At 53.1% G+C, this 63,942-nt stretch overlaps 2 protein-coding genes across 3 annotated transcripts; one reads left to right on the top strand and one right to left on the bottom strand.

Annotated features, from left to right (window-relative positions):
- Window positions 1–21,532: 21,532 nt before the first annotated feature.
- SERP1 (stress associated endoplasmic reticulum protein 1) lies at window positions 21,533–25,566 on the bottom strand. Its single transcript, XM_012931569.2, has 3 exons — window positions 25,239–25,566; window positions 25,004–25,079; window positions 21,533–23,490 (listed from the first exon to the last, which is right to left on the bottom strand). The coding sequence occupies exons 1-3, from the start codon at window positions 25,320–25,322 to the stop codon at window positions 23,450–23,452; spliced, it is 201 nt and encodes a 66-aa protein (XP_012787023.2). The 5' UTR covers window positions 25,323–25,566; the 3' UTR covers window positions 21,533–23,449.
- A 151-nt stretch (window positions 25,567–25,717) lies between these two features.
- On the top strand, window positions 25,718–58,493 carry EIF2A (eukaryotic translation initiation factor 2A). Of its 2 annotated transcripts, none has more exons than XM_055126812.1 (14): window positions 25,718–25,788; window positions 31,409–31,478; window positions 36,452–36,526; window positions 39,356–39,474; window positions 41,136–41,235; window positions 41,994–42,076; window positions 45,097–45,170; window positions 45,304–45,448; window positions 45,607–45,723; window positions 48,922–49,493; window positions 54,310–54,423; window positions 56,427–56,555; window positions 57,736–57,801; window positions 58,244–58,493. In XM_055126812.1, the coding sequence occupies exons 1-14, from the start codon at window positions 25,761–25,763 to the stop codon at window positions 58,307–58,309; spliced, it is 1,758 nt and encodes a 585-aa protein (XP_054982787.1). In that variant the 5' UTR covers window positions 25,718–25,760; the 3' UTR covers window positions 58,310–58,493. The 2 variants fall into 2 exon arrangements, with proteins under 2 accessions (XP_054982787.1, XP_054982788.1); XM_055126813.1 differs by lacking the exon at window positions 25,718–25,788 and adding an exon at window positions 26,264–26,479.
- Window positions 58,494–63,942: the final 5,449 nt, after the last annotated feature.

A 63,942-nucleotide genomic window follows, 5' to 3' on the forward strand; every position in this document is an offset into this window, starting at 1 on the left:
CTCCCCGCTCTGGATCTCTCCCTGGATCTACTGGATCTACCCCCCCCCCCCCCCGCAACCCACTCTTACAGCCTACTTAAATCCCCCCAGCATGAGGGATTTGAGGTGTGATCACAATCAATAGGGGTAAGGTTCCTTTCCCTCAGGGGATGTTTCTCCTAGGACTGGTTCTCTTTCAGCAGGAGGATCCACCCAAGGGCAGAGTCCCATGAGTCTGTTTCTCTTCTCCTCAGCCAGCAAACATATAAGCACTCATAATATTAATCATTTTGTATGGACACAATAAGAAATGCATTAAAGCTTATAGAATTGCTCTCCTGGGGCCATCTTGATCTCAGACTGCAGTGCTCAGGCCAGATCAGTCTTTCCTATCCCTAGCAGGGTCCTAGTCTCGTCATTACTTTTGGATCATGACAGCATTTGTCTATGATCAAGCTCTTAAGTTATAGTTAAGAATTAGGCACTTGGGGCTGGAGCGATAGCACAGCGGGTAGGGCATTTGCCTTGCATGTAGCCAACCCGGGTTCTATTCCCAGCATCCCATATGGTCCCCTGAGCACCGCCAGGAGTAATTCCTGAGTGCAGAGCCAGGAGTAACCCCTGTGCATCGCCAGGTGTGAACCAAAAAGCCAAAAAAAAAAAAAATTAGGCACTTTGGCCAGGCCCATCTCGATGCCAGGGTAGCACATAACTCAGGACACTTGCCCTGGATCCATCCCGTCCCATGTTGGGACCCTGATTTTGGGGTGCTAGGAACTGAGGGCAACTGAGGCTTAAGTGGAGAAAGCAGATGCCCGAGAATGAATAATATTCGAAGCCAATTACAAAAGCATAATATTGTCTTCTTGTGTCTATTACTTTAAATTATTCAAAAGGCATAAGGAGAGGAGAAAGGCAATATTATAATATTCGATGTTATAATATTCAATATTAACTTATAAAGTTCAGTGTCCTAGGAAGGTCTGACCTTACAAATTAACAGAGTCAGATTAGGGGAAAAGCTGATTAACTGTTTTGGGGAAGAGAGTATAGAGAAGTGATTACAGCTAAACAAAGGGATGGGAGTGACTCAGGAACACCTTGATAGGTGTGACTGGGGTCAGCCTAAACTCCGGAGTAAAACCGGGATGAGCTCCTTGAGGCGAGGGGGGGAAAGGACAAAGTAATGTCATCCTACACCTCCCCACCCCGAGCAGAGCTCCCGCAGCCAAAGACCTCTGGAACCTAGCCACAGCCATGCTCAAGGCCCCTCTCCACATGTTCGGACGAGCTTCACTCATGAAGGAACCGGCAGAGGAACCCAGGTGTGTGGGAATCCAAGCCTGCTCAGATCGGGACTGGGCCTCTTCCACCCAGATCCCCCATTTTCCAGTAGCTAGGTGGTCATACTTAGGAACTGCCCCCAGCGCCGTGTAATACCACCAACAGCCAACATCCAGAGACTATAAAACCAAGCTCCTGGAAGAGACCGGCCGATTTGCCGTGTGACATCTGATAGCCTAGTTTTCCCTCTGGGAGAACCTGGCAAGCTACGGAGAGTTTTCTGCCCCCATGAGAGAGCCTGGCAAGCTCCCCGTGGCGTATTCATATGCCAAAACCAGTAGCAATGATGGGTCTCATTCCCCTGACCCTGAAAGAGCCTCCAATGCAGCACCGTTGGGAAGGACGAGTAAAGAGAGGCTGCTAAAATCTCAGGGCTAGGAAGAATGGAGACGGTACTGAGACCACTCAAGAACTTCGACGATCAACAGGATGATGATGATGATGATGATGATGATGATGATGATGATGATGATGATGATGATGGTGATTTTTTTTTTCGATGATGGGGGCTGGTTTGGACCACATCTGGCGGTACTCAGAACTTACTCCTGGCTCTGTCTTCGGGGATCACTCCTGGTGGTGCTCCAGGAGCCAAGTGGGTGCCATCACCTGGTCCCTGCACCCAGGGAAATCAGTAAGAAAGACCAGGCTTGGGGGAAGGCAGTGATCAGCTCGTTGTTGAACCCCACAGCTGCTTTTCTGGGGCCTCCCTGCCTGGTTCTGAAAGAAGCTTCTGAGCAAGTAAGGCAGCGGCGGGCCAGCACCCTCCCGCTGGGCCGTCTGGGCTTCTCTGAGGCTCTGAACTGAGTCTCTGGCTCCACAGTCGCTCCACACCCTGAGCGGGACTTGAGGAAGGAGAACCGACTCCTGGGCGTGGCCAGTCGGCTCCTGGCTGACCCCGTTTCTGGATGGACCCGGAGCTCCGTGCTCTGCCTCGGGGCGCGTGCCCCGGCCGACTCCAGGGTCCTGTGGTCTTGACCCTGTGGCCACTAACCCGGCCGGCCCTTCCCGGCAGCCCCATTGAATGCAGCTGGTTCTCGTGCCCGGCCCCCGGCACCTGCGGCTTCATCTCCCGGGAGTGGGAAGAATGCTCCTGAGTCCATCCCAGGCCTGCCCAGGAGCCCCTCGGGGCCTGCCGGGAGCGTTTGTTCTCCTCTCGCCCTTGGGTGCCCTGGCTGGGCCTCAAGAGACCCCGGGGGGGGGGGGGGCGAGGGGGGGGGGCTGGAGCAATAGTGCAGCGGGAAGGGCGTTTGCCTTCACACTGCCAACCCGGATTGGATCCCCAGCATCCCAGATGTTCCCCCGAGCACCGCCAGGAGTCTTTCCTGAGTGCAGAGCCAGGAGGAACCCCTGAGCATCGCTGGGTGTGACCCAAAAAGCAAAAAAAAAACAAAAACAAAAACCAGAGTCCAGGGCTGGAGCAATAGCACAGCGGGTAGGGCGTTTGCCTTGCACGCGGCTGACTCAGGTTCAATTCCCAGCATCCCATAGGGTCCCCTGAGCACCACCGGGGTAATTCCTGAGCATCGCCAGGTGTGACCCAAAAAGCAAAAACAAACCAGAGTCCTGGGATTGTTCGTCTACACCCGGCGCCTCGGCTTTGCTTCCTCCCTGTGGGCCCCCAAGCAGGTGCCCTGAGCCCCTTCCATGGGGCCCTCCCCAACATCCCCCTGGGACAGTCCAGCCTCAGGGCCCCCAGGAGCCGTGTGGCCCCCAGCTGAGAAACGCTGCCACAAAATTTAGGCTCCTGAGGCCCTCGCTTCCTGCAGCTCCTTCAGCCTTGAGCAGAGCCCCCCCCCCACCCCCGGGGGCCGCGTCCCTGTCTAATCTCATGCAGACCTGCCCCACGGGCGCCTTAACGCTGGCCCATGGGAGTGAGCACGCGCTGAGAACTGGGTCAGAGCCAGGACAGACGGAGAATTCAAGTGAGCAGGAAGGCAGCGTCCCCGGGCCTGAAGGCCCAGCAAGCACGGACCGGGGTATCGTGACGGCCCCTGGGAGGGCTGGACAGACAGTCCAGGGACTAGGGTGCTTGCCTTGGACACGGCTGACCCCAAGTTTATTTTATGTTTATTATTAATTAATTAATTAATTAATTTGTTTATTTATTTCATGGAAGAGCCTGGCAAGCTCCCCGTGGTGTATTCGATGTGCCAAATACAGTAACAATAACAGTCTCATTCCTCTGACCCTGAAAAGAGCCTTCAATCTTTGGGAAAAACGAGTAAGGAGGGGCTGCTAAAATCTCAGGGCTGGGATAAATGGAGACGTTACTGGCGCCCACTCGAGGATACAGTGATATTATTTTTTTTTTCTTTTTTGGGTCACACCCAGCGATGCTCAGGGGCTCCTCCTGGCCCTGCACTCAGGAATCACTCCTGGCAGTGCTTGGGGGATCCTAGAAGATGCCAGGGATTGAACTCCGGTGGGTTGGCACACGCAAGGCAAACGTCCTTCGCGCTGGACTATCACTCCAGCCCCAGGCGCCTAGTTTAATTCCAGGCGAGGCATCCGATCCCCACAGCACTGCCACAGGTGATCCCTGAGCCTTGAGCTCCACTGGCTGTGTGCCCTACCCCTCAGATGCTCGGGTAGAAACGCTAATCTTCTGAGGGCCGGAGTGATAGCACAGCGGTAGGGCGTTTGCCTTGTATGCAGCCAACCTGGGTTAAACCCCCGGCATCCCATAATTCCTGAGTGCAGAGTAACCCCTGTGTGTGTGACCCAAAAAGCAAAAGAAAGAGAGAAAGAGAAGAGAGGAAGGAAGGAAGGGAGGGAGGAAGGGAGGGAGGGAGGGAGGGAGGAAAGCTGATCTTCGTTTGGGGGTGCAGTGCTGGAGGAACTGGTTGCAGTGCCTGTTTCACTGAAGGACTGTGGAAGGCTGGAGCCAGCCTTCTCTCCTGACCCCACGTGGCCCTGACCAGTCTCCCTGTGTGAGAGCTGGAGGTTTCACTGCCCGATGCTTAGCCCGGAACTGAAGATATACATCCTCAGAGGACTTTCCTTGCTTAGTGGGTTTTAGTTTTATTTTATTTATTTATTTATTTATTTATTTATTTATTTATTTATTTATTTGCTTATTTATTTATTTATTTATTTATTTATTTATTTTTTGTTTCGGGCCACACCCAGCGGTGTGCAGGGCTCTCTCCTGCCTCTGTGCTCAGGGCTCACTCCCGGTGGGACGTGGGGGGGTCCTAAGCAGTGCTGAGAACTGGACCCAGATTGACTACACGCCAGGCAAGCTCTCTACCATCTGCATTTTGTCTCCATCTCCTCAGACTTTTTTTTTTTAGTGTTTGGGGGCCGTACCTGCTATCTCTGCTCAGGACTTAGTCCTGGCTCTTGCTCAGGGCTCACTCCTGGAGGGAACAGGGAACCATAAGTGGTGCCGAGGATCAAACTCAGGTCAACCATGTGCAAGGCAAGCACTTTACCCTCCGTACAATTGCTCCAGGCACACTTCCGGACCCTGCCCCCCTCACCCCCCCAGGATGTTTAAGACGCAGCCGGGCTAGCTGGATCACCGATTACTTTGCAAACGCCGAATGGCGCATAAAATGTCACCCCAGAGAGAAATAGTGCTTTTGAGAAGTGGTTATATTGGGTGCTACCGTGCAGCTCTATTCTCAACAGAATTGACCCAAATTAGCCCCGTGAGTCATCTTTTATTAGCAGCCAGCACAGAAGTCGGGGGAGGCAGGGAGGGCGGCACGAGGGGTTGGCACAAGGTACCAAGAAGCATCCTTTTGAGCAGCGTCCCCGCCGAGGGTGAGTGGCAGGGTGGTCCAGAATTCCTTTGCGATTTAGTTTCATGTATGGCCCTCAAGTCAAACACACACAAACTCCAGTCTAGGGCTAGAGCCGTAGCATAGTGGGGAGGGCGTTTGCCTTGCACGCCACAGACCCCGGTTCAATTCCCAGCATCCCGTAGGGGTCCCCCAAGCACTGCCAGGAGTGATTCCTGAGTGCAGAGCCAGAAGGAACCCCTGTGCATCGCCGGGTGTGACCCCCCCCCCCAAAAAAAATTCAATCTAGGGGCCGGAGTGATAGCACAGCGAGTAGGGCGTTTGCCTTGCATGCAGCCGACCTGGATTCGATCCCTGGCATCCCATATGGTCCCCCAAGCACTGCCAGGAGTAATTCCTGAGTGCAAAGCCAGGAGTAACCCCTGAGCATCGCTAGGTGTGACCCAAAAAAGCAAAAAAAAAAAAAAAAAATCCAATCTAAGTGTTTATCCATGGATGAATGAGTTTTAAAATGTGGTGTTCAAGTTGGAAATGATCACTCTGGTGAGAACTGAGTGTTGAAAGTAGGTAAAGGAACAAATAGGATAACCTCTCAGTGCCTGTGTTGAAAACCATAATGCCCAAAAGGAGAGAGAGAGAAGGAAAATACTTGCCATAGAGACAGGGGGAGGGGGGGAGGGGAATTGATGTCGGGACACGTACACTGGTGGAGGGCTGGGGGCTGGGGTTTTGAATGACTGAAACCCAATCATGAGCAGCTTTGTCACTGTGCTTCTCACAGTGATCTGATTTTTTAAAATGTGGTGTCAGTAACAGCATCAAAATGCTTCAAACAACCGCTAACAGGGGCCTGAGAGGTAGCCAGCAGGTAGGACACTTGCCTTGCATGCAGCGGACCCAGGTTGGATTCCTGCCACCACCCCTGGTCCTCTGAGCACAGCCAGGAGTGACTCCTGAGCCCGGAGCCAGGGGTAACTTCTGAGCACCACCAGGTGTGACCCCAAAACAAACAACAACAATAACAAAAACTGCTAATAGACGTGAAAGAAGCTGAGAGCAGCCAAGTAGTCCAGGAGCCAAACCCTCCCCTGTCTCTGGTGGAGAGAGCACTGTAGCACTGTCGTCCCGCTGTTCATCGATTTGCTCGCTCGGGCACCAGTAACGTCTCCTTGCGAGACTTGTTGTTACTGGACTGTAGCGATAGCACAGCACCTAGGGCGTTTGCCTTGAATGCGGCCGACCTGGGTTCGATTCCTCCATCCCGGCAAGCTACCGAGAGTATCCCGCCCGCACGGCAGAGCCTGGCAAGCTCCCCATGGCGCATTCGATATGCCAAAAACAGTAACAGTAGCTGGTGGAGGTAACTAAGCAAAACCTCAGCAAGAACACGCTGGCCGGAGCGATAGCACAGCGGGGAGGGCGTTTGCCTCGCACGCAGCCGACCCGGGTTCGATCCCCCGCATCCCATATGGTCCCCCAAGCACCGCCAAGAGTGGTTCCTGAGTGCAAAGCCAGGAGTAACCCCTGAGCATCGCAGGGTGTGACCCAAAAAGAAAAAAAAAAAAAGAACACACTGGCCTGGAGGGAAGTAGGGGGAGAAAGAGATGGACCCACAGACTTTGATAGGACCCCCCCCGCCCCCCCAGGCTGAGCACACAGGCAGGGCCGTGCTGAGCGGAGAGATGAAGCATTTCCCAAGCCCACCGCTTCCCTTCCGCGTCCCCCCCAGCCTGATTTCAGTGTTGGGGTGGGCCCAAGACCCTGGAACTGCCTTCTGCCCAGACCAAGGACACCCTCCTTGCTCCAGCTTGCTGGTCTCAACACCCCCCAGTACACGCCCCTCACACACACACACCCCCACGCCCCAGCAGCAAGCCCAGCACACACCGGCCCTCTCCGGGGGTCAAGGCAAGGCATGGACCCCGCTGTCCCTCAAGCCAGGGAGAAGAAAATAGACATGGCAGGAACCGCCCCTCACCGCCCCCCCAACTTGAATAAGGGATTTTTAATTCTGGGGGCCTCCTCCTCTTTCCTATCAAAGACTCAGACTTCCCAGCTAGGAAGTGGGCGGGAATGCCTTGGGGAAGCTCCTTCTAGAAAAAGAGGGCTCCCATTTCATGTGTCCGTATTTTTTTTAATTTTGGGGTCACACCCAGTGATGCTCAGGGGTTCCTCCTGGCTCTGCACTCAGGAATTACTCCTGGCGGTGCTTGGGGGACCCTAGGGGATGCTGGGAATTGAACCCGGGTCGGCCGCATGCAGGGCAAACACCCTCCCCGCTGTGCTATCGCTCCAGCCCCTCAAATGTCACTTTAAGGGGTTCTCTCCTACTCCCTAATCACTCCCCCTTTGCCACCTGCCTGCACCTGCCTGCACGGGGCTCCGGGAAGTGTGTCCGTGTCCCCGGTGTCCCGTGTCTAACTGGGGCTACGTGGCACAGGGGGTGCATACCCAGCGGCTGTCCCAAGGCCCCCGGGCCTTGCCAGGTGTGGCCCTAGAGGTCCCCAGCATCACCAGGCCAGCTCAAGCCCGAGCAGCGTGGCAGCCCCAGAACAGCAGACCCCTGGGCCTCTCGAGCACTGCAGGGCGGGCACCTCCCAGAGTAATAATGTCCAGGAACTGAATGAAGCTGATTAGAACATGCACAGACCCTCCAGTTGGGCAAGCGCGTTTCTTGCAATTCTGATAACACAAGCACCCAAAGTGAAAAGGATGTGGTCTTTCCTTCCCTCGAGATGCTTCATCCTCCTCCACATTTAAGAAGAAAAGGGGGTGGGGGGAGGCACTGGAGCAATAGTGCGGCAGGGAGGGCGTTTGTTTGCCTTGCACACAGCTGACCTTTGTTCAGTTCCGAGCATCCCATAGGGGCCCCTGAGGACCACCAGGAGTGATCCCTGTGTGCAGAGCCAGGAGTAAGGAGTAAGGCCAGAGCACAGCCAGGTGTGGCCCAAAGAGAGAAGAAAAGGAAAAAAAAAGAAAAGAAAAGAAAAGAAAAGAAAAGAGAAGAGAAGAGAAGAGAAGAGAAGAGAAGAGAAGAGAAGAGAAGAGAAGAGAAGAGAAGAGAAGAGAAGAGAAGAGAAGAGAAGAGAAGAGAAGAGAAGAGAAGGGAGGGGAGGGGAGGGGAGGGGAGGGAAAGGGAAAGGGAAAGAAAGAAAAGAAAAGAAAAGAAAAGAAAAGAAAAGAAAAGAAAAGAAAAGGAAAGGAAAGAAAAGAGAAGATAAGAGAAGAGAGGGGAGGGGAGGGGAGGGAAAGGGAAAGGGAAAGAAAAGAAAAGAAAAGAAAAGAAAAGAAAAGAAAAGAAAAGAAAAGAAAAGAAAAGAAAAGAAAAGAAAAGAGAAAAGAAAAGAAAAGAAAGGGGGGGTTGGGGGAGATGGCCAAAGAGCTGGAACGTAGATTCTGCAGCCGGAGCCCCGAATACCATCCCTAGCACCACAAGGTCATCCTCCCCCACCTATGCACCCCCCAAACAAAATAAATAAGCAAATAACAGCAACCGAAGCCGAATGCTTCTGCATTCCCCCTCATGGCTGCAGCTCCTGTGTTTGGAAGAGCCACTCTCGGGCCCAGCTGCCTCTCTCTGGGCCCTGTGGCTTCCAGAACAAAGGCAGAGCCAGCCCCAACGGGCCCTCTGCTCCCTGTTTCTCCGAGGGAGCCCTTCTTCCCTGCCTCTGCCGCCTGCCGCCATCACGGTGCCCCTCTCCTGTCAGGGTCCTTCCAGGCTGGGATGGACCTGGTCCTGCCTAGCGATGGTCCTCCCCCCCCCCATGCTTCCAGGCCTCATTCGTATCTGAGTAACGTCCATCCCATCCTTCTTCCTAGAAACAAAAAGGGAAGGTCATGCTCCAGTGATAGGACTCGGCTTAAAGTGCTCACCTTGCGCCCCCCGGGGCCCTGGTTCACAGCCCTGGTACCACATATGGTCCCCCAAGCACCATCAGGGGGCGCTAGAGCACAGAAGCAAGAAGAAATAGTGCCTGAGCATAGCACAATCTGGCTCAAACCTTTCCCCAGTGAGAGGGGGGGAGAGGGAGAGAGAGAGAATGGAGAGGGAGGGGGAGAGAGGGAGAGGCGAGAGACAGGGAGAGAGAGAGGGAGGGAGAGACAGAGGAGAGAGGGGGGAGAAGGAGAGAGAGAATGGAGAGGGAGGGGGAGAGAGGGAGAGGCGAGAGGGAGGGAGAGAGAGAGAGGAGGGAGGGAGAGACAGAGGAGGGGGGAGAGAGAGAGGGAGAGGCGAGAGGGAGAGAGAGAGAGAGCTCTTCAGACTCCTGGTTCTCAGGCAGCGGCTGGACTGACGGATCACGTCGTCCCTGGGAACTGGCATTTGCAGTCCCAGGTGCCCAGTGCTCCTCGACACGTGCTCATCCCTAAACAAAGGCCAGGCACGCTGCTGGCCCGAGTAAGCAGGGTTGAGTGTCCATTTGTGATTCCTGCCATTTTCTCTGAAATGTCTGAGGAAAATGGGGGAATTTGTGTCAGTCATCTTTTGCTTTCTCTAGTCCCTGAACCCTCCTCTCAATTAAGTCCTCAACTGATCAGGAGATAAAGGGGAAATTCTGGGACTTTTCCACTTTGCCAGTAGAGAAATTGTTTCAAAATCAAAGTCCTCTCTGCAAATTTACTATGCGAGCCAAGGCTTGGGTTTTAAACACTGTTCGTGATGCGTATGGGAATGTTGAGGCAGGGGCCGGGAGAGGAGAGTGTTTAGGCACTTGCCCAGGGGGCTGGAGCGATAGCACATCGGGGAGGGCATTTGCCTTGCACGCGCTGACCCGGGTTCAATCCCCGGCATCCTATATGGTCCTCCAAGCACCGCCAGAAGTGATTCCTGAGTGCAGAGCCAGGAATAACCCCTGAGCATCGCTGGCTGTGATCCAAAAGGCAAGAAAGAAAGGAGAAGAGGAGAGGAGAGGAGAGGAGGGGAGGGGAGGGGAGGGGAGGGGAGGGGAGGGGAGGGGAGGGGGGGAGGGAGGGGGAGGGGAGGGGAGGGGGGGGAGGGGAGGGGAGGGGAGAGCCCGGCGTGCAGCCTCTCCCTCCTCCACCCCTCCCCTCGCTCAGCCGCTACCAGGTTCCATCCTGGGCACTGCATGTGGGCCCCTGAGCCCCCTCAGCACAGAGCCAGAAGTAAGTCCTGAGTGCTGCTAGGAGTGACCCCCAAATAAACCACAGCAGCGACCAACAGAGTGACGGCAGGAGAGGCAGGAAAGTGGCCCAGTGTTAGCACACGGGGCCTGTGGGTGCAAGGCTGGTCTGTGGCCAGCACTGGGTGGCCCCTGATCAACGCTGGGCCTGACCTGGCGGCAGCCCGTGGGGGTGTGTACGGCAATAAGTAAAATGTTGAGTCAGCTTTGCTTTTCTCGTGACTTAGTGGCCCAAGACTTTTTCAAGTAGTAATTCTGCTATCACACACACTCACACAATAGTCAACTTGGTGACCATGAAGAAATCAATCGAATGTCATTTCTAAACACAGTTTCGAGAAATCGGCTTTGGGAAGATGAGTAGTTGCAGAAATTGAACACTAGGGGGCAACCAACTATCATCAGAAATCTGAATGTGTTCAGTTGTTCCTTTATATGAGTGAAGCATTTCACAAACAGAAGAAACCGTCTAAGGGACATTTTACTAAGTGTGGGGTTTTGTAACCTGAGAAGTAGGGACAGATGAGGAGTGCAGGGGTCTAGAGCACCTGCCTTGCAAGCATTTGGTTATGGGTTCAAACCCAGGCGTCCCACATACGCCTGGCTTTTCCTGGCAGCATTGCTGTTTGAGACCCCCTGGCCATGCCAGCAGTTTCCAGCTGTACCATGGCCAGATGTTTGTGAGCATCACAAAAGGGGCGTGTGGTTCCCACGGAGGCCCAGAACTAAAAGGAAGTATGCAGGCCAGGGCCAGGAAGTGGCACTGCTGGTGAGTACATGCGTGAGCACGGCAGTGGACGCCCATGATCACAGCCATAACCGGCGAGTCTTTGCTTCGGTGCCAGCCCCGGTGAGCAGCCGTGCGTGTGCCACGGTGAGCACCACAGTGCCTCGGGGAGCACCCAGGCGAGTGCGGCACCCAGCAAGCTCCTCAGCAAGAACCGTGTGATCCCCTTAGCCAGGCCTGTGTCGGCCTCACTTCCCGCCACCCTTGCAATGGCGACGGGGAGAAGTAACGAAGGGCTGGGGCGTCGGCGCTGGCCCGGGCTGCGTGTCTTGCTTGCATGAGGCCTCAAGGGTGGTCCCTGGCACTGCACGGCCCCCGGGGCACTACCAGGTGTAGCCCTGAAGTGGTAGCCCCAGGGCCAGAGCAGCTGAGTCACCCAGTGTCGTGGGCTCCACCTTACCGGGAGTGGCCCTCGGGCCTCCCGAGCACTACATGGGAGAGTGCCCCCATCAAAACAGAAAGATCAAAATTAAGGTGATTTCTGCCTCAAGGATGATGATGTGGGGCCGGAGCCCTAGGACAGCAGGGAGGGCATTTGCCTTGCCCACGGCCGATCTGAGTTCCATCCCTGGCATCCCGTATAGTCCCCCAAGCACCAATCAGGAGTGAGTCCTGAGCTTAGAGCCTGGGATAAGGCCTGAGCAAGGCAGGGTGTGGCCCCCAAGCAAAACGAAACAAAAGATGTTATCAATAACAAGCCGTGTGCCAGAGAGATATGCACTCTGGTCTGAGGCGCTTCTCCTGGGTGCAGCCCACCCTAGTTCAATTCCTCCCCGTCCACACAACCACAAACGGAGCCACGGGACCCACCAAAGAGTGATCCTTGAGCACAGAGCCAGGAGTGGGCCCTGAGCACAGGTGGGTGTTGCCCCGATACCCTCGTTCTGACCCCCCCAATTCAATGACCTAGAAATGGTCTTTAGGCCAAATAGCAAACAAAAGAATGTGATTCTATAGGGCCTTCTAAAACCCAATAGGAAACAGAGCCCTAGTATGCACAGCCGGTGGGGGGGGGCAGGGGGGCGAGAGGGGGAGGGTGTTTGCTCTGCATATGATCCAGGTGATCCCCCGCACCCCATAGGGTCCCTGGAGTAGTGCCAGGAGTGATTCCTGAGCACAGATCCAGGAGTAACAGGTGAGCATCGCCAAGTGTGGCCCTAAACGTAAAACAAACAAGAACAGTTGAGTGCATTGCATCCAAGTCCTTAACTCAGAGGAAGGGAGCCAGGCCCTGTGCCGCAGCCTCAGGCACAGGGCGGGGTGGGGGGGGGGGCTTGCTCTCTGCTCCTGTTTGGGGAACACAGGCTCAGTGGCGGCTTGACACCCCAGGAGTATTGGGGGTCTAATTCCCCTTCTCCCAGATCCCTCCTAAAGCGCACGTGCCATGCCCAGACAGGCAAGCCAAGAACACCAGGTGAGAGCTAGAAATGAGAGAAGCACAGGGCAGAAAAACAGTAGAGAAATTTGATAAGCCCCAGAGTTAGATCTTTGAAAAGAACAGCAGAGTTGACAAAACCTCTTTCTCCATTGTTCAAGGAAAACACTGGAGGTTCAAGTTGAAGAGAAAACATTACTGTTTGCCTCTTCAGAGATAAAGGAGTGATAAGGGCCTGTTAGGAATAGTGAGTCAATAAATGAGATCATGAATAAAATGGACAAATTCTTGAAAATGGAAAATAGACTGAAACCAAAAAAAAGTAAGTAGACCTAATCAAGTAAAAGATTAAATTTGTCATTTAAAAAAAAAATCCACAAAGGAAAATCAAGATTCGGGGTGGCTTTTTTCTGCACTGGAGGGATAGTACGGCAGGTAGGGCATTTGCCTTGCATGCAGCCAACCTGGGTTCGATCCCTGGGATCCCATATGGTCCTCTGATTCCACCAGGAGTGATCCCTGAGCACAGAGCTAGGAATAAGCCCTGAGCACCCATTGTGTGTGGCCCCAAAACAAAACAAACAACTCAAAAGACAAAAATACTAAATATCTTTTTTCTTCATTTTCTTGAGATACAACTGATATGTAACATTGTAAAACTTTAGGACATAAGGGGCTGGAGCAATAGCACAGCAGGTAGGGCATTTGCCTTGCACGCTGCTGACCCGGGTTCGAATCCCAGCATCCCATATAGTCCCCCGAGCACCGCCAGGAGTAATTCCTGAATGCATGAGCCAGAAGTAACCCCTGTGCATCGCCAGGTGTGACCCAACCCCCCCAAAAAAAATTTAGGACATAAAAATACATTGTTTTGGGGCTGGAGCAATAGCACAGCAGGTAGGGTGTTTGCCTTGCATGCGGCCGACCTGGGTTCGATTCCCAGCATCCCATATGGTCCCCTGAGCACCGCCAGGGGTGATTCCTGAGTGCAGAGCCAGGAGGAACCCCTGAGCATCACTGGGTGTGACCCAAAAAGCAAACATATATGTATATATGTATATATATATATATTGTTTTGATATATATGTATGTTGTGAAATTGTCACCATTTACTGGTGAATTCTAAATATTTTTATTTTTATTATTATTATTATTTTGCTTTTTGGGTCACACCCAGCGATGCTCAGGGGTTACTCCTGGCTTTTGCACTCAGGAATTACTCCTGGCAGTGTTCGGGGGACCATATGGGATGCTGGGGATCGAACCCGGGTCAGCTGCGTGCAAGGCAAACGCCCTACCCGCTGTGCTATCACTCCGGCCCCAATATTTTTTTTATTTTTTTATTGAATCACCATGTGGAAAGTTACAAAGTTTTCAGGCTTAAGTCTCAGTTATACGATGCTCAACACCCATCCCTTCACCAGTGCACATATTCCACCACCAGGAACCCCAGTATACCTCCCCACACACCTGTGTAGCTGATAGATTTCACTTTACTTTGATTACGTCCAATATTTCAACAAAAGACTCACTATTATTGTTTGGAGTCCCCCCACCCAAAGTCAGACCTGTTGGAAAGGAAGGAATTGATAATTTGTTTTCCATTGCTGACAATTTAGAGATATGAGGTCGCATGGCCATGATAGCAGCTACACGGTTTTGGATTTCTGTATTTTAGTAACTAAGTCCAGGGAAATTTCTGCCAAAAATTGTATCACTGCAAGCTTGTACCTCCTTTTTGTGGTGCTCATAAAATGGTGGTCGCCATGCCGTGTCCGGAAAGGAAAAGCTGAGAGAGAAAAACCATTCCCCTCCTGGTGCAACATGGGGCTGTGGCTCAGTTCATAGTCTAGAGACATTTCTGCAAGAAGCTGCTGGTGCCCAAAGTGGTTTAGCTGGCTTCTGGAATCATGCTCGTGCAGCAGCGGAAAGGCCTGAATTCTAAATATTTCAAGTAGAATTAGAACTAGTTTCAGGTAACAGAAGAGAAGAGACCATCATGTTTTCATTCTTTGAGGTCAATATAATCTGATTTCAAAAGGATAAAGATACAAATACATCCGGAGAATGAAACTACGCTAAGATCATAACTAGATGCAGCAATCTCAAGAAAACACCAGCATACCCAAATCTCGACCTGAAAAGGCATTTGAATGACGGGAGTCACTAAATAACCTTGCAGAATTGGTTCAATATGGAGATCCACACCTAGGGGGAAATTGTATTTCTACGTAGCAATGCGAGCAAACTGAAAATAAAGACCGAGAAAGCCACTTCACTTAGAGTGGAATTGAAGAGAATTCAGTGCTTGTGAAAAAACTGAACCAAAGTGCAAACAAAAATTCTCTGAAAAATCCAAGAATGATGATGGAAAAAATGGGAAAAAAAGAAAAACCCTAGCCAAATCAAAATATATACCATTTTTTGGGGGCTGGAGCGATAGCACAGCGGGTAGGGCGTTTGCCTTGCACGCAGCCGACCTGGGTTCTAATCCCAGCATCCCATATGGTCCCCTGAGCACCGCCAGGGGTAATTCCTGAGTGAAGAGCCAGGAGTAACCCCTGTGCATCGCCGGGTGTGACCCAAAAACCAAAAAAAAAAAAAAACAAAAAAAACAAAATATATACCATTTTCATGGACAGGAAGGTTTAGTAAACAACAGGACTTGGCCAGGAATATAGTTCAGTCATAGAGCACCTGCTCTGTATACATGAGCCCCCGGTTCAATCTCTGGCACGTCCCCTCAAGCAATGCTCCCCAAATTAACCTAGAGATTCAGTACAAACCCTCTGGCATTGCTCCTGGGTTCTTGGTTGAAATTGAGAAGTTTACTCTAAAATTAACATAGAAATTCAAGGACACACAGAACAACCAAAATAGTCTGGGAAAAAAAAAAGAGCAAAGTTGTGTGACTCATACCTCCTTATTTCAAAACTTATTACAAAGCAAGAGGCATCAAGATATTATACAATTGGCCTAAATCTAACCAGATACATCAGTGGGACAGAACTGAGAAAGAAACCATGTAGGTCTGGGAAGTAGAGTTTCCATGAGGTGGTTCACGGACAATCAACTGTCTTCAGCAAAGGGTGCTTGGACCACTGGACAGAAATGAACTGAAAATGTACGAAGACCCACATGTAAGAACTCAAACCACAACATCCTTGGAGGAAACATGGAAAAATCTTCATGACGTTGGGTTTGGCAAGGGAGTATTAGATGTGAAACTCCAAAATCACAAGCAACAGGCAAAATAAATCAATTAAACTTCAAAAAATGAGAATCTAGGGCCAAAAGGCAATGACCAACCAGGGTTCAATCCCCGACACTACATATGGTCCCTGAGCCCTTGCAGGAGTGATCCCTGAGCACTGGGTGTTTTGGGTGTGGCCAAAACACTGAAAAAAAGGGAAAGAAAAAGAAAGATAAAAACACCAGGGGTTCAGAAGCTAGCCCTGGAAGAGGCTTTGAATTCCTGCTAAAAGAGAACAGAAAAATGTTTTGAGTTGATGAAATGAAGTTTGACTCGACACAGTGACTTGTATCACTTGTCATCCCGTTAATCCTCGATTTGCTCGAGCGGGCACCAGTAACGTCTCCATTCATCCCTGTCTCATGCTAGTGTAGCCCAATGATACCTGCTCGCTCCAGGAACAGGAAGAGCCTTAAATCGTTCACTTAGGGTTTTAACGAAGAAGTCTGACCAAGTCTCATTGGTGGGCAGCCACGTGGTCTTTTGACGTCCCGTGGAATCCAGTCGGTAACAGCTCTAGTCCAGTGGTCGTCTCTGAATCAGACACAGTCATTAACAGTAACGACACAGTCACTCATGTCAAAAATAAATTCAGATTTCCACAGAAGGAAGAAGGGAAAGTTCTATGAGAAGCTTCCCCTGGTGTCAATATCTAATACTACCACAGTACGTTTGTCAAAAACCAGAGAACTAACACAGGAGCAGTTCTAGTGCCTAAATTAAGACATTTGAATTTTACTCTTTTTTTCACTAATGCCATTCTGGGGGTGGGGGCGGGGCATAGGGGCCACACTCGGTGGAACTTCAGGGGCTACTCCTACCTCTGTGCTCAGGGTCCCTTGTCACAATATACAGGACAATATACAGTGTTGGGGACTGAACCAGAGTCCCTGATTCCATAATTTCAGCCATCGCTGCTGCTGGGTCTCTTCTTCTCCATCTTAGGCTCCAACCCAAACATCCCGGTGCAATTTCGCCTTTACTTTTTTTTTTTTTTTTAAGTGCACACTGTACCTAACATAAGAATGTGATGCATGTGACGCTTTGGATTTTTTGTTTTGTTTTGTTTTGTTTTGCTTTGGGGGCCACACCCAGCGATGCTTAGGGGTTACTCCTGGTTCTACACTTAGGAGTTACTCCTGGCGGTGCTTGGGGGACCCTATGGGATGCCGGGGATCCAACCCGGGTTGGCCGTGTGCAAGGCAAGTGCCCGCCCCACTGTGCTATCGCTCCGACCCCGATGCTTTGGAGTTTTAAGCATCTGGATCACTTTATAAAATGCCAAGGAAACACAAAACAGCATAGTATGCTCGTATGGCAGTATCGATATGCCACGGGCGGCAACCTTTTTCTGACTTGCTTTAAATATATATATATATATATATATATATACATATATATATATATTTTTAATGGAAATGCCATAGACCCAAACTCCTCCCCCGCTGCCTCCTGAGGTCTGCGGCAGTTGCTAATGGGAGTTTTTGTCATTTTGACCCATTGATATAGATCCACCCACCATGCAGGTGGGCTGTGGCACCCTGGCGAAGAAGGTACCCAGATGCGTTAGACTCAGCTGTGCGGGCTGTTTCCCCTCACCTCTGCAGCCTGAACCTCACCCCCTGTGCGGGTGCCTGCAGAAGGTTGGAGAAGCAAATGCAGATTGGAGAAATCGCTGTCAAAAAAAGGCTTGAGACGTTCAGTTCCCACCCGTAATATGTAAGAGCTCCTATTTCTTCATTCAAATTTGATTTTGCTTTTTATTGCTTTATTTAAAAAGAATTTTTTTTTTCCAAATCAAGCATTAACTTGTGCCCTTGTCATAAGAAGAGACAAAGCTATCTCTGTGCTAATTTACCAGGAATTTCCCTGATAATTGGAAGGTTGAGCAACTTTTTCCACGCTGACCTCGAAGTCCGGATTTTTTTGCAGGGTGGGGGGGGAGGGTTTCTGGGGTTTGGGGACCCACCCACTAGTGCTCAGGGCTACCTCCTGGCTCCGTGCTCAGGGATCACTCCTAATGGGGCTCGGTGCCGAGGATCAAACCCTGGTCTGCTGTACAATCTCTCCAACCCTCCCCTGTTCTCGTTATACAAATATCCTGGGACCATGCAGGCAAAAATGGTTCCTTTGAGGACATAAATTCATCTTCATCCAATCTACAAGCATGTTGCCCTTAAGGCTCTTTGTCTCAAAAAAAGCAATCAGGTGGAATCAGAGACTGGACTAGGGTCTCACCCTAGCTGCAGAGGTGTGTGTGTGTGTGTGTGTCCGCGCGCGAGTGCATGCAGGCGTGCATGTGTGTGCGTGCATCCGTGTGTGTGTGTGTGTGTGTGTGTGTGTGTGTGTGTGTGTTTTGTTCTCCTCCCCCAGCGAGCGCAGCCTTATTTGCAGAACATGTTTAACTTGTTTGCGAGTTTTTGCCATCATTAGGTTTCCTGACAGTTGTTGGAGACTGAACCAATGATTTCCTTTGGTGGGGGGCTGGGGGAGGGGCGGGGGCGGGGCTGTGAGGGGGGGGATTAAAGGTCAGGGAACTAGAAGCTGAGCCGGAAGGAAAACTCAGAGCTGTCTCTAACCATCTGGAAGGTTCGTTTGGCTCCCTTGGGGATCCTGTGAAAAAGGCTCCTTCTGAAACCCGGGGCTTGGCCGGGCTTGGAGATTCTGGTTCTGGGAGATCCTGTTTTTCAAAGCCGCGTGCAGGAGTCAGCCCAGGGCCACAGAGACAGGAGATTAAACCGTTTTCGCAGGGACTAAACGTCACGGGGCACAGGGACTTTTAACGTGATGTTTACAAAAGAGAAAGGGCTGGCCTTGGCCTTCCCCCCCGCTCTTCTCCCCATCCAGCCCAAGTGATCTGAAGGTTGCCAACGTTCTTCTCTGCACCCTGGCACTGAGGCAGGTGCCCTGGGTGCCTCTTGGCTGGGGCCGACGTCCGTGATCTCAGCTCCAAGCTCGCAGGCACTTGTGCCTTGGGGTCTCCCAGTGCATCGAGTCCGGTGCATGGACCAGAAAACTAAATCGGAGGGTCCCTGGGGGGCTCCTGCAGTCGTGTCCCGTTCCCCAGAGGGCCAGGAGCCCCAGGGGCTGGTGATGGGGTCCTGGTGGCTGCAGGCTGGCTTCTTCCCAGGACGGCCTTGGGAGGGGCCTGGGACAGTGCTCCATGAGGGCTGGTTTGGCGACCACGCCTTGTGAGGAGAACAAGCTCTTTCTTTCAGGATGGGTCTGGTTTGGGGTGCAGAGGTGATGGGGGAAGGGAATCTACTTTCCCAGGGCCGTTTTCACTAGGGTCTGTTTCCTTAGAACTGGCCTGACTGGTAGGGTGAGCTGACAACTTGCCTTCTAAAGCCCTCTTAGATTTTCTCAATGACACTCACCACGAACAGTTAGTTCTCGGCATGACCCAAGACAAACAGGACCTGATAGGTTTGCAAACAGCCAGCCTCTCCAGGACTTTCTCTCCAGGGTGGCATGAGTGCCCAGCCCCAATTCCCTGCGGGCTGCCGGGGTTGGAAGGGTCCAGGATGCTTTAGTTCTACCGAAGGCACAAGGATTTCACACCCCGGGTTCTGATTTTCACCACTTCCCTGATAGGCTATTGCTTGCTTTTATTTTCCAAACTCGATCTCCCCACTAATATGTTCCTTGAGTTCCCCTCTTGTGTGTTAAGATTCATACTGAAACTCTCTGAGGGGTGAGAGTAAACAACTACCTTGGTTCTGTCCCCAGCAACGCAGATGGTCTCCCAGCACCTCCAGGATTGATCCCTGAGCACCGCTGTCCCCAAACCCAAACTTTTCAACATTACAGATGGACAATACAATTAGAGCAAAATACTTTGAAGATGTATCCGTGCCTGTTAGGGCCGACGGCTTCACTGAGTCCATCTCTGTATTCCTGGGCTCTGCCGGAAACACCGAAAGTAAATTTGTCATTTCAATTCCTCTGAAAAAGAAATCACATCCAAAACAGGAAGTTGTTTTCTTTCTTCCTTGAAAAGAGAAATAAATAAATGTAAGAACTGCCCTTAAAACGGAAGCCAAGTGCTAATGAAAATAGAAACATTTGGTGTGGGTGTTCTACAATTATCTTATGATTTCTATAGAATGGCCAGAAAAAGCGTGGTGAGTTCCTGCCCTACTCGGAGTGGCTGTGAGCAAAGGTGCCATTTACTTGCTTTCACTTTCTTTTAAAATATTGTCTTGTCGGCCACTCCACAGGGGGCTAGGCAGGGAATCCAGAGAGCAGACACGTGTTCAAGACTCTTTATTTTTTCAAATTGAAGGTCGATGAAATCCCCCAAGCAGGTGCCCTGGATGCAGTGCTCTGTCACATCAGGGGTCTGTGCAGGGGGAGTCAGGTGCTGGGCAGGGCTGAGGCAGGGTCGACCCCAGGCCAGGCAAGCGCCCCCCACCCCTCTTGCCTTTGTGAATATGCTTTGGATGAGTTTACTCTGGATGACCAACCCAGCTGTTTCCCTCTGAGCTTCCATTCTGGCCTTTCCCGGAAGTGTTCTCATTAGCGCTCTTTCCAAATTGGGCCATCTCCTTCCTCCCCCAAGCCCCCGGTGACACCAACAAAAAAAGCAGCCGAAGCAGTCTGGGTGGGACTTGGGGAGGAAGAGTTCTGAGTGACACAGAATCTGCTGTTCAGACCAACTGCTGTCTCTCACCGTAAGCTATGATTTGCATGTGGAAGAGGAAGTCCAAAAAAAAAAAAATGAGCTGAAGAGTAGTCCACACGGGCAAATCAAACCAGAACGATCGTCCAACGGGAATCTTGAGGATGTCCGCAATGGTACAGCCGCTCAAGTACGGTAGGGCACTGGCGAGCCTCCTCCCGGACCCAAGAGCAGCACAGCAGTGCGTGGTGAGACTGTACCCATAGGACTGCTCTAGCCTCAGCCGAGGAAAGCCAGTAACATTTCTGTAAGCTCAAAGCCCGTTAGAGCCCAGCCTCGAGGAGGGCCCTCATTTTGGAAACCTAATCAATACCTTGTGCAACACACACAACCCAGCAAAGACAATGAAGCATCCCGACAGTCCTGGGAAGGGCAGAGCTGAATCACAGACGACCCGAGACTCATCTCTCCCGCGCCGTTCAACGCGAAATCACAGCAAGTGCAGCCAAGGCAGAGCCAAAGAATTTTCTGGAGTCAGACCCGGGGAGTCAAGGAGATGAACACAATATTGAGGACGGATTTTACCCATTGTTCTTTTCTTGTGTTTTTATCACTGTTTGCCAGTTCCAAACCTGAAATCTGTGCCTCTCACCTATATTTAACTCAAGTACTTCAATTGATCTCGAGGTGGCAAACATTTCTTAAAATCACTTGTTAACTACAGTACACTTAAGACAAATTCTCCTTAGAATAATTTCTCTTTTATGGCTTGGTTTTGGGGCTACTCCTGGCTGGGAGCTCCGTCCTGCTGGTTGCTTGGGGAACCATTCAACAGGGACCGGGCCCAGGCCTCTTGCATGGAAAGCGTGTGAACTAGTCTCGAGTCTACTCGTCAGCCCTAAATTTTTTTGCTTTTTGGGTCACACCCGGTGAGGCACAGGGGTTATTCCTGGTTCATGCACTCAGGAATTACTCCTGGTGGTGCTCGAGGGACCGTATGGGATGCTGGGAATCGAACCCGGGTCAGCCACGTGCAAGGCAAATGCCCTCCCCGCTGTGCTATGGCTCCAGCCCCAATCAGCCTTAAAGTATTTGAAGATGGAGGTTAGGGTCACACCTAGTGGTACTCAGGGGTTACTCCTGGCTCTGTGCCGAGTCACTCCTGGCAGTGCTCAGATGTGATGCCAGATCAAACCAGAGTGGGCCAAATTCAAGGCAAGTGCCTTAACCCCTTTACTATTGCTCCAGCCCCCTAAAGTCATTTAAGAAGGAATATATTCAGGGAATATAGCAAATATTCAGGGAACTTTATTTTTAAAGGATAAATCAGACACAGCTTTCATTGACCCAAACATGCATAATCCAGAGTCCATTCTTAATATAAAATGCATTCAATTGGTAAATTACACATGAATTACAAAGGGAATGCAACTTTAACATTCAAGTTAATAAAGACATCATACATTTTTTTTAAAGCTAATTATCTATAGTAAACCAAGGAAAACTGATATGGAATGATTCGACTCAAAAGCAAAGAATAAGGCACCTGCTATGAATTTCAGACAGTTAACTTTCATTTTAAAAATCAAAATAAAATAGATTCAGTTCAGCAACACATTTGTTTGAAGGAGGGAAACGCGGGTTGAGTTCCCTGGTGGGATAGGCAGGTAGCAATGCGGATAAAAGCCTACTGGCCCTAGGACAGCTGACCCCTCTGACTCCAAAGCGATCAGGTTCCAGCAAGTCCTTACTTCTCTCCCTCACCCCCGTGCCAGGGAGCACTGGAAACTCTCAGAGGTCTGCACTGTGTATGAACTAGGTAGCCCGTTTCCCTTCTGATCCTCTTACAACAGCTTATTTTAAAAGAGATATCCTGAGGCAATCATCGAAGCAAAGCAGCAGCTTTCTGAGCAGCTCATGAATCCAGACACCCCTCTGAGAACTTCGTTCAAGTCATGGCAAAGGATCTAGATAGCCAACACTTGTCATTTGTAACAGTACCAGGAAACTGCGCCTGCCTTGTCACTCCCTCACCCTCACCAGGAGTAAATTATGTTTGATCAACCTATAGAATCACACAATGGAGGGAAGACTGTCTAAGACTGATCCTTCTCAGCGAATCCACTGAACTCCTGATGAGTCTGATCAATTTAGTACCCTTAGAGCATTTCGACCATACATCTAGGGACAGCATTTCCAAAAGAAGCGTTACTTTTTTTTTTTTTAAAAGTTGATGTGCCTTTTTTGGGTAGTCAAAAGTGCTAATAGCATGCTAAGATGTCACGTGACACACTGGACTCAATTCTACCTCCTGGCGAGGCCGGGCAGTCTCCAGCCCTGGGATCGAGAGCTGTTCTGCTGAAACCGATGACGTCACAGCCCACCGCTGCCTTCACCGCACCGTGGCAGACTTCAGGGAGACCCGAAGCGACCGAGTTGCAAAAAAACACGTTCAACCGAAGTTTTCTCACGGCATCTTGGGTTAGTATGTTCATTCATGCAAAATCCACGGTAGCGTAACAGAAATGACATTGTTAGAATACAGAGTGTGGCTAGAAGCATCTCCCCTTCGATTAGGCATTTAGAAGCGAGATTTTTTTTTTTTTAAACATGTTTCAGGTGCTCAAGATTGTGGGCAAAACTAGGCGGCCAGCAGAGCGGTCCCGCCTCAAAGCACCTTATTACTGGACCGTTAAGTTACATGACCCTACGGAAGACTGTGCTTGCAATTCAAGAGATAGCAGGAATACATCGCCTCGACCCGAGGCTCTGCGAGGATTCAAACCTGAAACCACACTAACTCCACTCACGCGTTTAGTTAGCAAATTCCAGACCCTGTCTATACATGCAGCTTTAATTTAGTTCTCCAGGCTGGATACTTTTCTCTCTCTCTCTCTTTTTTTTAAAATAACCACATCTAAAAAATGTTAACTCTTTACTGACTGAATAAGTAGGGTCCACTACTGTAACTTAACACATTTTATTGCTTTATTCATGTGGTGCTTTTGCAAGGCACTGCGGTACGGACTAGAAAACTTGGAATGACTGGAGAAGAAACCTTGGAATGACACAGGAAGGATGATCGGAAAAGTCATTCTGAGGCAGGATGCTTTACTGAATTGTTTTGAACCGGGGATCAAACATCAGGAATGAGTTCAAGTTAAAATTCACAGGAGAGTGGAAACATCTCAAGGTCAGTCACTTCACATGCCCATCCTGATACTTTGAATAATCTGGAAAATGGCTGGAAAGAGAAAAAAGGACACATTAAAGCTTGCTGGGCGTAACACAGGCCTCGACACGATACATACTAAGATATCTGAAGACCAAGAATACCGCACCCGTCACTTACAAATGCGTGTAGCTTCGCGGGAATAAGCGAAGACAGGTCTAAACTAATACAACAATGGAATACCCATAAATTTTGTCTGTTTTGGGGGGGTTCACACCTGGCGATGCACAGGGGTTACTCCTGGCTCATGCACTCAGGAATCACTCCTGGCGGTGCTCGGGGGACCATATGGGATGCTGGGAATTGAACCCAGATCGGGCCGCGTGCAAGGCAAACACCCTACCTGCTGTACTATTGCACCAGCCCCAAATTGTGTCTTTTTTTTCTCCCTGCCACTCTCTGCTGCTGAGAGGCTACTCCGTGCTGGTGGCGGAAACACAAGGGCCCCAGGCTGTGCCCTGGAGCAAACTGGACTTCTGTCTCTACTGGGCTGTATCTCTTTGGTCCCTAAGTTCTTTTCTCTTAAATCTCAGTTGCCCTGAATTTTCTGAATGTTCAAGCAAGCATGCAGAGCAATTTTTCTCAACCACACTTGGGGTGATGGAGGCAGGATCCTAGGCGGTGCAGGGGATTAAGTCCCGAGTCTGCTACAGGCGGCCAGCGAGCACCTTGCCCCCCATCCTGTCTCTGTAGCCCCTACTGGCAGTCATTTTAAAGGACCAGTTTTTCTAGCTGGGACCTATTTCGCTTTATCCCTACGAGTCCTTGGGAGGGCCGGCCTGTGAAACCTGCGTGCTTCCTCCTTCTCACCCGGCTGAAATTCAATCGTCTTTAGGTTATATAAATGACTTGGCTCTGGGCTGTTTATCAGGGAAGCTTCCAATTGGGACGCTCAGGAGGGAGGCACCGCGAACCGGCTAACAGAAATCCCACGATCAGAAAGCGGGGAGCAGAAGGGGCCCCGCCAACACGAACAGCTCGGGGACGAAGATAACAGAGGAAAGGCACTCGCGGCCCTCGGCCGGGGCCACGGACCATACGTCAAACATTTACTCACCTGGGACCTGGGTTTCGCACCTTCCCCTCTGGTCCCTCCCCGCGTGCAATCAGTGAGCGGCAGGGCCAAGCCGGCTCTGACAGCGACACAGAGCAGGTCCCAACGCCCGCCCGGGAGTGCCTGTCCCTGTCCCCTCCTGGACTGCAGCAACGCCTGTGCGCGGGCAGCGCGGAGGGCTTGGGTTCGGGGCTAGCTTTCGTCCCAGCCGACCACTCCCTGGGCCCTGACCTCCTTTCCCGAGCTCCTGCGAGCACACGTCCACCCGGGAGAAGTTTCTGGAGCACCAACCTTCGGTGCCGAAGTGGGACACGGGATCTGGCCGCCCAAGAAGTGCCCATCTGGGGCGCTCCCGGCAGGTGGGCCGGGGCGGGGGGGGGGGGGGTGCGAGGGCACCACGTCATCCCAAACCCGCCGTCCCACACCCTGCCCCTCTGTCCGAGGGGGTCCCCCCGCGCCCCCAACACTCACCGGAGCCGCAGACCACGAAGATGAAGAGGGCCAGTAACCAGGGTCCTACCGACGCCTTCTCTTCGGGCGCGTTTCTCTGCGGGGCGGGCGGAAAGGGCGTCCTTGCAGATGCAAAGCCCCGCGCCCCCCAGCTCACAGCCCCGGGGGGTGCCCGGCCGGGCTGCACCCCGGGGAGGCTCGATCGCGGGGTTCCCCCCCCACCCCGCCCCGTCCCCGGGGTCGCCGCCCGTCCTACCGAGGTCTTGGCGACGTTGCCGCGCTGGGTGATGTTCTTGCTGTGCTTCTCGTTGGCCATCCGGATCCGCTGCTTGGCGACCATCTTCGCGGCGCCCCCCGAGCGCGGCCGGCCACCCCGTGCACTGGCTCGCGGCCGCTCCGGGTGCCCGCGCAGCGGGGCCGACGAGGACGCAGAAGGGCCGGCGGGCCGGCGGGAGCGTGCAGCGCGCGGGCAGGAAGCGGCGGCGACTGCTCGGGCTCCGGCTGCCAACGTCAGCACGGGGCCGACTCCGCCCGCCGCGCCCCGCCCCGCCCGCCTGCCGCCCCGCCGAGCCCCCCCAACCCCCGGCGCGGCGCGTGCGCGCTCGGGCTCCGCGGCCGGGCGAGGGGGCGGCCGGCGGCGGAAGTGAGCGTGCCCCGAGCCGCGTGACCCCGGAAGCGGCCGCGCGCCGGCTCCACGCCGCAGGGAGACGTGTAGGGGCCGGGTTCGGCCCGCGTGAACTCTGACCCGGCCGTCAGGGGGTTCTCTTTCCGGGACAAGATGGCGCCGTCCACGCCGCTCTTGACAGGTGGGTTCGCGGCGAGGCCGGCGGCGGGGGCTCCTCCGGGGCCGTCTCTCGTGCCCGTGCTCGCCCGGGGGGGCCCGTCGGCGGGGCCAAGGGGGCCGGGCCGCCTCTTGCCCGGGCCGGCGGGAGGAGGGGCGGCCCCGGGGGGCGCGGGGTGCGGCGTGGCACTCGGAAGTGCGGCCTCCGCCTCCGGGCGCCCGCCCCCGCCCCCGCCCGTCCGGCCTCCCTGCGGCCGCCGGTGTCGGGGCTGGAGGCCGGGGAGAGGCGAGGGGAGCCGGGGCATGCGGGGGCCGGCCCGGCCCGCTCGAGCCCCAGCCCGCGGCGTTTCGGGGGTCGCCGATCCCCTGCCCCGGGGTTGCAGGGTCGCGCGGTTTAGGGGGGCTCCGAGTGCGATCGGGGGCGGGGGGGAGTAGCCGTGTAGCGGGCACCACGTTGCTACGGTTCAGGGTTCGCCGTCGCCCACCCGCTCGCCACCGACCACCCGCGGGCACCTTCGGGAGTGTCCAAGCCCGGGCGGACTCGAGGGGCTTTGGAGAAGGTTCGGCTCCAGGCTGAGGCTTGGCCGAGACGCTGGCCTGGAGGAGGAGGAGGAGGAGGACGCCTGAGACTCTCCTTGGTCCAGGGAGGTCAGAGTGACAGCGACCCCCTCACCTGGAAGGAAGAAGAAGCCTCTGGAAGTTGGGAAGCTCCTGCGGTTTGGGCCTTTTTGCACTTTTTCCCCCTGTTAATGATCCTTTCTGGACATGTGGTTCAGTGGTTAGAGTGCCCGCTTCGCCGGCGAGACCCTAGCTCTGACCCAGCACTGCAGAAACAGCCCCCAGCACCGACCAGGGTCGCCTGAGCCTCACCAGGAGTGATTCCTGAGCACTGCTGGGTGTGATCCCAAAACCAAGAAAATGAAACAAATGAAAGACCTGATTCAGTTAGGGATTGGAAGCTGGCACAGGCTTCAGGTGCATGCTGTGACTGTGTGCCACTCTGCCTGGGTCCCCAGATTCGCCCTCTGAGCCAGCACCGCCAGATAGAACCGGGAGGCCTCCTAGAACCACCCGGCCTATGTCCTTGGTCCTCGAACCCTCTGGCCCCGGGGGCTGAGTATCACAGGGATGACTGGGTCTCTCCACCCAGTTACCTGTTCAGCTTATCCCTGTCTCATATTCAAGGGGAGCCCGGGAGATGGGATGGGGAGACGCACTTTACAAATCAGCAGAGACAGGATTGCATTGAGTCACTCAACTCCATGGTCCACTTTTCTCCCAAGGGAATTCAGTGCTCACGCTTCTCCATCGCGCCCAGGAGATGATGGAGTTTGCTTTGTCTGCGGGAGACCTGGGTTCGGTTCCTGGCACCACCAACCCAAAGGCCAAAACCCAATCAGTAGAGGCCAGGGGACAATACTGCAGTTAGGTCTCATGGTTTGAGCTCTTGCACTGCAGGGTGCCCCGAGCCGGGCAGGCTGGAGCCCTACAGCGCCACATCCTTGTGCCCCTGCAGGGACCTACTGTTGGGAGGGCCCACACCACCTCACTTGGGAATCTGTCCTCCCCCCAGGCAGTGGGCATTCCTGGCCTAGGTATTTCAGGCAATTAGAGATTCTCTTCTAAACTACTTTTTCTGAATTTAGGCTCATGGGATTGTAGGTTATGGATAATTTATAGATTTATCCAGTACATTTTTAGTAGTCAAGGCTCTTAGTTGAAATGACCAAGAAACCAAACGAGCAAAAATCCAAAACTGGAGGGAAAGGAATTAAAAATAAAGAAGCTCCTGACTTGATCCTCAGAAGGTTCAGTGCTGCTAAATCTCGGTGCTTGCTGACTCCAAAATCCGTTTTTCCTTGTCATTAGTCTCTTGCTCTTCTTCTCGAATAAATTCATTCCAGACTGGTGTGCTTGGGCCTCCTGATTTACATGTAACCAGTTTACATTGGACCCGTAGCCACAGAGAAAAGAACATGCTTTTTGCCAGTGGTCCCTTGTTATCTGGGGAGGCGGACTGGCTCACCCAACTGTGCTCAGGGCTCACTCTCGACTCTGCTGAGCGGGCGCGCCTGGTGCAGTGCTGGAATTCAGACAGGGGTTGCTGGCCTGCACTCTCTCTGGCCTCTGATTTTGCTCCTTTTTTTTTTTTTTTCCCTTTTTGCTTTTTTGGGTCACACCCAGCAATGCACAGGGATTACTCCTGGCTCTGCACTCAGGAATTACTCCCAGCAGTGCTCAGGGGACCATATGGGATGCTGGAAATCGAACCCGGCTCGGCCACGTGCAAGACAAACGCCTTATCCTCTGTACTATCCTCCAGCCCCTGTTTTTGCTCCTTTTAATGTGTAATACAGTTTAAATTTGGTTATGGGCTTCATTTTATTTTCTCTTATTAAACTTTCTACATCTGATTGTTCGATTGTGTGAAAGGTTGCACTGGAGCCTTGCATACGGCCAACCCGGGTTCAATCCCCATCATTCCATGCGGTCTCCTGAGCACTGCCAGGAGTGATGCCTGAACCCAGAGCCAGGACCGAGTCCCAAGATCCTTCAGGTGTGGCCCGAAAGCACTCGTTTCCCCCGGGGCAGGGGAAGTGACTCAGGCCCCAGCGCTGGCCTCGTAGGCGTGAGGCTTGGCACTTCCTGTCCCTCTGCCCCCTTCCTGGAATTGCTGAGTAAAGCCCCGGTGGCCCCCACGGCTGAGCTGAGTACCCCAGGAGTGACCCCAGCCTCCTGAGCACTGTGTGGGAGGCACTCGACCTGCCAGTCCCCGGACTGACTCCAGAAGGTGACTGTCCCGTGGGCGTCGGGCTGCACCAAAGGAGCTGTGGTCACTGTTGGGCATCGTGAGTGGCATGTGAGCACCACTCCTGACTCTGATTCTTCTGACCTGGACTGAGTGGATGCCCATAGAAAGGGCAGAAGGGGCCTAGAGAGTGTTCCCATAGGAGCCTCTGTTTCGTAGCACGTATTTCCTACCCACAAAAATCGCAGTCTGTTCCATTTTTCAATTTTTATTTTCTTTTTGGGGTCACACCCGACGATGCACAGGGGTTACTCCTGGCTCTGCACTCAGGAATTACTCCTGGCGGTGCTCAGGGGACCCTATGGGATGCTGGGAATTAAACTCAGGTTGGCTGCGTGCAAGGCAAACGCCCTGCTCGCCGTGCTATCGCTCCAGCCCATCCAGTTTTCGATTTTAATTTTAACATTTCATTACTGCTCCAAGCAAATCTGATTGGGGACACTGTTGAAACCCTTCCAGTGGCTTCCTTTTTTGCCGTGTGGTGAACAGAACCTTACAAAAAACCATTGCAGAAGTAATGCTACATTATTTCAAGAACATTACTGAAAGCGCCAGCCGAGGCTTATGTTACTAAAGTAATGCAACATTACTGAAAGTAAACAAACAAACAGAGAGCCTCCCTTTTCGTATAATTTGAGACTTGGAAGTAGCGGACACAGTTGCGAGTTTCTGCCCGCCCTCCCCGTGATGATAGTATCTTCTGGAACCACAGACTTAGCCAAGACCCAGAAATTGCCCCGGCGCTGTGGGTGACTAAGTGTCAGTCCTTATTTGCATCTCGCCAGTGGGGGTGGGTACAGTACTGAGACATCGCTGGGGTTCGCGTAATCGCCATCGGAGTGTGGCTTGGCCTCGTCAGCACCTCATGTCTTGTGCAGCTCTGGGGTTTGGTTTTTGTTTGGTTTTGGTGCCGGAGTCAAACCCAGAACCTCACCCCGGGCCACGCTACACCCCTGGTGGCCCCTGTTCCGTTCTGCTGGACTCCAGCCCCTGTGCCAGGCTCTGGGGTTCTGCAGCCACAGACTCGGGAGTCTTGGATAACCAACATTATCCTGCTAGCTGTCATTTCAAGACTGTCCCCATAGGGGGCTGGAGCAATAGCACAGAGGGTAGGGCGTTTGCCTTGCATGCGGCCGGCCCGGGTTCGATTCCCAGCATCCCTGTGCATCACCATCTCCTTTGCAATCACGAAATGTGAACATGAGCTTGGAAAGTGGTCAGTGACGTTGGGACTCTGCTTCCCCAGGAAGGGTCTGCGCCCGGGAATGGGAGAGTGTCAGTGAGCGCACTCCCAAAGTCCTGCCTTTCCTGGGAGACTGGCGGGGGGGTGACTTGGGGACCATGGAAGTGTGCAGGTGGGCGAGGTGGCCGTCTCCCTCGGTCTTTGCTCCTTAGCAGGGGCCCCCACGTGGCTTGGAGACTGCGGAGCTGCGGTCCTCACCGCTGTGAGTTCCCTGGGCCCCTGACATAAGGGCACTGATCCTGTCCCGAGGCCCCAGTTTCAAGGCCATCGCGCGAGGGATTTCTTTCACCCTGAAGTGGGGGCGGGGGCTGGCCCCAACATTACGCTTGGGCGGCTCCTTGGGGTCCCGCAGCAGTCTTCTTTTGGGGTGTGGGTGTGGAGCCGAAACGTGAGCCAGGGAGGGCTGTGCTGGTTTCCCAGAAGGGCGAGTGGCCGCCACTGTGGTCAGAGGCCGCTGGAGCGTTTCGGGGCTCCCAGGGGCCAGCTGCCGCTTAGTAATGGGCAGACGGTCTGGCTCCCCCCCTCCCCCGCCGAGGAGGCACGGCAGCCGTGATCAAACAAAAATCAGTGAACAGAGAGGCCCGAGGTCACTGGCTTCCCATGTCCTGGGAACACCAGGAGCTGCCGTGGGCTGGGCTTTTGCCGTCCCCCTTTCTTTCCCGCCCCGCCACGTAGCTCGGGCCCGGCGGTTTCATCATCCAGCACGTCTTCTTCCTGTCCTGCTGCCACGTCCAGCCTCCACTCGGGCGGCCTGTGGGGGACGTCAGGTCCGAGAGCAGCTGGTCAGTGTGGGAGGGGCCTCGAGAGGCCATCCTCATCCCGTGCAGTGTAGGGGGACATGGAACCTGCTCGCGCACCACCCCTCAGAGTGGGCAGTTCATTTCTGATGCCCCCCTAAGCAGTTCTTGGCGTGGCAAAGAGTGACCCGTGCTTTTCTGGGTCATGTGATCATCTTGTGCTCTACATGATGCCTCGGCAGGTGACTGATGTCATGTATGCAGATCACTGCTAAAGAGTTAAACTGCAGGGGCTGGAGCAATAGCACAGCGGGTAGGGCGTTTGCCTTGTATGCGGCCGACCCAGGTTCTATTCCCAGCATATGGTCCCCTGAGCACCGCCAGGGGAAATTCCTGAGTGCAGAGCCAGGAGTGACCCAAAAAGCAAAAAAAAAAAAAAGAAAAAAGAAAAAAAGAGTTAAACTGCAGAGGCCGGGGAGTGGCACAGAGGAAGGGGCGCACGGGTGCCCGACCCCAGTTCTGGCCTGGGCACTGCCAATCCCCCTGAGAATCAAGGGCTTTGCCTGCGCTGGGGTCCCCACTGCCCACCCCACCCCACACTCTGCATTTTAAACCCGGACACCACTCTCACACCAGCACTTTTCCAAATACACCAGGTCTGAGTTTGGGCGTGAGAACTTGGGGGCACACACACTGGTTGCGGCGTGCCGAGCCTCGAAGGACGGGAAGCACCCACCCCTTTCCCGCCAGTGCCGCACAGCCTGTGCCGTGGCCCGCGACCTCCTCTCTGTTGGGAGCGAGCGAAGGCGTTCTGGTTCCCGGGAGTGACGGCGGGTGTCTGATTTTGTCTCCCCAGTCCGCGGCTCCGAAGGATTGTACATGGTGAACGGACCCCCACTCTTCACCGAGAGCACCGTGTTCCCAAGGTACAGTTGATCGCGCCCTCAGGGGTCCCGCGTTCTTGTTCCTATTATCCGAGCAACCAAGAAGAAGAAACAGCTGCACATTAGGGGGGAACATTATATAATGCAGAAAGAAATCTTACTCTCATCCCGAAAGCTGATCTTCAGATCGGAAAACAATAGCTCCAGCCCGTGGGAGGAGAGTGGGGAGACGCTAGTAATCTGAGCGTGTGGACTGGGGCGTGGTGGGATTCAGAACCCCCCTCGGGAGCATCTGACCGGGAACAAGGAAAAGCTTGCGGGTGCGATAGCCACACCGCCGCCTGTAATCTCTGGGAACTCTCCCCGAAAAGGGACACGGTAGGAAGAGACGGGGGAACAGGTCACCATGAGTTGACGGGTGTGAGACCTTAGTTTGGCCTCAGCACCACAAGAAAGGAAGAGTCAATCTGAAGGGAAAAACCCAAGCGTGTTGATGGTATGTAAATACGCATAGAGCTAGGTAGTAGATTTACATTAAATTTCCCCCCAAAGGAACAAGGAAACGGGCCAGAGAGATAGCACAGCGGGGAGTACAGTGGCCAACCTGGGTTCAATCCCCGGCATCCCACGTGGTGCCCTGAGCACCGCCAGGAGTGATTCCTGAGCACAGAGCCAGGAGTAAGCCCTGAGCTTCGCTGGTGACCCACAAACCAAAAAAGAGAAAGGAGGGAGACAGGGAAGGGTAACGCCAAAGTTCCTAAGTGGGTATCTCGGGGGGGGGGGGGGGGCGGGGTGGGCGAGTGTCAGACTGCTGAAGCTGGCTGGGCGGGGTGGGGGGGCCTGGGCCACATGTCTGAGGCCTCGGGGAACCAGCCCGGCACTGGGCGACCATGTGGGTGGCTTCCGGGCCGGTCAGATGAATGGTTGACGGGTAGTGTGACAGGCAGGCCGCCGTCACCAGAACCAGCGGAGCAGCATGTCACGAGCTGGGGTCCCGAGAGCCCTCCCGCGGGAGGTGGGCCCCGAGCAGCCGCGGGCGCCCCTGAGCCTGGGCCTGGCTCTCCACTGGGCCCTCGACGGCTCGCTGGAGCACGTCTGTGAGTAAAGAGCACTGCCCTGGGGAGGCGCTTTCCCGAGCCGGTCGGACTGGAGGCGAGGAAGTGAAACTTGGGGCGGGCCCCACCCTGGCCCACAGGCTGAGCCGGATCCCTGGGCCCCTGCCACGCGTGGAGAGTCTCCAGAGAGCCGCGTCCTCTGCGCCTCGGGGCCGTGCCTGGTTCTGTGGGGGGGGCCTCAGTGCCCCTTGGCGGCCCGCGCGCCTGTCGTCGGAGCCCCCACGCCCCTCCCACCCCAGGGCTGACAGCTGTTCCAGGAGGGCGCAGGGGCTCTGAGGACACACGGGCCCACCCTGCACGGCCCTGGTTGCCTCCTGCTGCGTCACCAGAGGAACTGCATGGTATTTGCCCTCTAGAAGGGTTCCAGACAACGTGATCCTGGCACAGTTTGGTGAATGGACCCCGGGTTTGACTGCATGTTAGGAGACCTGGGGAGTCATAAAGACCCCCAAATATCAGGGCCAGAGCAGTCATGCAGCAGCTAGGGTGCTTGCCTTGCTCACAGCCAGCTTGGGTTCCATCCCCAGCACCCCAGGAGTGAGCCTGAGCACTGTTGGGTGGAGCCCAAAATTAAAAAAAAAAAAAGAAAAAGAAAAAAAGAGAAGAAAAAACCCCCAGTATTGTGGGGACTGGAGAAAGTGGAGAGATTGAGGCATCTGTGTAGCATGCAGTTCAGTCCCCGGCACAGTATCCGGGGCCCAGGCGCCCAGGAGTGACCCCTGAGCACAGCTGGGCGTGAGGGAAGCAGCAGGGGGACAGCTGAAAGGGCTGGTGCACATCCTCATACGTCTACTTTTGTATATTTTGAAAAGTTTTCATTTCAGGGACCGGAGTGGTAGTACATCAGGTAGGGTGTTTGCCATGCACGTGGCCGACCCGGGCTCGGTCCCCGGCATCTCGTATGGTCCCCCAGGCAGCGCCAGGAGTGACCCTTGAGCCTCACCAGGTGTGATCCAGAAAAGCCAAAAGAAGAAGAAGAAGAAAAAGCCCACAACAAACTTTTCATTTCAAAGATAGTAACAAAAGAAAACAGACATTTCCCAAGGCTGGGTTTAAGAATTGAATCCCAAGTTCTCTAATGTAGTAAGCCTGTTTCAAGTCTTAAATATAATTCTAGAATGAGCTGCCAAAAGGATCATTTACGACTGAGATAAAAAGGGTGATTGTCAGCATCAGAATAAACTTGCAAAGAACAAATTGTTTCCAGTCTATCTCACTTCCTTTGTGCGTAGAGTTTCTGAACACACCAGAATGAGGCTGTCAGTGGGGGGTCAGCAAAGCAGATAGAAACGAGAGTGTCTTTGGCCGGTCCCACGTGGTTGGGTAAGAACTACGAACTCAGCCAATCGATGTGGGGTTTCCCAGGCCCCTGCTGGTGGCCCCTGAGCCTTGTCGGTGTCATTCAGCAGTCAGGGTTTTGGTTTTGTTTCTTTTCTTTTTTTTTTTTTCATTTTGTCTGCAGTTCTGGGAATCTCACCCAGGTGTGACACATGTGGGGTATTCCCTTTGCCACCGAGGCACCCCCGATCCCCGTTCACCATTCTTACCATTGGTTTAAGATCATGGATCAGAACAGTGTTCTCTGATTCATGCAACACTTAAACCTGTAAGCTTGAAAGAACAAAAAATTAAGATATGGGGCTGGAGCGATAGCATAGTGGGTAGGGCATTTGCCTTGCACTCGGCCAACCCAGGTTCGAATCCCAGCATCCCATATGGTCCCCTGAGCACCGCCAGGAGTAATTCCTGAGTGCAAAGCCAGGAGTCACCCCTGTGCATCGCCAGGTGTGACCCAAAAAGCAAAAAAAAAAAAAAAATTAAGATACAAGTAGATCTCGGTGGTCTGGAATCATGGAACAAAAGTTGGGTGGAATTTAAAAAGGGTCGTTGTAAAATAAAGACTCATGGTTCATAAATGAGTTTCACCAGTTACAGGGTGGAGGATCTTGATCATAGCTGTTTTTCCTTTTTTTTTTTTTTTAATTTTTAAATGTTTTTGTATGTTTGGTTTTGAGCCACACATGACAATGCTCAGGGGTTACTCCTGGCTCTGTGCTCAGGAATTTCTCTTGGCCGTGCTTGGGGACTGTATGGGATGCTGGAGATTGATCTAGGTCTGCCACATGCAAGGCAAACACCCTAACCACTGTGCTATCATTCAGACAATTTTTTAATTTTGTTTATGTGGTGGGGAGAGTGTGTTGGCTGTACCTGGTGGTGCTCTGGATTTACTCTGGACTCTGTGCCCAGGGACCTGAGCCCCTTTGCAGTGCTCAGGGTACTGTATGCAGTGCCAGAGAGAGAATCGGGTCAGCCGTGTACAGGAAGTTAGTGTCTTAGCCCTTGTCTCTCTCTCTGCCCCCCTCCATCATTGTTTTTGTTTGCTTTGGGGGGGTTCGAGCCACACCCGGCCCTGCTCAGAGCTTCCTCCTGGCCCTGTGCTCTGGGGTCACTCCTGGTCACTCAGAGAGATCCTCCGTGCAGGACAGGCACCTTCACTCCTGTCCTGGCTCTCTGGCCCTGTGTTTTTAAAAAACAATCTGATAACTACAAACTAAGTTTAAGTTTCGTATGTGACTGCAGGTGCATCAACGCCGTGTTCCGGGGGAATTCATGCAAGGCTACTCTTCAGTTTAGGGGGAACGTGCCAGTTTTTAGTGTCAGATTAATGTAACACTTGGACTGTTCATTCACCGTGAAATCTGATCTAATGGCCCTGTGTATGGACATCTGTGTGCATATGCACTTCCTGTTTGGATTCCATTTATCACTAGGAGATGTGTCCACAGCTATTAGCTGTGTCTAGTTGGGTGAAAAAGGACTAAGAGCTTTCATCATCCGAGAGACTGTTCCCGTCCTGTCCACCTGCCAAAGGCCTGTTTTTGTCTGCAATCCTACATTCATGTGTACTTCATATGAAGACACCCCACTCTTCTCGCCGCCTCTACACGGGAACCGTAATGCGGCGGGTGGGGTACTTGCCTTGCATCTGGCCCACCTGGGTTCTGCCCCCGCTAGCACTTATGGTCCCCTGAACATAGCCAGAGCGAACCTGAGCACAGAGCCAGGAGTGAGCCCTGAACCCTGCCAGGCGTGGCCCCCAAACCAGAAAGAAGAAAGCAAGAAAAGGGAAAACAAATGAAAGAAGAGAAAACTCTGGTGGGAAGCCCCTGTTCTTCCTTCCCGGGCCACTTGCTGGCCACTTGGGGAATAGTCTGTCCACCGTTATTTTGTTCCCCACAAAGCACGTTAAAACCCCCCAGCCTGCCAGGCTCAGGGCCGACAGCAGAGACCTTCCACGTCTCACTTGCAGTGTGGGGTCCCAGCACAGTCTAGCCGTTCCCCTGAAACAGCTCTAGCCGGAGATTCAGCTGCTGGTATAGAGCCAATTTCTAACCGACTTTGCAATGGCCATTAGCACGACATTTTAATACAGTATTTTGGTAGACTTCATTAGTGTGGGATGAGTTTCCAAAATTTCTGTAGCTTCAGAGTCATAAAGGAAGACTTACTTTCTGGAGACAGAGGCAGGGTTTCCACGCGGGATGTGTGTCTGGGGAGCAGGTCCTGAGCACTGACGCTGGAGCAGCCCCTGAGCACTGCTAGCCGTGGGCCAGAGAGAAACACACACATACACACACACTCATAAAATTAAGATTAGAGTTTTAATTGTATTTTGGGGGGGGTGTCACACCCGACAATGCACTGGGGTTAGTTCTGGCTCTGCACTCAGGAATTACCCCTGGTGGTGCTCAGGGGACCATATGGGATGCTGGGAATCGAACCCGGGTCGGCCGTGTGCAAGGCAAAAGCCCTACTCGCTGTGCTATCGCTCCAGCCCCCCTAATAAAATTTTTTATAAAGTAAATAATGCTTAGGATGTAAACTTTTCCTTTTCAGGGAATCTGGAAAGAACTGCAAAGTCTACACCTTTAGTAGGGATGGGACCTTGTTTGCCTGGAACAACGGAGAAAAGTGAGTATTCGTTTGTGTATTTTTTGTTACACCGTGAATCTAAGACATCACTGGTATCATTTGAAAAATATGTCTCTGGGTGAAGTTTATACATTCGGCTTTTGATGTCACGTCGTGGTTAGGCACTATCTCCAACACATTTCCACGGAACACTTGTAAAGTTCTTGGTGTCTGTTTCTGTGCCAGGGTTTCACAGTGTTGGTCTCATTCCCGGAAGAGCAGTGGGGCTACAGCCAGAGCACAGTGGTGAAGGCACTCGCCTTGCCGTGGCCGACCTGGGCTCGGGCCCTGGCACTCCCCTGGTCCCCAGCCTGCCAGGAGTGGCCCCTGAGCCCAGGGCCAGGAGCAAGCCCCGAGCACTGCTGGGGGTGCCCCAACACTCAGAGCTCCCCTGCCCCTCAAAAGAAGAAAAGAAAAATATTATTGTTTTAATGGGAAATACCACATGTGGTTTTATTAACTTTTGAGTTTTGTTTTGTTTGTTTTTTTTTTTTTAGCTTTTTGGGTCACACCCAGTGATGCTCAGGGGTTACTCCTGGCTCTGCACTCAGGAATTACTCCTGGCGGTGCTGGGGGACCATATGGGATGCTGGGAATCGAACCTGGGTCGGTCGCGTGCAAGGCAAACGCCCTACCCGCTGTGCTATTGCTCCAGCCCCCTGAGTTATCTTTTATTTTACCAGCTTAATTTGTTGATTGAGAGCTGGAGTGATAGCACAGCGGGCAGGGCGTTCGCCTTGCACGTGGCCAATCTGGGTTCGATTCCTCCGTCCCCCTCAGAGAGCCCGGCAAGCTACAGAGAGTATCCCGCCCACATGGCAGAGCCTGGCAAGCTCCCCGTGGTGTATTCAATATGCCAAAAACAGTAACTACAAGTCTTACAATGGAGACATTACTGGTGCCCGCTTGAGCAAATCGATGAGCAACAGGATGACAGCGATAGTGACCTTAAAATTTGTTGAGTAATTCTGTTTTTAGATTATTAGTGATTTATGTTCTTCATCCTATACCCATTTTGTATTCAACTCTGAATCCTTTCAGTATGTCCCCATACGTTGTCCACGTGTTCCGTGGGTATTTTCTGAACTGGGTCTTTAAAGTTCTGGGGCCACGCCCATACGTTTCTTTCCCATGTAAGGAAACCTTATGTCGTGTGTTGATTATGGTCATTAATGCATTAGTGGTTAAATAAACCAAAACAGGAATTCATTTATTTCACTCTGTGTTTTTTCAAATTGAACACTCTTCGTTAAACTAAGAGAACTGTTAAGTTTATTAACATCAGAAAAATCAAAAAAGAGAAAGTTTTGGGGCTGGAGCAATAGTATCGTGGATAGGGTATGCGCAGCTGAACCAGGTTTGACCCCCGACATCCCATATGGTCCCCGGCACCACCAACAGTGATTTCTGAGTGCAGAGCCAGGTGTCAGCCCTGAGTACCACCAGGTGTGGCCTCATTCCCACCCCCACAAATAAAGCTTTGGGAGCCTGAGTAATTGCACACTTGCTTCGTGTGTCGTTGGGCCAGCTGTTACCCCAGTACCTCATACGGTCGCCTGAGCACAGAGCCAGGAGTAAACCCTGGCATTGTCAGCTGTGGCCCCAAAATAAACCAAAAAAATGCTTTGTGTAATTGAAAATTATGTATTTTCTAGTAACTTAAAGAGAATCTTAATGTATGTATGTGTGTTTCTACCATTGTAACCCAATGCCCTCAAAGCTGAGTAAAACAAAATAACCTTAAGTAATTTCTAGAGCAAAATAGGTACTTTAGTTTTTCCACTCCAAAGAGCAAATCAGGCCAAACTGGTTTCAAAATTTGTCTCTGACATTTATCGGTAATAGGCTCTTGGCAAATCGTTTGGATTTTCTAATCCTTGATTTCACTCTCGGTTGGATGGAGATGATAATGCCCGTTTCGTGGCTGTTGTGAGAGTAGAGGTAGAAGCTTACGCCGGAGCACGGTGCAGAGAGAGCTCCCACAAACAGTGGAAACTGCTCTGATTACCCGGTTCATGTCATTCTTGCCGCTATTGCGTTACAGTAGTTCTCAGTAATTCTTAGTCACGACCTTTTTTGGAAACCGCTTCTGAGATTTGAATAGATATCAGAAGTGTCCTTGCTGATTTCCTACCCGTTGCAACTTCCATTTGCCCGAATTTTAAAAGATGCTTTTGTGGCCGGAGTGATAACAGCGTAGTGGGTGGGCTTTGGCCTCAGAGGCACCCCCGGGCTGCCACGGGTGAGCCCTGAGCACCACCCGGTGTGGCCCAAGAGCCAGGAAATAAATAAATAAATACATGGTTTAGCTGGTAGCAGTTCTTTGCTCTTGGTTTGAGAGTCCCGAGCCCTTTTCTCTGTCCACTAAAAGTCTTTGTTTCTTTACAGCTGCGGGTGGGCCCTTCTGTCACGTCTGTCTTCCAGCTTCCTGTCCCCACACCTGCCTTACGCAGGCGCCCCTGGGGAAAGTGTACACTCTTTTGGTGTTTTTGCTTTGCTTTGTTTTATTTGGGGGCCACGTCTGGACATGATCAGGGCTTAGTTCTGGCTCTGTGCTCAGGGATCGCTCCTGGTCAGCTCGGGGACCCTGTGCGATGCCGGGGATCAAACCCGGGTTGGCCGCGTGCAAGGCCAGCACCATCCCTGCTGTGCTATCGCTCCGGCCCCTAAAATGGACACTTTTCAAGTTTAAGGTATCTTGGATATTTGGGGGAAACTGAACCTAAATCTTCTGAAAAAGCGATTTGCGTTTGAAGAGAGAAAGTTTTGCATAGATCCGGCTCATGCTGAAACAGTTTCTCGGGCTAACCTCCTCTCTTTTGAAACCAGAATAAACATTATCAGTGTCCCTGACAAGCGGCTCCTGCACTGCTTTGACCTTCCGAAGGCGGTTTGCCTTGAGTTCTCGCCAAAGAGCACCATCCTGGCGGCGTGGCAGCCTTACACAAGTGAGTATGTGCCAGTGTGAGTTACATGCACGGGACCTGTTCCGTTCAGCGGGACAGAAAGAGGAGACTGCGGACGTAGAAAGGCCGTTTGTTTCTTTCAGAATAGTTCTGCAGTTTGCTGCGGGGGGTCATGCCCCGCAGTGCTCAGGGACTGCTGCTTGTTTAGTGCCTGGGGACCTCCTCCCAGCAGTGCTTGAGGGTCCACGCAGAGCTGGGGGTCAGACGGAACCCGGGTTTTCTGGGTATACAGAAGGTACTTAGCCTCTGCACGCTCACCCTGACCAGACATGCAGTTACACTTGAGGAGAGTAACGCTTTTTAAAATTTTTATTTATTTATTTATTGAATCACTGTGAGATACAGTTACAAAGCTTTCATGTTTGAGGTTCAGTCATACAATGATCGAACCCCCATCCCTCCACCAGTGCACATTCTCACCACCAATGTCCCCAGTTTTCCCTCCGCCCCCCGAGCTTTTTAATCAACAATGTACTTGAAGTGATTTCCGAGATATAGTACTTTAGGTGGAAAAATTCATAATTAGATCAAGGGAAAAGGCTCTCAAAGGGAAACTTAGAAGGTAAATAACCAGTGGATAGAGAAGATCTCAAATATTCAAATTAGTGATCACCCTCAAAATCAAAGCATTTAAAATGATGGGGCCAGAGCCCTAGGACACGGGGGAGGGTGTCTGCCTTGCATGCAGCCTTTCGATCCCGACATCCTGTATGGTCCCCTGAGCACTGCCAGGGGTAATTCCTGAGTGCAGAGTCAGGACTAACCTCTGGGCGCAGCTGGTAGGATCCCGAAAAGGAAATAAATAAAATAAGATGATCATATATGACCATATATGACCAAATGGTGCCTGGAGCACTTTCAGGAGCGAGCCCTGGGCATAGAGTCAGGAGTAAGACCTGAGCACCCTGGGTAGCCATCGTTCCGACCCCTTGCGCCCCCCACAAATTATATGACGGGGCTGGAGCAATAGCACAGTGGGTAGGGCGTTTGCCTTGGCACGCAGCCGACCCAGGTTCAATTCCCAGCATCCAATATGGTCCCCTGAGCACCACAGGGGTAACTCCTGAGTGCAGAGCCAGGGGTAACCCCTGTGCATCACCGGGTGTGACCCGAAAGGCAAAATACACATATATGTATATTTATATATGACAGTTGTTGGGTGATAAGCTTCCTGGGGTTCTTCTCCACTGAAGCATGTACCTGAGTGACTCTTTCCCAAGTAAATACCAGGGAAGTTGAGAAATACTTGAGGCTCATGGGTGGCTTTACATGATGTTTTTATGTGAATGTGATTCATAGTCATAGGCTGTTGTTAAAGAATTTTAATGAAATTTAATGGGTAAAGAATTTTAGCCCTTTGACAGCAAACTATGTCTGATGACACAAACATCAAACCTAAAGTGAGTGGTAACAGGGTTCAGAGCTTTGAGCTGCTGCCGGCAGCTGTCCTGGTGTCATGGCATCAGGGTCACTGATCATATCTAGAATTAAAGTCGGGGGTGGGGGGAAAAATTGATTTAAAGTGACTTTTTTTATCTTTATAATCTTGTGCGGTCTTTTTTTTTTTTTCCTAAGAATGATTTTTTTTTTTAAACTGGTGTTCTTAGGAGAAAATTACTGTAAAAAATTTGTTTTTCTTGCAGCTTCTAAAGATGGAGCAGCTGGAACACCCAACCTACAACTTTACGATGTGAAAACGGGGGCGTGTTTGAAGTCTTTCATTCAGAAAAAAATGCAAAATTGGTAAATGATTTAAAATGCTAATTATTCCCAAAATATCTCAAATATCTTTATTTCTCTGGTACTGAGTTTAAAAAAAACTTTCAAAATCTAAATTTTAGTTTTAGAAAGTAGTAGTAGGGGGTGGGGAAGGCACTTGGAGCTCCCCCGATGAGTGCTCCCTGCAGTGCTCAGGGGGTTGTGCAGTGCCAGGACTGATCCGGGGCCTCCCGCATACAAAGCAGGTTTGCTCCTCTCAGTTCAGCATCTGGCGGTAGAAACCTGATCAAATAAAAACTTAATCTTACGTTTTATAGAATTTTCAGAAACTGTGCCGTATTTTTCTATCGACTATGAACACTACGGCTGACCGGTGTTATTCTCCCTTTAAATAAGGAGCAGTGTCACGAGCTTGAGCTCGTTCACTGACCTTTGATGCTCTGTTCCATTTAAAATTGTTTTGAAAAATTAAATAAATTTTAAAAAATTAATATTCTGAATTTTTAAAAAAGTGGATTTAGGCCCAGTTCAGTCAACTTAATCAATGGGTGAGTAAATAGCAGTACTCCTACGTTAGGAAAGAAAAAGTTAAATTAATTGTTTGGGTGGGGACATACCCAGCTGTGCCCAGGGATTACTCCTAGCACAGTGCTCAGGGGCCATGCAGTGCCAGGGTTTCAACCCCAAACATTTGCATGTAGAATTGCACAGCAGTCCTTCGACCCGTTTCCTCCTCTTCCTGTCCAATTTTTTTAAAAAAATATTCTTCTTTCAAAATGTAGGTGTCCGTCATGGTCAGAAGATGAAGCCATTTGTGCCCGAAATGTTAACAATGAAATTCACTTCTTTGAAAACAACAATTTCGGTATGGAGAAATTGATGACATGGCTTTATTTATTTATTTATTTTTTTATTTATTCATTTATTTTGGTTTGGGGGCCACACCCGGTGGTGCTCAGGAGTTACTCTGCCTCTGCACTCAGATCACTCCTGGAGGGGCTCAGGGGACCGTATGGGTGCTGGGGGTCAAACCCGGGTCACCTGCAAGGCAAGTCCCCTTACTCGGCTGGAGTATCACAACGGCCTCAGGAATTTTATGATTTACAATAAATATAATGCTTTAATTTCATTAATTTTTAGTGTTTTTTGTTTGTTTTTTTGTTTGTTTTTGCTTTTTTGGTCACAGCTGGCAATGCACAGAGGTTACTCCTGGCTCTGCACTCAGGAATTACCCCTGGCGGTGCTCAGGGGACCATATGGGATGCTGGGAATCGAACCCAGGTTGGCCGCGTGCAAGGCAAATGCCACCTGCTGTGCTATCACTCCAGCCCCTTATTGTTTTTAAATTTGGCTTTTGGGCCACTCCCTGCACTGCTCAGGAGTTACTCCCGGTTCTGTGCTCAGGGATCACTCCTGGTTGTCCTCAGGGAATCAGACAGGGTGCTGGGGATTGAACCCGGGTCATCAGCACATGCAAGGCAGAGACCCTCCCGCTGTAGTATCACTCCAGCCCCTAAATACACAGCTCTTACTGCTTCATATGTCATCATCAGGTTATCTTAAATATAGTGAATATGTTGATGGCTAATTATTATGTTAATTCATATTAATAACTGGTCAGTGTTAATGCTGCTGAATGCTGAAACGCTAAGATCTTCTCTAGGAACTTTATATCTTGAATACCACTTTTTGTGCCTCGCTGCTGTTGGGGTTCTCTAATACAGATTATTCTTTGCTTTAATGTGTAGCATTTCAGAAACAAAGTAGGCCTCTGACCCCAGTGCCCCTCAGCCAGCTTCCATCCTGTCCTATCTGTCCATGAAGCCATCGGCCATCTCTTGCTCTACTTAAGCAGTCAGGCATCATTTTGCCTGTAAATATTTTAATACATACCACAAAAGATTAGAACTTGTTTTTTTTTTTCAATCTGGCATAATACTTTTAACATGATATTAAATATCCCATCAGTGTTCAATTTTCTAATAATTATAAATATTACAATGTTTTTAAAAACCTATCAGAACTGAGCGATAGTACAGCAGGTAGGGTGCTTGCCATGCATGTGGCTGACCCAGGTTCGATCCCTGGCATCCCACATGGTCCCCTGAGCACCACCAGGAGTGATTTCTGAGTTCAGAGCCAGGAGTAACCCCTGAGCATCATCAGGTGTGACCCCCCCATAAACAACTTAAGTTCCTTATGTACAATCCATTGCTGTATCTTCTAGGTGTAGGTTCTCCCTCTCTTATAATTCATTCTTTGTGAGACAAGGTCACAGATATAAGTTTCCAGAGTTTGACTTTTGCTGTTCTAGCTCATCCTAGAATTGTTGTCCATATTCTTGAAATAGCTAATAGAGTCATCCTCGGGATCTTTTTTTTTTTCTTTTTGGGTCACACCTGGTGATGCACAGGGGTTAGTCCTGGCTCTGCGCTCAGGAATTACCCCTGGCGGTGCTCAGGGGACCATATGGGATCCTGGGAATCAAACCAGGTCAGCCGCATGCAAGGCAAACACCCTCCCCACTGTGCTATTGCTCCAGGCCCCCGCAGGATCTTTCCTGAGGGAGATGAAGGCAGTGCTACATCATCAGGAATATACAGTGAGCCCCTTATCTAGCAGTCTCCCTTGCACCAGTTCGCCCCCCGTCTATGAACTATGGATTTAAACATGTAATGTATATGTTCAGGAGGGGGCTCGGGCCAGGCCTGGTGGGGCTGGAGGCTGCTCCTGGATCTGTGTTTGGGGTCGCTGCTGATTATGTTCAAGGGACCGTGTGGTGTCAGGGGTTGGACTAGAGTCGGCTTCACGCAAGACACATGCCTTGATTGCTTTGCTCTCTCTCACCCTTGCGTGATGTATTTTAGTCCAGTTCAACTAGTCTTGTCACTGTTATTTACTCTCAACTTGTTCCATTCTTGGCTGGTCTATCTTCAATCATTTTTTTGCCTGCCGCTCTATGGCAAGATTCTGATAGTAGCTTGTGTATTTCCCGCTCTCTGCCTAGAGTTCTTCTCTTGCAGGAAAGGGCTGGCGAGACCACGGGCTGAGGGGTGGTGGCTCTCCTGGCCTGTCTCTTGGTCATTGTTTCAAATCTCGCATCTCTGTTGCGTCTTGCCAAAACAAGAGTCATGATGCTCTGCAGTTGAGATCTCATTCACATTTCTATTCACTCTGCTCCACAGTAGCCGCGCGGCATTCTGAGAACAGCAGTGCCAGCAGTAACGCCAGTGGCAATTTAGCGACACCTCTTACTTATTTATTTACTTTGGCTTTTGGGGTCACGCTGACCATGTTCAGGGTTCCTCCTGGCTCTGCATTCAGGAATTGCTCCTGGTGGTGCTCAGGGGACCACATGGGATATCAGAAGTCGAACCCATGTCAGCCACAAGTGAGTTCCGAGCACTGCTGGGTGTGGCCCTAAAAGCCCGAAGGGAGAAAACCATTCTTAGGCTCATGACCTCCCTGGCCGGGCAGCTGGTGCTCCGGCAGGCTGCCCGCGGTTGGGCCGCCCTCCTCTTTCTGTGCCCTGCTCTCCTGCTGTTTCTCTGCCCCGCCTGTCAGTACCAGGAGTGGCATTAGTGGGCTGGGAATGTCGTTTTATTTCATTTATTTGTTTTTTTGCTTTCTGGATCACGCCCCACGATGCTCAGGGGTCCCTCCTGGCTCTGCCCTCAGGAATTACTTGTGGCGGTGCTCAGGGGACCTTATGGTATGCCTGGGATTGAACCTGGGTCGCTGTATGCAAGGCAAAGGCCCTCCCCGCTGGACTATCGCTCCAGCCCACGAATGTTAAATTTTTATGGCATGGTATATTCAGAATTGAACATAATGCGGTTTTCTCATCAATTTACCATCCTTTACTTTTTTTTTTTTATTTTTTAGATTCCATTGTAAATAAATTGCATTTGCAAAAAGTTAACGATTTTGTGTTATCACCTGGACCCCAACCATACAAGGTAAATGGCTGGTTTTGTCTGTCCCCGGGGAAGCTCGTGACACGAGCGCTGGGCCTCCGTGACGGTAGCAGACGTGTTTGCCGTGGCTTCTCCGCTTGGCGACACTCAGTAGTGGTTTGTGTTTGTGTCTTAGGTGGCTGTCTATGTCCCCGGAAGTAAGGGTGCCCCTTCATTTGTTAGATTATACCAGTACCCCAACTTCGATGGACCTCACGCAGCTTTAGCCAATAAAAGTTTCTTTAAGGCGGATAAGGTCACGATGCTGTGGAATAAGAAAGGTAGGTTAGATGTTCCTCTCCCGTGTCTGGGGGTCCCACGCAGACCCGCTCCTCCCCAGAGAAGTTTGCATGTGCTGTTGGATGCATGAGCAGTTTCCTTCCCACCGGTCGCTGCGTCCGTGTCCTTGAGCTCACGAAGGTGTTTTTCCCCGTCGCAGCTACTGCGGTGCTGGTAATAGCCAGTACGGAGGTGGACAAGACCGGCGCCTCCTACTACGGTGAGCAGACGCTGCACTACATCGCGACCAACGGAGAGAGCGCCGTGGTGCAACTCCGTGAGTGTCCCTCCCGGGCCGCTGTGGGACCCGCCGTCCGGGACGGCAGCTCGGCTTGTCCCCCTGCTTGAGGGCTCGGACTCGTCGGTTGCAGTGCTCTGCCGTCAGTGCTCTCCCTTATACCCCCGCACTCCCCAAACAGGGCTTGCTTGGGCCAAGTGCAGTTAGTCCTCTCGCTAGGAAACGCTCGCAGGGGAACTTGCTGAGTGAGTGCTGCCGGGAGTCGCGCTCTGGAACTTGGCTGTTTTGTTGGGCCTGGCGGGCGAGGCCACTTCTTCTGGCCAGTTGGCCCAGTGACAAGCACAGGGCGTCATTCCGATGGAAGCCAGACGCAGAACACGCCCCCCTGCCCCGTGCGCTGTCGTTACCATCTGGAAAGACCCCTCGGTCTGACGGATGCGGGTGCTGGCACACAGCTCGTTTGGCTTGTGGGTTTGGGCTGGTTGGTTCGGGGTCCACACCCTGCAGCGGTCAGCTCTGACTCCCGGCTCTGCGCTCGGGAACGATGGTCGTGGGGCACGGGGGACGCCAGGATTCTGCCTGGCCTTGTGTAAGGCAAGTGCCCGGCCCGCGTACTGTCTCTGCAGCCCGCCCAGAGTATGGACTGTCTCTCCCCACGCAGGTGAAGTCACAGTGTAAACACGTCACTTGAAAGCATGGTGGCAGTGTCACGGAGCTGTGACCAAGGTTAAGTGCTGGCCTTGCGTGTGGCTGCAGCCCCTGGTTCAAGTCCTGGCACCGCACATGCCCCCTGAGCACTGCCAGGCATCGGCCCTGGGCGCAGAGCCAGGTGTGTGACCCTTTTCTGGGGTGTGGTCCCCTCAAAAAGACACACCAAAAAAGTATAGTGGATGCCAAGAATGTAGCTTAGAGGGTTTGGTGAGAGGTTCTGAAAGTGAATGCATGCAGTAGAAGGGAAGATTTCTTAACAGAAAGAGCGTACAACTGACAGAGGGAAAATTGAAAACTTCTGAGGGCCAAATATGACCTTTATTAGTACTATTTATAAAGATGTCCGTCTGTTCCAAATTAATCTGAAAATTAAATTTAAATGCCAGTTGATTTAAAAAATAAACTAGACAAGTTGATTCTGAAATTGCTGTGAAAAGATGGTCGCTAGAACATACAGGCATGTTTTAAAAACATGGCAAGAGAGTAGGGCAGGGAGCAGGCCGATGGTACCGCAGGGAGGGCACTTGACTTGCAGCCGCCGACCCCGGTTCCATCCCCAGCTCCCCAGGTGGTCTCTGAGCCAGGAGTAAGCCCTGAGTTCCTACAGGTGTGGCCCCCACACTGAAAAAGAACAGGAGGACAGTGGGAATTCTACAAAATGTGAGGTGATTATAATCGAGACAGCTGAGTTCTGGTTCCTGGATGGCCAGAGAAATCAGCAGATCGGACCAAAATCCAGAAGTGGATGGCACTGTCAGTGTCACCAGGATGCAGTAAAGTACTGGGACCAGCGGGGAAGTATTGAATATGTAACACGTGGTTTGCAGGCGACCGGTGACCTGCCTGGAGCAGAGCACGGGTAATGCCCCCTTTCATCAGAACTCTGTGTTCCACGGGAACCTGAACACGTCACCTACAGGCACAGCTACATGAAGGGGGCCTGGGGCTAAATGAAGGTGGTCTCTAGGCTTTTTTATTTTCTTTTAAAGTTTGAGGCAGCCTTTGCAGTAGCCAGTGAAAGGTTCTCGTGTAGACGACGTTGTCACACCACACCCTCCACCTGGGCACCCAGACTCCCCCCTCGTCAGCCACCCACCGTCCTGCCCTTAAAGTGGAAAAGCCTCCCGAGACAGGCCTAAGCGCCGAGGGCAGCAGCGATGAGCTTGAATGCATCCTAGATTCCCGTGGGGAAAGGGAAGGCTGCCAGGAGTCAGCAAGAGCTTGAGGAGAAGTGCTTGAGTAGACCAGGGCTGAGTGTGAGAAAGGGACGCTGTGTGAACATGACAAGTAGGTCAGGCAGAGGCCAGTCGTGAGAGACCTGGGCGTGGGAAGTCAAAAGTCCACAGAACAGAACTGCAGGTGTGTGGAGAGCGGAGGGGGGGGAGGAATCCACGAGAGGTGCCGAGAGACGCCGCGGCTGGCGCAGCGGTGCGGAGGTGGGGCCTGTGCTCGCATGTGGCGGCGGCCAGCATCCTGCTCCAGCATCCTGCTCCAGAGTCGGTCCTGCCAGGGCCGCGCCCACAGTACCAGCGGATGTGGCGAAAAAAAAAATTTAGTAATAGTCTAAGTTGTATCGTTTATTTCCTAAAGTGTTTCGCTCACAGTGAGATAGAAAAGGGGATGCCAGATCTGGCCTTGACGGTTAGTAAGGATGAAACTGCAGCGTGCGTGAGAACGCGCCTCTGTGACCCCCAGCTCACCTCGGTGTGGGTTAGTACAGCCTCCCCCGGGGCGCCTGGGCTGGGGGAAAGCCCGTCCCGCAGGCGCCCCCGGGGGTCTCCGAGCAGACTGCCCTGCCCAGGGGGCACAGCTGGAAAAGAGCCACCAGACGGGCACACCTCCTTTTGTTTTGTCTCCCACCCCCATTTTCCCCCTCAATTTTATCGAAATATAACTAACATTCTAGAGGTTTCAGCTGGACAGTGAGATGATCTAAGTAAATAGGGTGAAATGACTTCCATCAGAAAGTGAGTTAGTCCCCCCACAAAATTGTGTATGAGAGAGAGAGAGAGAGAGAGAGAGAAGGGGGAGAGAGGGAGGGGGAGAGAGAGAGAAGGGAGAGGGAGAGAGAAATGAAAAGCAAAGGTCTCGAGATTTGGTTTTTGTGAGCATTTGTTAGGAGAAAGATGCTTCATTTCAGCAAAACTATTCTGAAAGGATGTTTGAGAGACAGAGGGCTGCTTGGGGTTAGAGGGGATTAATTCCCTTTGTGACAGGCCTTTGTGTTTTTATTGCTGTCACATTTTACCGCTGTCAGTAAAAGCTAATTTATTAATAGTAGCCTTTGATTATATGAGTCCAAATGGCCGAAATGTTTCAAAGCACTCGTGATTCATTAGGGATTCTTAAATAAATTTATTGTACCTTAATTCCCGTCGTATTTTACGTGAAAGTATTTTAATAGAAGCATGCTTTGAAATGTGGGCTTGTTTTTCCTAGACGAGTCTATACTGCAGATATAAACTGCTGATAAATGATGCATTCTTGTTCTGGGTCGCTAATTCGGGTTTTATGTTCTCTTCTCAGCAAAGAATGGCCCCATCTATGATGTGGTGTGGAATTCCAGTTCCACTGAGTTTTGCGCAGTGTATGGCTTCATGCCTGCCAAGGCGACCATTTTCAACCTGAAGTGCGACCCCGTGTTCGACTTTGGCACCGGCCCCCGGAACGCAGCCTTCTACAGCCCGCACGGACACATCCTGGTGCTGGCGGGGTTCGGGAACCTGCGGGGGCAGATGGAGGTGTGGGACGTGAAGAACTACAAGCTCATCTCCAAGCCCGTGGCCTCGGACTCCACCTACTTCGCCTGGTGCCCCGACGGCGAGCACATCCTCACGGCCACGTGCGCGCCGCGGCTGCGGGTGAACAACGGCTTCAAGGTGTGGCACTACACCGGCTCCGTGCTGCACAGGTACGACGTGCCCGCCAGCGGGGAGCTCTGGCAGGTCTCCTGGCAGCCCTTCCTCGACGGCACATTCCCGGCCAAGAGAATCACGTACCAGGCGGTGCCCAGCGACGTGCCCAGCGAGGAGCCCAAGGTCGCCTCGGCCTACAGGCCCCCGGCCCTGCGGAACAAGCCCGTCACCAGTTCCAAGCTGGTACGTGACGTGTGGCTGCCGTGGACGGAGAAGGCTTGGCCGTGCGTCCCCGCCCCCGGCCCGGCCCCACTTGACAGGCCTCTCTCTCTCTCTCCTCTCTCTCTCCTCTCTCTCTCTTCCCTCTCTCTCTCTCTCGCTCTCTCTCTCACTCGCTCTCTCTCGCTCTCTCTCTCACTCTCTCTCTCGCTCTCTCTCCTGCTCTCTCTCTCTGTCTCTCTGTCTCTCTCTGTCTCTCTGTCTCTCGCTCTCTCTCCTGCTCTCTCTCTCTGTCTCTGTCTCTCTCTGTCTCTCTGTCTCTCGCTCTCTCTCCTGCTCTCTCTCTCTGTCTCTCTGTCTCTCTCTGTCTCTCTCGCTCTCTCTCTCTCTCGCTCCTTTTCTTTCCTTTTGTTCTTTGGGTCACACCCGGCAGTGCCCAGCGCTCGCTCCTGGCGGGGCTGGGAGACCTTATGGGATGCCAGGCTCGCCCTGCCCGCTGGACTGGCCTTCCCACCCCAGGAACGGCTTCTGTTTTCTGTTACAGGCGCTCTCGGGGCACAGAGGTCAGTGGGAGAGCCCTGGTTACGGTGTAGGAGGCCCTGGGTTCTATTCACAGCACTGGGGGGGCAGTGTCTGTATGTGTGTGTGTGTGTGTATGTGTGTGTGTGTGTCTGTGTGTCTGTGTGTGTGTGTGTCTGTGTGTGTGTGTGTCTGTGTCTGTCTCTGTCTCTGTGTGTGTCTGAGAGAGAGAGGAGGGGAGGAGAGGGGAGGGGAGGGGAGAGCAGCATTGCGGAGCTCCGGGAGGGCGGTCACTCGGGACACGTGTCCGTCCGAAGTTCAGCCAGGCAGTGACCTGTGAGCATGGACGTTATTGCCGGATTTGAAGTGGACCATAACACTTGGCATAAAACAGCCGATTAGGCCCTGGGGACAGGGCTTTCTCGGGAGGTGACTGCTTCCCGTCTCTGTGACACTCTTTGGGCGGGGGGTTGTCCGGAGCTACATCTGCCCTCGTCTTGCTCTCTAGGTTATGTAGTAGAGCAGTAGAGAGTGAGCTTGTAGGTTACTGAAAATTTCTCTTCATGCTCCATGAAACTAGTTTGGGGCCAGAGAGTTGGTCGAGCAGGCACCCTTACCGTGCGTGCAGCCACCCTAGGTTTGGTTCCTGACACCCCAAGGAGTTCCCCAAGCTCTCCAGGAGTGAGTCCTGAGCACAGAGCCAGGTGTCAGCCCTGAGCACGTGGCCCAGAACGAAAACAAAACAAAAAAATCCTTGTTAGGATAGGAGATAGAAAGAGAATTTATTCTAGAAGGATGATAAAACTTTAAAGTTTCAAACTTTTTTTTTTTGCTTTCTGGGTCACATCAGAAATGTAAAATGCACAGGGGTTACTCCTGGCTCTGCACTCAGGAATTACTCCTGGCGGTGCTGGGGGGACCATATGGGATGCTGGAAATCGATCATGGGTCGGCCGCATGCAAGGCAAACGCCCTACCCACTGTGCTATCACTCCAGCCCCTAAAGTTTCAAACCTGATATGAACTCCTTAAAAGCAACTGTTTGAGGGGCTGGAGCAATAGCGCAACGGGTAAGGCGTTTTCCTTGCACGCGGCCGACCCGGGTTTGAGTCCCAGCATCCCATATGGTTCCCTGAGCACGGCCAGGAGTAATTCCTGAGTGCAGAGCCAGGAGTGACCCCTGAGCATCGCTGGGTGTGACCCAAAAAGAAAAAGAAAAAAGCAACTGTTTGAACATTTAAGGTGTTGATTAAAATTTGCTTTTTTGTGTGAGATAGTGATTATATGATCCAGTCCAGTCATTTTGATTGTAGGACCCACGTGTAAGACTCCCAGTTCATCGGGGAGAGAATTGTGTTCGTATCTAATTCCAGAAATGACAAAACATTGTCAGGAAATTCCTAAACACAAAGTTTGGTCGATCCCCACACCCAGGACCACGGGAGGAGGGGGTGGGAGGAGGAGTGTGAGGACTCTCCCCCCGAAGAGAACTTTAAAACACACGTGTGTTCAAGGTGTGGGGTGGGGAAGCGTGTGACAGGACCCCACATCACACCCCCGGCTCCCCAGATTCCGTTTGTCATGAGTAGAAAATTGCACGTGACACGTTTGAAGGCGCTTGGCTTTCAGAAATGAACTTGACCGCTTTGCCTTTATGATTTGCTCATCAAAATAGCCCCAAGAGTCTTTTTTCTTTTTTAACCTGTTTTCTTTGCTTTTTATTCATTTATTTTTGTTCGTATTTTTTAAAATTTATTTATGTTTATGAGTCACCGTGAGATTCATTTACCGACTTACAAAGTTTCGTGATTACATTCCAGCCGCACTGCGTTGGGCACCGTCCCTCCCCAGAGCCCCTTCTCCACCCGGCTGAAGACAAGAGTTGTATTAGCGAGGGGGACCATGTGCCCGACTGGCGTCTGCAGCGCTGCCGGGGGGCCGAGCCCTGGCGTGTGGGGGAGCCCCCCCGCCCCCCACTCACGCTTTCTCCTCGCCTCAGGCCCCTCCACACTGTGGGGTGTCTGCGGGCTGAGAGCAGGAACCCCAGCTTGGTTTCATCCTGGGCCGCTCCCAGTGGTGCTCTCAGGGACCCCGCGGGGACAGGACAGACCCCAGGGCCTCGCCCTGGCCTGTGTGCTGCTAAGCCACGTCCCTGGTCCCCACGCATGTGGCACGATCTGAGCCAGCTGGCAGCCCTGGCAGCTCCACGTGCCTCTCAGCCCCCGGCATCCTGGGAGTCGGCCCTGAGTTGATCGTTCAGAGGGCACTGGGAGTCAGGAGAGGTTATGGTTCCCACACACACTCCTGTATTTTTTTTTATTTCATTTATTATTATTATTTGCTTTTTGGGTCACACCCGGCGATGCACAGGGGATACTCCTGGCTCTGCGCTCAGGAATTACCCCTGGTGGTGCTCGGGGGACTATATGGGATGTTGGGAATCGAACCCGGGTCGACCGCGTGCAAGGCAAACGCCCTCCCCGCTGTGCCATTCCCCCTCGGGCGATGCCACATACCTGTGCCGTGGCACCTTTTATTTTTCTCCCCCGGCTTCTGACCGACATGTGAAATGAAGCGCTTTAAAAAGATTCCTCTGGGCTGGGGCGAGTCAGCAGGCTCCCGGCTTCCAGCAGCATCTCCTACGGTCAGTCCTGAGCACAGAGCCAGGAGTCACCCGAGCACAGCAGCGTGTGGGGTTTTGCACTTGAGCTCAGTGCTCCTCGGCCTTTTTGTGTCTGCGGCCCCGTGAGGCCTTGTTTCTCTCCTGTGCCCCCCGCCCTGCGCCCCGCCTCACCCTTCCGCCCTGGCCCCCATTTACACGATTTCCACCTGCAGCTTGGGGTGCCCGGGGCCCTGTGAGAGACACTGTCCAGTTAATGAGTTGATCTGTAGCCTCCGGTCCTTCCCCCCTTGTTGGTGCCAGTTCCAGGTGTTTGCTACAGTATTGGCAGCCCAAGCCCCGTGTTTTACATCGAGTCCTCTTGGCTCCTGTACCCAAATCACCCTCTTGCTCCCACAGTCGCTCGGTGGTTTAAAAATAGTCCCTAGTGAAAGCAATGTCAGTTTTCTGTCTCCAACCTGACGGCTCCGTGGGTTTGGGTAGGCGTCCTCGTTATGTTCATCCTGAATTCAGTTACGCAGTTGCTTGCCTCTTCCTGTTCGACTTACATCTTATAGGTCCTGTTTTTGTTTTTCCATTTGCTTTGACTTTTTATCTTCTAATCTCTGCAAATAAAGACCTAGCAAGTAATTCTTTGTGCAAAGAAAACAAATGACCGGCAGTCCTGAGGTCCCATGGAGCTTCCGAAGATGCTGTTGTTGGTGTCTGATTTCAGAAGAAGCACACGTCAGTCGTAGTACTAGGAAAAATCCTCTTGTTTTGACAAAACAAAAATGAATTTTGCCAGTCTTTAGATAACTGAATGCATTACATACCAGCGAACACAAAGGTGTGCAGGAAATCTCTTCTGAGAGTTAGCTAGGCCTTGCCTACTCCAGAGGAGATGGGAGCATCACCCTTTAAATCACTTTGATGAGATAAGTTTATGCCACATGGGAAAAGCATATGATTTATTGTATATGCTTTTAAAAAAGAAATATTTTTAATGAATCACCGTGAGATACAATTACAGACTTACAGACTTTCGTGATTATGTTTCAGTCATACAGTGATCAAGTATCCACTCCTCCACCAGTGCCCATTCTCCACCAGTGTTCCCAGTATCCCTCCTGCCACCCCCACCCCATCTTCCCCTCCCCTGCCCCCCCACCCCCCCCACCCTCCGCTGCCTCTGTGGCAGGCACATTCCCTTCTACTCTCTCTCCTTTCAGGTGTTGTGGTTTGCAAACACAGGTAGTAAGTGGCCATCATGTTCGGTCTATAGTCTGCTTTCAGCACGCATCTCCCATCCTGAGCGAGCCCTCCAAGCATCCTTTGCTTGGTGGTCCCTTCTCTATCTCAGCAACCTTTTCCCCCAGCATGTGAGGCCGGCTTCCAAGCCATGGAGGAGTCCTCCTGGTCTTTATCACTATTATCCTTGGGTGTTAGTCTCCCATTCTGTTACTCTATACTCCACAAATGAGTGCAGTCATCCTATGTCTGTCCCTCTCTCTCTGACTCATTTCATGTAGCATGATTCTCTCCATATCAATCCATTTATATGCAAATTTCATGACTTCATGTTTTCTAACAGCTGCATAGTATTCCATCGTGTAGATGTACCAGAGTTTCTTGAACCAATCATCTGTTCTCGGGCACTCGGGTTGTTTCCAGATTTGTATATTCTTCTTAAAGCCCGGGTTTCCTTTCTGTCTCCGATAGCATGAGGAGGAACCACCTCAGAATATGAAGCCGCAACCAGGGAATGACAAGCCATTATCCAAAACCGCCCTTAAAAATCAGCGGAAGCACGAGGCTAAGAGAGCCGCAAAGCAGGTATGTAGGGGCTGATCGCTCCCAAACAAACCAAGCGCTTAAATTAGCTTTTGGCCCGGGAGCTGAAGGGATCGGAGTCGAGAGAGGGGGTTTCCTCACGCACGATGGGCATCGGACTGCCCTGGCCCGCTCGTCTCTCTGGTGTGACCTTCTAAATAGCCCTGCGTGTGTTTAATGGACACTAAGGCCCTGGGCCTGGGTTTAAACCCCTATTGGGTGTTTCTTGCTGTGGACTGGTTCTGCTTTGGGGGCGCCTCTGTGCAGGGTTATTTTAGTTTGCTTTAGGTTATTTGGCACTGAAGCCATTTTATCCCGTGTGTCTGTTAGCTAAGAAAGTATTAGAGTATTAACTGAAGTTGAGTTTCATTAAAAATAATGACGGGGCTGGAGCGATAGCACAGCGGGTAGGACGTTTGCCTTACATGGGGCCAACCCGGGTTCTAATCCCAGCATCCCATATGGTCCCCTGAGCACCGCCAGGGGTAATTCCTGAGTGAAGAGCCAGGAGTAACCCCTGTGCATCGCCGGGTGTGACCCAAAAACAAAAACAAAAATAATGATGGGGGGGCTGCTGGAGCGAGAACACAACGGGTAAGGCATTTGCCTTGCACACAACCAACCCGGGGTTCGATTCCCAGCATCCCATATGGTCCCCCAGGCACCGCCACGAGTAACCCCTGTGCATTGCCGGGTATGACCCAAAAAGCAAAAAAAATTTAAAGAGTAATAATGATAAAATAACACAGATCTAAGCACTGAAAGTACACAGACAACGGAATTCTGTGAGGTAAATGTTGTGTGATGTGTGTGTGTGTGTGTGTGTGTGTGTCTGGAAAACCATTCCAGATTAACAATGGGCCAGGAGCCGTGACTGTGTGTGGTGTGTGGTGTGTGGTGTGTGGTGGCTGGCAGGGCGGCTGGGGAAGGCCCGTCGAGGCGTGGGGGCGGTGGTTCTGAGATGAAGAGCGGGCAGCCGGCCCGGCGCTTGCAGTTTCACAGGTGAAGTCGCTTCTGAGTCCGGGAACGTAGCCACCGTCTTGAGACGCAGGGTTCCGTCATGCAGCCACAGTTTGCTAAAATCTGGGCTTTACAAAACTTGGGTTGGTTTTTGTTTTGTTTTGTTTTAGTCTTTTGGTTGGGGGGGACATCCAGCAGTCCTGGGGGTGCCAGGGGCGGGACCCATATGTCTCCGGCCCTTTGAGCCCGCTCTGCTGTCCCCGTGTTCTTTAACTGTTAATGTATTTCCACCAGGAATGATCCTTAAATCAGGTCTAGACTGTCTGAATCAAATATCCTAGTTCCGGATTTTGTTTGGATAAACCGGGCCGGTCCTTTAGCCTGTGCCCACAGTGCCCTCTGCTGGCCGGGGGGTGCCGGTGCGTCCTCTGCCGGGTGTCCCGCAGGACCGTTGGCCTGAGCTTTGGTGCAAGAATTCCCGCGCTCGATTAAGGAGCGCGTCCGTCACCTGGTGCGTATCTGTCTCTGGCCAGAGCAGTCGTGCTCAAGCGAGCTGCGGTCATGCAGTGCCGCCTGCCCGCCGTGGTCTCCAAGCTGGCCCCGCCCCCACCGCACCCCCTTCCCCGGCGCCCACCGGGCAGTTCCTGGCCCTGTTTCGCTGGCTGGGTGTTGGGTTTTTCAGGGCGTCCCTGTGGTGCTGTCCCCAGCACCGTCCACTGCCGTCTCTGGTCAGCGCGGAGCGTCGTGACCGCGGGCTCCTTCCTCTGTTGCAGGCGGCCAGACTCTTTGCTTTTCCTGGACGAGTCTCGGCCGTGCGGGGTCCCCAGGAGGGCTGCGGGGGCCCCCGAGGTGTCCCGGACGCCCGCGCGTGGGCCCCTCGGGAGGAATCCGCGTGCTGCTGAGTCTGCGGGTCCCTCCGTGTGAGAGTCGGCGTGAGCGCCAAGAGCACAGCTGCGGCTCCTGCGGCTCTCAAGCCACCGCGGTGTGGGCGGAAATACTTAACGCTTGGCTTTGGGAAACGGAGGTTTTGAAAATATTCCCCGCAGGAAGCAAGAAACGACAAGAGCCCAGACGTGGCGTCTCCTCCCGCTCCCCAGAGCGCGCCCCGCAACCCTGCGCCGCAGCCGACTTCCGGAGACCCCGAGACAGACAAGAAGATCAAGAACCTAAAGAAGGTGAGCGACCTCGGGACAAAGAGGGCACGGCCTGCAGCGGCGCGGGGCGGGGCTCCGAGCCAAGTCACGGGAAAGAGGGGGGCCAGCACTGCCAGCATGGCCCCAGAGACAAAATCAGTCATAAAATAAAGATGAAGAGGGGCTGGAGCGTTAGTACAGCGGTTAGGGCACTTGCCTGGCATGTAGCCGACCTGGGTTCGATCTCCAGCACCCAGTATGGTCCCCCAAGCACCGCCCGAGTGATCGCTGCGTGCAGAGCCAGGAGTAGCCCTGAGCATCCGCAGGTGTGGCCCCCAAAACATTAACAGACAATAGAGATGAGGAAGCATCTTCCTTCTCACGCCCAACCGTGATGGTGGGGCCCCTCCCGCTGTGCTGGGCGTTTCTGTGGGTTCCAGACACAGGCTCCCTCCGAGAGGGGTGAATGGGCCGGGAATGAGACCAGCAGTCAGTCTACATACGCACATGCAAAGCGCCGAAAAGTAGGCCAAACCCCAAAAAAGCAAGAAGTTGCCCTGGTTGGATACCCCAGCACCACATCCGGTCCTCCATGCCACCAGGGGTCACTCCTGAGCACAAGGCCAAGAGCAGCCCACACACTCTCTCTCTCTCTCACTCACACACACACACACACACACACACACACACACACACACACACACACACACACACACACGCAGACACACACACACACCACCAGGGGTCACTCCTAAGCACAAGGCCAAGAGCAGCCCACACACTCTCTCTCTCTCTCACACACCCACACACCCACACACACACACACACACCCACGCACAGACACACACACTCACAGACACACACAAACACACAGACTCACACACAACTTGAACAGTATTTTCCAGCTGGGGGTGGCTCAGAGGCTGGGCACAGGCCTTGCGTGTGGGGCACTACTGGGTGCGCACACTGTCCCATCCGCGTGTCCCGCCCCGCCGTGGCCCCTACGGAGGGAATGTGTCTTTCTGAATCCGTGTTCCTAGCAGTCCTGTCTGCAGGGTGCGGGGGTCACACCCGGCCGCACACACGCGCGGCTGGCGCCCGCCACCGCCCTGCCCGCCGCGGCCTCTGCAGAAACTGCTCCCGCGGTGTTTGCACAGAGCGTCCGGGGAAGGTCGCCTCGGCTCCCTTTGCTCCCGCTAACGTCGCCGCGCTTGCCTTGCAGAAGCTGAAGGCCATCGAGCAGCTGAAGGAGCAGGCGGCGGGCGGGAAGCAGCTGGAGAAGAATCAGGTCTCGCCCGCTTTTGTCTCCCCGTCAGGGCTGGCACTCGCGTCACCGTCCCCCTCCCGGTGTCGGCACCTGTGCCTGGTCGGGCCCCAGCGCAGCCCGGAGACTTGAGTTCTTGGGGCCGTGTGTGTTCTGCCGTCCCTTCTCTTGCGCGGGGCGGACAGTGGACGTGGGTGGGTCACTGCCGCCAGGCCCGTCCGTGCTGTGAGTCCATGAGACGCCTCCGTCTCCCGCCCGCCCTCGCCCCTGCCGCGGCGCCCCACGCTGAGCACGCGGCGGGAACCGGCCAGGAAGCCGTGAGGGGCGTCTGTCCCCTGGCTCACAGCAGGAGCCGCCCCGCATGGCCTGGGGGGGGGACGGGGCCCTCCTGGCTTCTCGCTCCTTTGCGCGCGGCCCCTCCGCTCCCTCCCTGTGCCCCGCCTTGACGGGTCTCCGGCCTTTCCAGCTGGAGAAGATCCAGAAGGAGAAAGCGCTTCTGCAGGAGCTGGAGGACCTGGAGCTGGGCGTGTGAGGAGCCCCAGGGAGCACGCGTGACCGACGGACGCGGCGTCAGCAGCAGGCGGGTGCCGGGACCCTGCGTCCGTCCGCCCTGGGGGGCCGCAGGCGCCTCTGCCGCCGTCTCGGACTCGCTCTGTTGGGCCGGCCAGGCGCGGTTCGAGAGGCCTGGATGATGCCTATTAAATTGATTTCCACACCCTGCGTCTTGCAGACTGCGTTGTGTCACGCGTGGTGTGGAGGACCCGCGGGAGAGCTCAGGCTCAGCGTGAGGCACGTTAGCGGCAAGCACCGTGTCCAGAGGGCTGTTTCCCACTAGCGGCTGCAGACACGGCCAGCCCGGTCGCTCTGGCCCGGGTAGACATTCCCAGTTAAGGACTCCTTGGGGGAGCCGCAGAGGTAGAGCGGCAGGTAAGGTGCTTGCCTGGCACACGGCCAGCCCGGTTCCGGCCCCGGCACCCCACGTGGCCCTCGGCAGTGAGCCCCAGCACCTCTGGGAAATAAACAGAAATAAACAAAAAAATAGTGTACTGAAAGATGAATTTCAGGGTTTTTATTTTAAAATATATTTTGAATTGTGAATGGAGTATTTGTGTGCTTTCAATATTATCTCCTTTCTCATAGTAGACAAACAGTATTAGTTTCACAATATAGTAAATGTTTTCGTTTTGTTTTTCTTTGCGTCGGGGGTCACCCATGGCGTGGCTTAGGGGCTCCTCCTGAGCAGGGTACGAGCCAGGCACCCGCCTCCCAAGAGAGGGTCAGTCCCTCTCCTCGGCCGTGACCCCGGGTGAAGCCCCCGCAGCACTGCTGGGGTCCCTGCAGAGCCCCCCTAGGTGGGGACCCCCCAAACCACTGGGCGCTGTGATTGCCAGTTGGGTTGCGTGTTTGAACCACCCAGGGAGACGCCACAGCCCCCTGTGCCCGCGGCCCTCTGTGCTCCAATCAGCAGCCGTTTCGGGCCGGGACCCAGACTCGGTGCTTATTCCCAGCCTCCCCTGGGGCTTTAGAAGGAGGCCGAGATCCGGCCACGCCATGCAGTGACGGTGAGTGTGTGAGAGAGGATTAGGGGAGGCCGCACTCACCCCCAGAGAGCTGGAGACATAAGCCCAGTCTTGCCCTCTTGCCCTTCTGAAGTTCCCACTGAAGCTGCTCGGGTGGTGCGGGGGGGCGAGATCCATTTCGATTTAAATCAGTTTGAGGGGCCAGAGTGACAGGTCAGCGGATGGGATTCTTTGCTCGTGGCCTCCCCCAGTCTCCATCCCCCGACCCCCGTCTGGTCCCTGAGACATGCCAGGAGTGACCCCTGAGCACGGAGCCAGGAGTGACCCCTGGGCACTGCTGGGTGTGGCCCACCCCCAAGGCAAACAGTAAAATGAACCAGTCAGATCTCAGGGGACGTCAAATCGCGTCTTCTTGGTTCTTCAGCTCTTCCACTAGAGTCACTGCGCCCACGCAGTCTGCGCTCCTGATGAACCTGCTGGTGCCCCCCGGACCCCCGCCCTGCTCTGGACCACAGCCCTCAGAGTGGCCAGGCTGGAGCAGACGCAGACACTCGATGCTGCAGCGCCCGGGGGCCCGCACCCTGCCGGCTGCCCCCAGGTCCCAGCCGGCATCCGGCCTTTGCACCGTGCCCCTTGGGTCCTCACTCGCTTCTGCGTCCCCTGTGTCCTGAGATGTTGGGGATGGGGCGGGAGGCCCCGTCTGGGCTCTGCCATCGCTTTGCAGCCTCCGCCCGCGCTCCGCTGCCACGTGGCCCTCTCCTGTCACTGCACTGTGAGCAGAGGCGTGTGACTTTCTACCTTCAGTTCAAAGTCAGAGATGCTCTCGGGGCCGCCCCGATTGGCCCTGGCAGCCTCGCCCCCTGCAGCTCGGTCGGGTGCCCCAGTGCCCGTCAGACCTGTACCACAGGGTCAAGTATCACTGGGGCACCCAGGGTGTGGCCTCCTTTTTTCCTTTTTTCTTTCTAATACATGCCTCTTAAAAAGCGCACTTAATGTTTTCTTCTATTTTAGAATAGAGGCAGTCGGGATCTGCAGCAGCATTTCCACCCCGTGGGCACTAGGGGGCCCCCGAGATCGGAGTTGGCAGAAACTAACCAGGGATGCAACTTTGCAGCCTCATCTGAAGAAGGAGGTTCCCGTCCTTCAAGTGGGCCCGTGCAGTCTCGGGCTGCTGTTCTGTGTTATTGTCCCGTTATTCGTGAAGGCGTAATGGGGCGCTGCATTCAGGGCTCGCCCCTGGCGGGATGGTATGCAGGTCCTGCGCCTTGGACAGGGTCAGTGCGTGCAGAGCGGCTGTGTGCGTGCAGAGCTGCGCTGTCTCCCCGATGCAGGCCCTGCTGCCCATCCCCGTCAGACCCATTTCCGCCCTCCCCCGTTTTCTGTTGGTGAGTGGCCGCTCAGGAAGCAGGTGGCAGCTCGTTGCAGAAAGGGAGCGTGTGCCCCACGCAGGAGGCCCCAGTCCCATCCCCAGTGCCTCATGGCCCTCGAGCAGCACCGGAGGGAGCCCTGGAGCCTCGCCACAAGGCACGGGACTGCGTCATCTCTTCACGTATCTCCACAAGTGGCCTGCGGCTCCCCCGCGCCCTGCCTGGGCCACCCCTGTAGAAGACACACACACACACACACACACACACACATACACACCACACACACACCACACAGCACACCACACACACACACACGCTCCCCTGCACCCTGCCTGGGCCACCCCCGTAGAAGACACACACACACACCCCACACACATACCACACACACCACACACACCACACCCCCCCCCCACACACACCACACACACCACACACACACACACACACACACACACATGCTCCCCTGCACTCTGCCTGCCACCCCCGTAGAACACACATACACACACACACACACGCACACACATACACACGCCCCCCTGCACCCTGCCTGGGCCACCCCCGTAGAAGACACACACACCCCACACACACACCACACACCCCCACACACACACCACACACACACCACACACACCACACACACCACACACACACACACACACATGCTCCCCTGCACTCTGCCTGCCACCCCCGTAGAACACACATACACACACACACGCACACACATACACACACGCCCCCCTGCACCCTGCCTGGGCCACCCCCATAGAAGACACACACACACACACCCCACACACACACACCACACACCACACCTCCCCACACACACACCACACACACACACACACACAACACCCCCTCACACACACACACCACACACACACACACGCTCCCCTGCACTCTGCCTGCCACCCCCGTAGAACATACACACACACACACACACACACACACATGCTCCCCTGCACTCTGCCTGCCACCCCCGTAGAACATACACACACACACATACACACACGCTCCCCTGCACCCTGACTAGGCCACCCCCGTAGAAGAAACACACCATACACACACACACACACACACACACACCACACACACACACACACGCTCCCCTGCACCCTGACTAGGCCACCCCCGTAGAAGAAACACACCATACACACACACACACACACACACACCACACACACACACACACACACACACCACCACACCCCACCACACCACACACCCCAATTTGCTGGGGAAGCCCCTCGGAGGGCTCCTGCTTGCTCAGACCCTGACAGCTCAGCTCCTGTCATCCCCACCCTCAGAGCAGCGGGGACCTGCGCGTGTGCACCCCAGCTGAAGGATCGGGACGTCCCCTCTCCCAAACCAGTGCCACACTAAGATAAAGATGTGCGTGCAAGCCACAGGCTGGAAAGTAGCTGGCAAGCATGTGTGCGAGCGCCACAACAGTGTCGCAACCTAAGTGTCCCGAGGAGTGAGTGACCGGACAGCCGGCAGGGCACTTGCCTCGCACGCGGCAGAAGCCAGTTAAGTCCCCCAGGCCCCACCGGGAGTGGTCCCTAAGCACAGAGCTGGGAGGAAGCCCTGAGCACAGTTGAGTGTGGCTCAAACCGAGTCCCGAACTTCCTGTTTTCTAAAATCTCCATTTTGCTGTGATTCTTTTGTTTTGTTTTGTTCTTGGGATTTTGGGTCACACCTGGCAATGCCCAGGGGTTACTCCTGGCTCTGCACTCAGGAATCACTCCTGGCAGTGCTCGGGGGACCACGTGGGATGCCAGGGATCAAAACCGGGCTGGCCGTGTGCAAGGCAAAGGCCCTCCCTTCTGTGCTATCGCTCTGGCCCCTCTGTGATGTATTTGACACGTTTTTGAAGGAGACCCCTCAGGTTGCTGGGGGCTCAGGGACCATGCAAAGAGCCTCAATCTGACGATCCCTCACAGTGCTGGGGGCCACCAGGGCGACACCTGGTGGTGCCTAGGGGGAGGGCATGCAGTGCCAGGGGTCCCCCTGGCACCTGAACACAAACGCCGGCCCTTGGAGCCTTCTCCCAGAACTGACCGCGGTATCTTCTGACTCATCACTTCACTGTTTCCCTTATCTGAAAATTCCGTCCCAGTGTTCATCAGCCTCATCACTCACCTGCTTTACCTCCCGTGCCATGTAAGCATGTAGGACTGCGGTACAAAGGGCCTGGAGTGATGGGTCAAAGGCCTGGGGCACGGGAGCCGCGGCTCAGTTCCCAGCACCACATAAACCCCAGAAGCACTGACCTGAGCAAGCTGCAGGCCACAGCCGGGGAAGGTCTGTTCTAGCAGGGCCAGGGTGTGGCCCGGAAGATAAGATTTTCCTGACGTGGGGATTCACTGAGGGCTCGGCTGCAGAGCAGCACAGCTGATAAGGCGCCTCATTGCACGCAGCTGACCCTGAGCACCAACCCGTGAGCACCAGTAGGTGTAACCCAAAAGCCAGAATCAGTTTTTACAGTGTCACTGGGCCAAAATGAACAACTGCAAAATGGTTTTTAGGCTTTCACGGCAGCCCGGAATTAGGAATATCTTTCCCTTTTCTTCTTTCTTCTTTTCTCCTTTTTGTTTTTGTTTTTGGTCACAGCCTGTGGCGCTCAGGGCTCCTGCTGGCTCCGTGCTAGGGATCACTCCTCACCTTATGTGGTGCCAGGCAGGGGTGGCCACGGCGAAGGCCAGCTCTACGCGCCGTCTCAGTTGTGTGCAGTTAGTGTAGCTAGGCTTCCTGCTCAGTGAAAAGCACACAGTTCTGAAGCAGGATTCAAAAAGAAACACCAGCTGGGGCTGGAGGGGTAGTACAGTGGGCAGGGTACTTGTCCCGCCTGAGGTGGATCCAGGTTCCGTCCCGGCATTCCATGTGCTCTCCTGAGCACTGCAGGGAGTAATTACTGAGTGTTGGGTCATGAGTAATCTCTAGGTGTGCCCTTCCCCACCCCCCAAAAAGGGAGACACTGGATTAATTTTCAACATTCTTGCTTCTGATAAATAAGGAATTATATATATATAATATATATTATAATTATATGTTGTCACTGCCACTGTCATCTCATTACTCGTCGATTTACTCGAGCAGGCACCAGGAATGTCTCTATTACACTCAGCCCTGAGATTTTAGCAGCCTCTCCTTACTTGTCTTTCCCAGTGATTGGAGGCTTTTTCGGGGTCAGGGGAATGAGACCTATTGTTACTGTTTTTGGCATATCGAATATGCCACAGTTAGCTTGCCAGGCTCTGCCGTGGGGGCAGGACACGCTC

Source organism: Sorex araneus, chromosome 2, assembly GCF_027595985.1.
Source record: "Sorex araneus isolate mSorAra2 chromosome 2, mSorAra2.pri, whole genome shotgun sequence".
NCBI classification, from domain to species: domain Eukaryota; kingdom Metazoa; phylum Chordata; class Mammalia; order Eulipotyphla; family Soricidae; genus Sorex; species Sorex araneus.

What these genes read in the sequence shown, in the direction of transcription:
- EIF2A (XM_055126812.1), top strand. Translation starts at nt 25,761, where the DNA reads ATGGCGCCGTCCACGCCGCTCTTGACAG. An exon ending in GCCTGGAACAACGGAGAAAA is followed by an intron (nt 36,527 to 39,355) that starts GTGAGTATTCGT and finishes TTTTGAAACCAG; the next exon opens with AATAAACATTATCAGTGTCC. An exon ending in CAGAAAAAAATGCAAAATTG is followed by an intron (nt 41,236 to 41,993) that starts GTAAATGATTTA and finishes TTCAAAATGTAG; the next exon opens with GTGTCCGTCATGGTCAGAAG.
- SERP1 (XM_012931569.2), bottom strand. Translation starts at nt 25,322, where the DNA reads ATGGTCGCCAAGCAGCGGATCCGGATGGCCAACGAGAAGCACAGCAAG. An exon ending in GCAACGTCGCCAAGACCTCG is followed by an intron (nt 25,080 to 25,238) that starts GTAGGACGGGCG and finishes CCCGCCCCGCAG; the next exon opens with AGAAACGCGCCCGAAGAGAA. An exon ending in CTTCGTGGTCTGCGGCTCCG is followed by an intron (nt 23,491 to 25,003) that starts GTGAGTGTTGGG and finishes TTCTCTTTCCAG; the next exon opens with CCATTTTCCAGATTATTCAA.